The sequence below is a fragment of the Ptychodera flava genome, chromosome 7 (genome assembly GCF_041260155.1).
Source record: "Ptychodera flava strain L36383 chromosome 7, AS_Pfla_20210202, whole genome shotgun sequence".
NCBI classification, from domain to species: domain Eukaryota; kingdom Metazoa; phylum Hemichordata; class Enteropneusta; family Ptychoderidae; genus Ptychodera; species Ptychodera flava.
Window position 1 is genome coordinate 17,758,832 of NC_091934.1, and position 71,631 is coordinate 17,830,462.

The following is a 71,631-nucleotide window of genomic DNA, read 5'->3' on the forward strand; positions in this document are numbered from 1 at the left end:
GATCACTGGGCTGGTTTGAAACAATGTTTGTAATTCTGGCATAAATATAACACTTGAGTCGCATTATGACCAGTCCAGTGTTACTGTCAGCTTATGGAAAACTAGCGTTTCTATGCACTGACTATATTATCAAGCCATCTCATCTGTTCGCTTTGAGGTAAACGTGAGACTTGGCACTCGCGCGCGTGCATGAAACAAAAAAAAAAGTAAAAAATTCGTACTTACCAATTGCAAGTTTGGTATTTACATCCAAAATCGTTTTATTTGGTCCGTGTCTCAGGCCAAGGGGAATAACGTTGATAAATTACAAATGAGGTTGCAACACCTGACAAGCAGCCAGCTACCCAGTTTTTCCATGCCCAGACCATGATAGTGTCGGTCATCCGTAACGCCATGCTGCATTGCTTGCAGCCAGATAAACCATCTGCAAGGATACCAAGATCAACAATTCGCCTACCATCTCTCCTCGTGGCACTGTAGGTTGTTGGCCGCCAAGGATCGTAGACTTCATCATATTCACATATGACTACTTCATATGGGTTCCGGAACCGAGTTGCACGAGCAAACATAGCAATGGTCGTCAGCCGTTGTGGCCGCAGTCGACTCGACAAGAGTATCAGATTTTAAATTTTCATGACTAGAGGATTGCCATTTATCCTTGAGGGCCTCACAAACTCTTCTGGCTCTGTTTTGTGTTGCTTTGGTAGTGAATCTACCTGTGACTTTCAGCCGACTGGCACGACCAAACGACATAGTTTTCACTGATAGCGCGACGTAGTTTGATGGCTAATGGCGGTATGATACGCAGGGGCCAGTCCATTTACGGTACCTTCTTAAATCGATCACATCGATGCCAATATCATGAAATTTACAATATTTTATCGTCACATAATTAATTTGATCATTCATAACAACCGTCATCAAGTTAATACGTTTACCTTCATTTATGCGTAACACAGCCTAAATTTAAGATGTCGCAAATAATCTCCTTTTGCGATATTTAGCTCACTCTGTTACGACATAAATATTGCGCAACACCTGCGCAGACGTCGATTTTCGTACATAGTCCCCGTCCTTAAGCTTGTGAGGGCTCAATTTAAAACTTCTGGGGAAAGTAAAGTATTCACCGTCTTAGTTTTGTGGAAATTGAAGCTACAATTTTTTCCCGTAAAATTAAATTAAAACGGGAATGCGGCAATTTTGGATTCCGAATATTGGTTAATTTGGATAACCCGTTTCTCTAGCACCAGAATTTGCACGGCGTCCCCTGATTTTCCTTGAGAAAAGTTTGGCAAACGTTTAAGTCTTTCAGTTTCCAGATGCATACTACTCTAAGAGAAACCTTTGTTGAAAATGTAGTTTCCAAAAGTTGAGCCAAGAATTTAAAATAGAAGCAAGAACAGTAATACAAAATCAAACTCGTGGATCTGATTTAAAATATGAGTCACATGCGAGCAGATATCCGCTCGCCGAGAAAGAGTAGAACTAAAGTTCAACGATGTATTTAAATCACGTGTTTGCAAACACCGTACGTGGGATTATGGAGGTAGAACCGCTACCACCTCCATGATCAGATCGTGTGGGTCACTGCTACAAAGAGTTCATATGCTAAAAAGAAACCCTCCCCAATCCAACTACCAGCGGAGTTACCAAAGATGATAATTATAATGCTGGTAATGGCGATTAACAGTGTCACACAATGAGTCATTTACTGTAACAATACGTCACTTTGTCAACTGACTAATGTTAGTAAATAAAGCTACGGAGCATGCGCGTTCGATTTGTGATGGGTGTACAGTTTCCACTTATCCATTCCAGAGATTGAAACAGGTGAGAGAACTTAAATATTTTTCACTTCTTGATTTTTATGTTATGTGAATTTATCTACCAACCGTACACTGTTTTTGGTAGCATCTAACTCTTCGAACTCCTTTGCCATAACATTGCATCGTAAATTAATTTTGTTTCTCCTCGTTGATGGAGACTTGGCTAAGTCACTTTAAAACCTTGGGACGAAAGATTCGTTTTGGTTTCTGTAGTATTTCAGTGAAATCGCCCACAATCGTTACAGCAAAACATGTCTGAGTTTTCGATCACCCAGCGGACAGATTCATGCTGACTGTCGATGACTGGAAATTAATCCGCGCTTAACATTACCCTAGGCAGTATTTCAAGGCAATTTTACCTGTAAACTTGAAATTATCGACAAACGTTTATCAGAATGCTGACTATTTTAGTGGGAAAGGCAATCCTGATGTTGTCTCTCATGAACAAAGTTAATAACCCTGCGGACAAATTCGAACATTTTCGAATCATATGGTCCGCTCTCGGATGGAAGAGAGGAAACCCATGGTAGCTGTCAGTGAACCAATTACCCACTTTTGTTCAATGGAACCGTGTTGCCAGCTTCAATACTATCAGCTAATGAGCGATCTCAAGGTACTGGTAGGCATGTAATCGAAGTGCAGCTTGCTCACTGCTCCGGTTCTTTAACGCGACTCATGAAATCTTCCACGATTTCTGTCCAAATTTCACAGTCTCTTTTCTGTCCAAATTTCACACTAGGCCAGAAAATTACCAGAAACCGATTCTATCTGAAGAATATCAACATGACCGGCAGCACGACATCAGGCGAGAAGATAAAATTAAATGATTTGGAGTACGACAGTCAGAGATATACCGGCACAAATTACAACGCATGCGCATGTCAGGATGAAGGTATGTTGCTTTCGACAATGCACACAAAGCTATAGCGTGATGAGTGCCCGCCAATAATCATGTTTCTATTTATTTCGGATTTCTAATTTTATTAGTGGATATGTGAAATTTAATCAGTGCAGTCATGCAATGACCTGTTACCCACAATGGGGTTTTCACACAGATTTCAGTTAGGATTTAAGGAGGTGTGGCTACATTTCGGTGTGTTCAGCTGATTTGAGGAACGCGGGGATGAGGACGAATGTATGGCAACTCGCTATCAATGAAACACGAGCGCAGATACTAGTATACGTAGTAATAGAATTTAAGGTGGTTCGTGCCTCGAAAATAAAAGACTTAAAGAAAGCTTAAGCTTTGCTCAAATTTTCCTCAAGCAAACTCAGCCATTTTCTTTCAAAATCAAGCATCGAAATCGAGGATCGCCGTCCAAATTTTGGTACCAGAGAAACAAATTACCCAGCATTACCATTATTTGAAATTCAAAATGGTGACCATCCATCTGGTATCTCTATTGGGAAAAAATTGCCGATTTCCACAAACCTGTGCCGGTAATTGTTTTAATCAACAACCTTCAAAATGAGCCACCCCCACAAGTGGCAGGCCAAAAGAATGTTGTAGAAATTGAAGAGTCTAAATATTTATTCCTTAGGTGCACCCTTCCCTTTAAAACAGTGATAAATAAGAACCGTGCATTCAGCGTCACCAGAACTGTCATCGATAAACCGACGCGGTAAATGCAATTTGAGCGGTGGAAACACCAACAACAGAACAAAAGCTTGATACCTGGTCGGTGACGAGTCGTTTCACACAAAAGTGTTCTTGGAAAAATCTTATGATGGACTCAAATTGCCAGCAGTTCTTTGAAGTAAATGAAGTGAGATCAAGTTGTAATGGTGCGACGACAGGACATCCCTTATTGGCTAGGAGAACTCCACCCTGAACTCTTGAACCGAAGGCCCCGAGATCAGACCGGGAAAAGATCTGACTTTTGTTCAGTGTCTGAAAATGTTATAATAGACTGTCATGATGTCATCTTTCAGACAATAAAGACGTATTTTGTGATATTACACTACCCATTGGCGTGTCGCATTGTCTATTGTTCGCGCAGTACACTTATTGTTTAAAATCTAAGTCAGAAAATCTTCGAATATGGAATTACAGAAATGTCACCATAATGCAACAAAAAGAAGGCCCACACGATGCGAAACAATAGTACCGAAATGTGTCTAGTTTTCATTTTCGAGAAGTAGTTTTCATAGAAAGGGAAAATTAGATTCCCAGATCTATCAGAGACCGGCATGATGTAGACAATTGCACTTGAACAATGCATACCGAAACAATGGCGGGAATTTGATTTGCCAGTCAGCATCACCCAAGCTTGACATACGGGCATTTCTTTGTCTAAACAGCAAGGCGGCACGTCGGATAATACAATGGCATCGATGTTTTAAAAAAAATGGAGAGGCCTCACACCATGATAAAATCGAATTAAGGTGTTATTTTATGCTGACAATGATATCATAACAAAAGGGTAGATAAAATTTCATTTATATTTAAGCTTCAAAACCAACATTTAGATTGAGTGAATTTTAAAAGTGGTGCATGCAATCAGGAAACAGTTAATTAAATACAACAATGTTATGAGTATTAATAGTATTAATTAATCCTATGGCAGATCACCTCTTTATGAAGTCAGGCCATTACAAGTTGATACGACTTTCAATCCCGTCATTAACCATTTACAGGGTTTGTTTATTCACATTTTCACTGATTTTATCTTCTTTCTCGATCTACGTTTACAATAATCGGAAAATGCCATCGCGAACTGTCACCTCATTCTAGGATGGTGCAAATTTCACAAATTGTTCCATTTTTTCAACAGAAAAATTGTTAGAGCTCTCTCCGGAGGAAGAAGAGAAATGGCGAAAGGGCGCTGTCCATATTTCCATAGCAACAATAGCTCTTCTGGCCGTTTTAGGAGTTGTGTTTGTAGGTAAGTCGTGTCCGTATACGTACATGAAAGTCAATGTTTTTGATGAAACGAGGGGCACTGTGTTGACATTTTTCGTTGACCTTTTTTGGCAAGGGAATTATTTAGAACTGTGATGACGTCATAATGTTTTCTGAAAGAAATGTACATCCATGTAGAAGAGCTAGGTAATGTGCGCCACGTGTCTGCCATGAAACACAAACCTCTTGTTGCATGTTACATTACATTCATAGACTATAAAATCAACACCGTGAAACCATGAACTTAATTCAACAGTAGAGTTGTGGTCTAACCACAGGGAGAAGCGCAATGTCCTTGTGTCCTTTACACGCAAATTGCAACCTCTGCTCATTTGACCCACGGTGCCTCTATGTAGAAACCGTGCTTGACCACACAATGCTGTTAGTCCATAATAATCTTCTAACCATATATGGTGTTGATCTTATCAGGGGATAAAAATCTGTTGATTAACATCTCGCGATGTACTAATGAGGAGAGTTGTATATCGCGAGATGCTGGCGGACTGATTAAATCCTCTGATAAGGTCAAAACGGTAGGAAATTATTACAGATATCATCCAAAGGCTGTAAGGATTCTGTGCTGTACCCTGTGGTGCAACAATAAGGCGTGAAATATACTACACCCACGCCGTAAAAAAATAATCTACATAAACACCACCGCGAACGTCGATCAGACAATAGTAATTAATGCGGTGTCAAATGACGAATACTGTACCCGCACGGATGTGACGAAATCAGTTTGCCCTGTGCAATGAGTAACCTCAGTTTTTTGCTGGTAATTATTGCTTTGATAACAGGGTATTTATTTTTATTTGGATGGTTAATCGACAAGTCAGTGAAATGTCACATGAATCAAACCCAAAACAATTTCCAAAGATATGTTCATGTTTTGTTTTGAAAACCAAGGAAAACTCGGCGACAGTTTAATAGCCAGCAGCGTTTCACATTCTCCGCCTTTTAAATATCTTTCCCGCAAATTAATTTGGCATATGAATTTTTGATTCATGTAATAATAGTTGGATTTGTTATTCACTTCCCCAGTCTTATCCATTGCGACGAACAGCTCTGCGGCCCTTGGCTTGGCGGTAAGTCAGAATATAAGTTATCATTGTTCAGATACTGGCATGCAGGTAGAATTCACCTCGGCAACAGACAGTCAGACTCTCAAATTCTTACAATGCTTTTCAGGTCTACCGTTTGTGTGGACCCCTTTTACGGCTCTAGAAATAAATGAAGTTTTCACCGTCCGACTTTCTGTAAATGAAAATATACTTTTCCTGACGTCACAGAATTAACGGGAAGGGGCGGCCATTTTGAATTTCAAGTGTCAGTAAATATTGAGTAAATTATTTTTCCAGTGACAAAACTATCGTAACCGCCATGAAAAAGGAGATGTAATGATTTGTTAATTAAGATTTGCGATTTTTGTGCGAGTCTTTCAGATAATTTGCTTGCACTGCAATTCATTGATTTCTGCTTGTAGGAGGTATTTCGAACTTCCGCGACCGTCTTTCTCAGTTTTTATCGGCCATGGCATATTTTCTTTCGGAGAGGTCATTTCAACTAAGCGAAATGTACAACCTGCTTCTGTACTTGAAGCGTGTCCCCTTTCCAGTCTTCGACTTCAACCATAGACCCTAGGGCGTATGCTTCAAATCACAGACAGCACAACGAGTATTTGTTGTGTTGTTCTTGTTATGTAACTTTCTTTGAGCCAGAAACGAGAGCACACGATAGTTTATTGCAGTGATGATATCTATAGTATTGTCATTCTCAAACAGGGGGACATGGCCCTTGACTCTCTGACGTCAGTGGTTGTGTTGTGGAGGTTCTATAATCCCGACAACAAAGATGCTAAGGCCAAAGAACGCAGGTAAAGTGGCAACTTTAGTTTGCATTACATTTGAAACGTTTGACTGTTGACTTTCGAACTTGAACACCCTCTTGCCGGCTAGGCTCTGACGCAGCGCCATGAAACAGTCGGGGTCAAAGGTTACCTTAGTGAGGAGCGACTGGCACCGAGCATGTTGCTGGTAGCCTTCATTATGCAGGTATCTACAGTGCTGCGAAGAACGATAAAAGTTACCTTCCACTCCTAGTATCACGAAGCAACAATTTCGCATCATTTTCTAATGAAGGACCATGCATTACTTTAATTAAAGGGCAACGGAGACAGTCGGGCCTTCGAGCAAACTTTTGCCCCCCTTGACTGTCATGACCACGCGATAGAACTGAAATTTTGTTAAATGTATTTTTCCCAACAGAGCGATTTATATTCTCGGCGCTATGTTCATCATGTTCGGTGGAATTATTCTATTCAAAAGTGTGTTCGCCCTGATTGTCAAGAGTGAAACAACAGGGGTAAGTGTCCATATTATCCACAATCTCTGAAACAAAGAACTGACAATGAGAGAGAGAGAGAGAGAGAGAGAGAGAGAGAGAGAGAGAGAGAGAGAGAGAGAGAGAGAGAGAGAGAGAGAGAGAGAATAACACTATATACGATTTCCAGAGTGCATTAAAAATAAGATCATGCAAGTAGCCATAATATCCCTACCGGCATGCCGCACATTCTGAAGGCACGGGTATGTACTCTTCAGAGAACGTTTATATATTTTACATTCTGCAGCATTTTATTTTCACATCGCAATAATAGATTTGCTGAATGATTTATGAAACGTCTGATAGTCAAAGTTCCATGTCCGCAATAACAGCGGGCGTAGTGAAGCTCATTTGCAAAGAAATAAAAGGGATAACGACTCTAAAGTTTGATATCATGTTGAGGTAGAATGCGCCTCGGGGACAGATATTCGGACTCTCAAACGTTCGCAGGATTCTTTTGGCCTACCACTTGTGGGGGCTCATTTCGAAACTTGTGGGGTAAATATAATTTTCACCGGCTTATTTTTGTGAAAATCGGGAATTCCCCCCACAGACAAACCATACTAAGGGATGGCGGCCATTTTGAATTTCAAATCATATCGGTCAATGCTGGGTAATTTGTTTCCCTATGAGCAACACAATTTGCACGTAGACTCCCCCGAGTTTCATTCTTGATTTTGAAAGAGGAAATTAAAAAACAGTTTAAGTCTTTCATTTTCGGGGTGCGAACTACCTTGATTGTTACAGTGTACAAACAAATTCATTTCTCCTTCTTTCCCCAAAGTACGTTGACCCATAGTATTGGCGTTGCAACAAGGCGTATTACCTATTGTCTATAATAATATCACTGGCAATTGATTCTATACGGAGTAAAATTCCGTTGTTAACACTCGTCTAGACTGTTGTCACATATGCAATCGATAAAGGATTTCGTTGTGACTAGGTTACAGCAAGAAAGGACTGACTGAATGAAGGGATGGATGGATTGATGGGATGGAAATATAGATGAATTAATTGATGAATGGATGACTGAATAGACGAATGGATTGATAAATGAATGAACCCAATTGAATGAATTTTCCCATCTCTTTCAGGAGGGTATCCTTAGCATTGTCAGTGGAATAGCTGCAGTTGTCATGACGTTCCTTGCAGGAGTGAAATTTGCCATCGCCAGAAAATTACACTCAAAAAGTATACTCAGTGATGGTAAGTATTATAGTCATGTAGCCGTGGTTACTTTCGGAGCTAATTTGTGAATAGACCATGTTCCGAACCGCGCGAGACATTCCGAGATATCGCGAGAATATGTGGTTCGAAGAGGACGTGTTCTCGCAACACAGAACAAACTGCGTAAAACAGGACAAGTCGCTAATTACGTTAAACACTGCATAAAATATATGACGTTGCAATCTTTGCTCAGTTCTGCACTTTTTCTAGTTCCATACAAAGTTTGACTTGTATTACTAAGCTGGAAACCTGTTTCTACTGGCATGTATTAAAGTCTCGCGAGATCTCGCAATCAGCGGAACATCGTCTATTGTGACGATTAAGAAATCCTGTTGTGAGAAATGTTTCATATGTCCTCATTGCAAACATTTGGCGGTAAGATACCTCTTGCATCATGGTTCCATCTTTTATATTCATAAGGTATCCATAAAATTCAATAGTACACTTTTTAATGATGTAACGGGCCGCATATCCTTATCATTTGACTGAAACTAGCCCGGAATCACATTTTGAACTGCATATCAGTGATTCAAATACATGCAGTGACAGAAATCGTTTTTATCTTTGTAGATTTTCGTCTATCAAGGGATTTAAACCTATAACTGTCATTTGTAAATTATGCCAACATTTTTTAATATGTGAATGTGGGAGAGACATGTAATATGAAGATTGTAGCCCAAACACGGGATTATATACCAGCGACGCACGAGAGCATTTGCCTTGAGTCAGCAGGGCAAATTGCACCTTCCGCGTAGGAAACATAGTCCCTTGTTAGGGCTTGTAGCCTTGTTAGGCTACAATACATATGATGAGTTAATAATTATATTTTCAATAACAATATTGATGCCAACAGGAGAACTATATATATCAGGACTCTGGCTTTTTTACAATGTAAAATCTCTCCCTGTGAACTTCACCATGTTGTATGTTTCGTCGATGTAACCAGGCATGCTTGTGTCTGTATCTCAGCTTTCAGTTCGGCGATGGGTGCCCTCATCAGCTATGGTATCGTCATCGGCACGCTGCTGAGCGCGTCATGCGACGTGTCGAACACGCTGATCGATTCTGTCACGGGTATAGTGGTTGCCGTCATGCTGGCTGTTTGGGGTGTTGGGTAAGTAAATTTGTCATTGCACGAGAAACAAAAGAGATTCTCATCTTTTCCCAGTTAGTGCAAGATGCGAGGCAGATAAGTATTCATTTAAGCAAATTACATCAGTGAGCATTGTTTCGGTATCAAAATTTTACATTAACGATTCATGATCATTGTGGAATATTCATCTCACTGTGAGTTTTTTTCTGGTATCTAAAGTATCATACTAAATTGCTGAAAGAGATCAAATTGTACTCTCCTTTTCTGAACTTTGACCCAAAGCAATGGCCTTCAGGGAAAGTGATCACTGTCGTCTCATAGTTTTGCAAATATCGGTCTCTCATTCTGACTCTCATCAATTCACTCCCTTCTCCAATTTATAATTAAGGTAGTATGCGTCTCGAAAATGAAAGACTTAAACTTTTGCTCAAACTTTTCTCAGTGAGTCTAACCATTCTCTTTCAAAACCAAAAAATAAAAATCGGGAATCACCGGCCAAATTCTGGTACTAGAGAAACAGATTATTCAAAATTTACCGATATTTCAAATTCAAAATGGCCCCCGTCCCTGTGTTAACTCAATGGAGAAAAATAAAATTTTCGATTTTCGAAAAACTAAGAGTGTGAAAAGTTTTCTTACACCATGAGCTTTAAAATGAATCCCCACAAGTGGTATATCAGAAAAGAATTGTAAAAGTTAGGGAGTCCGAAAATCTGTCCCCAAGGCGCGTTCGATTCATTCTACCTTGATCGCAGCAGCCCTCTAACGTTTCAGTTGAATAGCAAACAAACACTATTGGGATGTAATACATCTATTATATCAATTGCTCATCGTAATAATGCCAAACTTGAAGGAAGTTGGCTGCTCTTTGTCGTCAATATGTATAGTATCGTAAACAAACTTGGCACTGCTGATGTTGCTACTCTAGGAGCAGATCTCGTCGCCGAAGTCGTTTAAGTGGCATATCGCTGGCGGGCGTTGCCAGGTTATTGTACCCATGAGCTAGATGAAACTGTTGTATTCTATGGTCTCCCTTTGATCGAGATGTGTTTGACCCTTTTTTGACTCATTGGTGACGATAACGCATTCTCGTTGTACCCGTGTTTCTCTCTTTGCATCAAAGACTGGACCATTCCATGTCAAGGGAGAGGGGGTTGGTTGGTGGAGAACATGGGATCTCACAGCAACCTGTCTTCCTTACAGAATGACTTTTCGTTTCGAAATATTACAGTTGAGAGGGTTTTCCATGGGTAGTACACAATTTCGATCAATTGTCATCGACGCGGAACATGTCTGCCGACAGCAGACGAGTTAACAAGCGTCGGTAAATGTAGAGATACTTAAAATTAAATTAACAAAGGATCTTTTCAGATAATTGTTCAAGAAAGGTAAATTAAATCTGTACTTTTTCGATTTTCTTGCACTTATATCTTTACGTTTGCACGAAAAAAAAATGATACATATATCAATATTGCAACTATTTCTGCACCACATAATTCTGGACAAACAAAAAATTGTTTTGATCACACCCAATTATCCAGGAGAGAGCTGAATTTTTATTCGTTATAACCTGGAGAGGAACTACAGATTGAATAAAATTTCATTCCTGCTACTGTCCTCGTAATTAGAGAACTTACCAATCTGTTTACCTATTCCTCTCCATACAGGATGATGTTCACGGAAGCGAGAAAGAAGTGAATTATACGCAGCGAACAATTTACATTTCCTAACCGATTAGGACATGGCAGTGCCGTGAGGAAAAACACCCCATGAAGCTATCCAGACTCGACCTTAGAACAGGCGCCATCTACGGACTCAATCTTCCCTTGTTGGACCGTTCGAAATTCTACCGGGTCTGTTACGCTCGACCTCGCCTTCCTGATAAATAATGATCCTTTTGGTCATGCTGTGCTGAATTGAAGAAGAATGCAATACATTTACCGTTTACAGGGAACAGCTTCTGTCTTTCATCATTTACCGTTTAAAGGGAACAGCTTCTGTCTTTCATCATGTCGCCTGTGTTATTCGACCATTCTGGCTCTTGTAGCTCGACCGACTTGCAAGATACCTGCAATACCAACAGGATAAAGACAGATACCACAAGCGAACTAAACAGTCAACGAAAGCAGCGCACAAATTCTTGTATCTGTCAGAGAAGTATACCGATGCGATTACGCTTACACTAACTAAAGGTATAGAATGCGCCTAAGGGACAGTTTTCGGACACAGAGACTACTTTTTGGTCCTCTACTCGAGTGGATTCATGTGAAGCCTGACTGTGAACTAACTAAAGCTTACAACATGTTATTTTTGTGAAAACCGACGATTTGCTTTCCCCATGGAGTTAAGACAGGGTATAGCGGCCATTTTGAATTTAACATATTTGTAAGTTTAGTACTTCGTTTCTCTGATCTCGAACTTTGCACGGTAACCTCCGCTTTGTATTCTTGATAATGAAAAAATGGTTTAAAATCGCCTTTAGGAAAGTTTCAGTACAAGTTTTAGACTCTGTCTTGATTTCCGTATTGCCATAGTCGTAAAATCCTAAGATAAAATTACAAAAATTTCTGGTGTCAATCAGAAACTAATACAAAAAGTACCCGCAACATCGGCGTGTAGCACGTGACGAGTCCGTATTTGACGCTCGACACACAGTAATGGTTTTAGAGTTAATAGTAATTGAATAGTGTATTTTGTTTTTACTTGACACTAAAACTCAACGGAAAACTGTCACTCTCATGCAAGAATCCAAGGTCTGTTGTTTTCTAAGAGCGTAATGAATTCTCACGTTATACACGTGCTTCGTGAGCACACAGAGAATCAGAATCGTTAATATTTAGACCGGACTCAAAAGCTTCTCACAAACAAACAAACAAACAAACAAATAACAAACAAACAAACATGCAGACGGACACACAGATGGACAGAGACATAAAAAAACACTGCTGAGCCATCCAGCATGTTTCAAGACATCGTACATGATTGGACAGTTCAACGAGAATGATGCCAAACTGAACTGACAAAAAGTTCCAGTCGCTGTACCTTAAAGCTAACACATCACCCTTGCCAAGGTCAGAAAATGGATAACCTTTATGTCACATTTTGGAGTTTCCAGCGATTGGGTCCTGAAAGGAAAATCATGAGTTAGTCCACCGAAGGTTAGAGGCTCATACATCGTTTTATCCCGCTCGACTGTACAGTCGTCAAATCAACAGGCAAATGTCACAACCGCTAAGTGATCTTCCCAGGCCTCCTGGCAATTTTTATGGAATGTGGTATTCATATTTCGACAAATTTGATTTGCGTCTGAAGGTAAGGAACAGGCGCAATTTAGTATAGGATGCAATGAATACGTTTTGAATTTTCAGAGCGTTAGATCAAACGGATGTATTCGTGAAATAAAAATACCAGGATGTAGGTCATGTTAGTAGCAGGTCATGGAAATAACAATTTCTTCTAAGAGATTTCACAGGCACGCAGATACCAGATGCATCATCTGTTGTATTTTAAACTTAGAGAGATTTTATTAATGTTACTGAAATCATTTAAGCCAAAGAATCAACGAAGGACACTTCTACACTTTCATGTCTGAAATAGAACTGGTTTTACTCCTTGATGTGTATATATTACTATAAACAGAGCTTTTTGCCATTATATAAAAGTTAACAATTGTAAGAGAAGAATACAAAGTTAATTATTTTAAGGTATGTCCCAACTTTCTTGTCGTAATGTTATAATTGCGCTTTTCATTTAATAAAATATTGACAGAAACTTTAAAAAGTGGCGTCGGCGTCATTTATAAAGAGCACGCATTTTCAGAAATGTCGCACCTGGCACTGGGTTTTACTTTTCTCTTCCAATTGAGGGTCAGAGTTGAAAACAGTCGACATTCTTGAGTTAAAACAGAGTTCAACAGCGTGCTGCTGAACTTGTCTTTGCTAGTGATCAAGAGAAAAGCGATTATTAAACTCTTCGATATCTTGTTGTTATTGACGAGAAGACACTGAAAAGGGTAAAAGTACAACGACATATGTGTTAAAACAAGAATTGTATTCACAGCAGAAGGTTACGCTTGAATGCATACTTAGCAACACAAAGACATTTAAAGATAAGCATTCACTCAACAAAAAACTTTCCCATTTTAAGGCATTTAGCTTATTATTAATAAAATACCATATTAACTTGCTAAGGACGCAACATTAGTTGAAAATTCGGAAGCACAATTACTTTCCAAATCGACCAGTGTCAATCTTACTATTGGTCCTTTAAGCCTGGTGCCGCATACGAGAGAAATTAGCTGAGCAAAATTTCATTCGAGGCCAGTAGCATTGAAAACGCAGTCACTTGCGGTTCAATACACGGCTTATGCCGTCCAAATCAAAGGCGTGATGTGAACTGGGTAGTTTTAATAGTTTAGAGTTTATGCTGTGAATTTATGCTATGTTTCGACGTTTTCATACGTAGAGTCTACCTATCAGAACGTAGGAACGTAGTAAACTCTACACTGTAAACTACCCAGTCTACATCACGCCTGTGGTCAAAATATATGACTGAAAGGATAGCTTGGCCTATCTTTCTAATGCGAAAAGCGTCCTTCGCCGTGTCGCCGTGTATTGAACCACAAGCGACTGCGTTTTCAATGCTACGGGCCAGGTTACGGCGGTCATTTTGCACTGTCATGTGATATGTCCACACGCGCGCTTTAATGAAAAAGACTGACGTGAGGAAAACCACTTTCTCCGGCGCACACGGTGAGGAATTTGCCTCGCGACGCAAAAAAAATCAAACACGTTGGATATTTTGCTCAGCTACTCGCGAGGACAAAAACTCACGAAAAATCAACCGCACGCGAGTGCAAGTTGAGCAAACAGCCTCGAATGAAATTGTTTAGCTAATTTCTCTCGTGTGCGGCAGGCTTTAGGTATCGTTGATAATTAAAACAAGCGCATGATAAACAAAACTCGCGCTATGTGTTTTCTCCTTATTTCGATTATTTTGCGAAAAATCGCACGAAGCCTACTAGTACATGTACGGTTATGAGAACGTTTACATTGTGCGCATGATATTCGATCACCATTTATAGAATACTGTTTAGAAATGTTTTTTTCCACTCAAAACCTGTCGGAAGGTTTTGATTTTCATTAGTCTATTGAAATCATTTACAGTACTCGTCCGAGTAGAAGCCCCTGCTGGTTTAAGAAGCCCCCGCACTGATTTCTGAGGATTTTTGAAAATCTTGTACATCGGTGTATAATCCCCTACCCTAGTTTAACTCAAAGACGGAAAGGTTAGGAGAGCATAAGCGGTCGTTGCAGTTGGTAAAACTACTTTGCAGATCAAAGAAACTATCAAAAGATGTTAAAACAATGGGACATGTACATTGAAGCTCCCGTGACAGCATCGTAAAAAAGACACGCTTTTCCAGCACTTTAATGATTCGTGTTTGTGGGAAGTTCAAATCGTAATTTACTTCTACACGTTGGTTTAGTCAGAGGGAGGTATCAAACATAACGATTTTTGATTGTCCTGCTCATGTCTCATTATCCACGTTCCCTTGTTTGGCAAGCATTAACTGCTAATGCGCATGCGTTCTTTACGCTGCTATACCGAAAGGTCTTCTTCCATGTAAAAGCATCAGCAGATTACTTTTGTTGATTTTTAATCATTTACCTTGAGTGTCAGCTTACAGTTTCTTGTTCTTCCACAAAGTATGTCGATATTTTCCGCTAGGGTTCAAACACATGACCTTTGCACAAATGTAAAAATGTTACCGTGTTATTATTACTTACTGCAACGTTATTATTAGCAACAAAGTCGAACACCACCGCGGGTTTGGCATCGGCTGCAAGTTACAAGATTTTCAGGGTAAAGTCGAACATTGCTTTATCATATCAGCGGTACCACTGCCGATGCTTTGAACGTGTTTGGTTCTGAAGGTGATATGGCAGCCTCGAAAACTTACAAGGCTATCTGAAGCTGCAGGTTATTTCATGGCAACGTCGTTGCTATGGTAACCAGCGTCTGACTCCTATCGCAATTGTCTGAACTATCTCCTGATATAAACATGGAGAGGAAAACTCTCTGCGGTTATTCATGACATGGAAAAATGCTGACGAAAATTTCGTCACCATTCGAACGTTGGAATGGTGACGGTATCAAACCCTCATTTGCCATCCTCTTTCTGTACAGATTATCAAAGTCTCCGTTCTTGGCTATACAGCGAAGCTATTTGCAAGTCTAAACAATTCCGATATAAACGAAGAATGTGACAGAATTATTAAAATCACTAGTATTAAGAAATTTACGTTTAATGTGTTCAAGGGATACTTTCTTACTGTGGACATCGACAACCGAACATTTTAAATGTGTAATAGTAGCTTTCATTCTCTATGTAATGCTCTTGGGTGATAGCAGGCGTGTAAATCTGCATGCGCGAAAACTTGAATTCACAATTTTTACCGACAAATCTTCACCTTTTTGATTGCCGTGCTTGGGGAAACAAAAACACGATGAGCACATGTGGATCCATAACCTTGCTTTTCTTTCACTGTATGTGAAAGTTCGATCAATTTTAATGTAATGCATAAATAATTGAAAGAAGGTCAAGATATATTTATTTTGTATATTGAATCAGTATATTAATGTTTGAAATGAATATTGACATTGAGTATAGAAACACTTTATCACGTTAAAAGAACGACCATATACTTCATAGCGACAATAGCTGCGAATTGCATGAATATTTTCACGACTTTATTTTCAAACCAAAGTTGGTTCATGTACATGTGCTAACTGAAGGACGTGTATAGAATTATCACTGCTCGCTGATTTGGAACATGCGTACTCATTTTAACAGGTTTAATAATAAACGGACGACGCCCTCGTAAAATGGCGCCCCACGCAGAAGTACAAAAAATGCGGTATTTCCTGCTCATACACATTGTTATCATCCAACACAAGCATGATATCATTTACTTGAATGCACAACACGCGATTGCTGATATTTTGTTATTGTAATAATTATTTTCTCGGTCACATAATTAGTTTTTGAAAATGGCGGGAAATCTAAAATGATATCAAAACTTTTCAATTTACATGACACTTCGACACTCATGACAGTGTTATTCACATTTTTCAGTCTTCACTGGGACTTATTCAAAAAAAAGTCTTGGAAAACTGAGGATATTTTGAGATGGCTTTATTACACATTTTCAGCTATGGTGGCTTTAATATGTTAATAGAAATATCAATTAATGTTTTGAAAAGAGGATTAGCATGACGAAGTGACGACAGTAATCCAAAATAGCAACTTTTGAAGTGAATTCAGCTGGTATTGCGCTTTGGGAAGCTGTGTGAGGCGATCATACTCATATGAACGATCAAAATCTCTTACATAACAGTTCATCCAAAGTAGGTCGCAATGCAATGTTTAATTGACCTTGTGGCAGATACACTACAAAGAACTCATTATTTACGTAGGCCGTAGAGCCGTTTTTCTCGAGGGTCTGAAGAAAGGCATGTCAAATCAAAGGTTGTTCCCAAAACTATACATCTACAGCATCTAGTGTGAAACAACTCTAAATTATGAAAGATGAAACAAAAATGCTGGCGCACTTTGCTGGTCATCCCTTGAAACCAGTCTTTAGATTTGTGCCTGAGGAAGTTGACCGTATTTTATAATTTATGACCAACCGACTGTATAAAAATAACAAATAAAATAAATAAATAAATAAAAAACAAACAAAGAAAATACTACTTAATTAACTAAGTAAATAATAAATAAATAAGTAAATAAACACATTTTTAAACGTCACTTAAAGAAAATCTTAGGAGGGAAAATCATCGGCATTCCTAAACCGCAGAAAAATGTAAAACTTTTAAGCGAAAAGCTGAGAACAATATATAAAATTAAATGATACTGTATGCTCTCCTTCTCCAGCATATTTTCCATCTCCCAAATATAGATTTTGTTTTTCGGGACAGGATGTTTCGAACAAGTTTGAGATAACGCCTCTATCAAAGTAGCATTAAGGTTGCTAATATAGATTTCTCATCCCCCTCTACTAGTCTAAAATAAGTTTCTGAAAACAGATTAAACAATCAAAGTAAGCGTCCTAAAAGTCTTTTTTATGATAAAAAATTAAAACATTTCAAAATTATATCGTCTGTAAGGTGGCTATTTTTGCAATGTGTTCATCTTGAGTCATTACTGAAGCATTCATCACCGAATTTCTTTGAAACTTCGAAATAGTATCTTGGTATACGCATGTACACTATAATTTTATAGCCACTCATTTACATTACTTTAGCCCCTACGCAATAGAACGATAAAACATGAACAATGTTTCAGGATTGGGTTCACATAAAATGTATGGGTTGCTCCTTGTGTTAAAATACAGGGTGTGGTTTTCTTCTGATTTCCCGCCAAACAAATTCGCTCAGTTTTGACTAAAAATTCTGCTAATTTCGTTGTATGTCAGACTTACCCGTTCCTCAAGCATGCCGGTTAAGTTAGCCCGTTCGATGGGGTTTTCTGAGAGATAAACACGACCTCCAAGACACCATTCTGATTAAAATTAGGTGAAGAGATGGCGGCATCTCCACCTTCACTTGTGCGTTGCTGCTCTCGTTAGCAGACAGTCCACTCGCTACTACCAGCCGACGACTTGACAACAGCAATGATCAAGCAAAAGTCGAAATGGCATCTTCGCACCTGCTTTTAATAAGATTTGACTTGCAATAATGATACAGTTACTTCAGCGGCAATCGTGATACAGTGGAAGAAAGCCCTGGGACATTCACTGTGTACATGTAACACGACTGGAACAAATTTGGGAGAACGGGATCTTATGATAGTTCAAATTTATCAAAATTGTTAGGTGCCCTATAGCTTAAAGTTGCAATATTACAAATTACTCGGAAAATCAAGTGTACCGCATGAAGAAAAGGAGATGAGCTTACATTAAGAAAACGTTCATACGATATCAAATTATCCCAAATTAGTCTTGTTATATCATTAATAATAATAGAGATTAATTATTACAACGTTACGTATTGGTATTTTACCAATCATTGTATTAGGTTCAAACATCAACGATGGTAACTTCAAGGAAAGTTTGTGCAGAATTATAAACGATTTAAGTTTTTGATACTTTATGTTTCTAGATATTTTAACGCCACAATTAATGAACAGCACTGTGTTGAAATAGATATGTACCTATCTTTTCTGTTTCATACTCCTTTTGATGAGATTTCACCCAAAGATCGACCAGAAATATGCAGAAAAAATTGTAAAATGGTCTCATCTCTTGGTGAGGATACACATGCATCCTAGTATATTAAAAGAAACCTCCTCCTAATCCCATCAAAGCCACCCAAATAAGAAGTCATAGTATATTGTGTGTAGATTTTTCAACTGTTGAACTACTTTCAATTTTCTTTTTGAAGTTTCTGAAAATGCTCTTGGAAGATGAAAAAACGAGGTATTGTAATGTTCATTATTTGTAATCCTTAACCTTACGACAAGTCAGCTTGACGACTCTTAACGTCTTTGTGTAAGAGTCGACGAAATACAAAAATCCCTCTCTAGGGCCAAAAAAAAAAATAATAAGCTTGTTTCTGGTCATTGACATGTGGCAAAAATGATGCGGCGACGTGATTTTTTTCATCTTTTTAAATTTTTGGTGGAATTTGATACATTTTTATCTTTTTTCCATAGGGGCAAATGAAAAACAGGAAAAAAATGAGTTGACGCGCACACTTTGAAATGATGCGCGCGATGACCAGAAACAAATCATTTTTTTTGGCCTAGCATTTTCTTTTCATTTCTTACCATGATGCTATGGTTAGTCCGATCTCTACCCGTCGCTTGTTGTTGTCGGTCAAAATACTTTTGGGGAACAAAAACACGATGAGCGCATGTAGATCCGTACCCTTGCTTTTCTGTCACTGTGAGTGAAAGTTGGATCAATTTTCATGTTGTGCATAAATAATCGAAAAAGGTCAAAATATATTAATATTCTATATTGAATCAGTATATTCATGTTTGAAATGAAGATTTATATTGTGTATAGCAAACACTTTATCACGTTAAAAGAACGACTAGATACTTAATTAGCCACGATAGCTGCGAATCGTATGTATTTCACTATTTTATTTTCAATCGAAGTTGGTTCGTGTAAATGTGCTAACCGAAGGGCATGTACAAAATTATCACTGCTGGTTGACTTGGACCATGCCTACTCGTTTTAACAGGTTTAATAATAAACGGATGACGCACTCGGAAAATGGCGCCCCACGCAAAAGTACACAAAATGCGGTATTTCCTGCACATACACATTGTGATCATCAAAGAAACAAGCATGATGCCATTTACTTGAATGCACAACACACGATGGCTGATATTTTGTTATTTTAATCATTAATTTTCCTGTCACGTGATTAATTTTTGAAAATGGCGGGAAATCTAAAATGATATTAAAACTTTTGAATTTACATGCAATTTTCGACACTTATGACGGTGTTATACACTTTGCAGTCTTCACTGGGTCTTATTCAAAGAACAGTCTTGGAAACTGAAGACATTTTACGATCGCTCACGCTTTATTACACATTCGCATCCATGGTGGCTTTAATATGTCAATGGAAATATCAATTACTGTTCAGTGACGGAGTGACGGCAGTAATCCAAAATAGCAACTTCTGAAGTGATTTCAGCTGGTATTGCGCTTTGGGAAGCTGTGTGAGACGATCATACTCATATGAACGATCAAAATGTCTTACATAACAGTTCATCCAAAGTAGGTCGCAATGCAATGCTTAATTGACCTTGTGGCAGATACACTACAAAGAACTCACTATCTACGTAGGCCGTAGAGCCGTTTTCTCGAGGGTCGTCATATCAAAGGTTGTTCTCAAAAACTATACATCTACAGCATCTAGTGTGAAACAACTCTAAATTATGAAAGTTGAAATAAAAATCATGCTGGCGCACTTTGCTGGTCATCCCTGGAAATCAGTCTTTCGATTTGTGCCTGAGGAAGTTAACCGTATTTTATAATTTATGACCAACCGACTATATAAAAATAACAAATGAAATTAATAAATAATTAATAAATAAACATTAAAACAAACAAAAAGACAAGAAAACCAAACAAATAGATTAAAAAAAATTAAAATCTTAGGAGGGAAAGTCACTGGCATTCCTGAATCGCAGAAAAATCATGTAAAATGTTTAGCGAAAAGCTGAGAACAGTATATTAAATGATGCAGCTGTATGATTTCCTTCTGCAAGAGAGCACATTTTCAATCTTTCGAATACAAATTCTGCTTTTCGGAACAGGATGTTTCGGACAAGTTTCTTAAAATATTTTTTTATGATAAAAATTTTAGACATTAAAAAATTTAATTCTATCGTTTGTAAGGCCGCTATTTTTGCAATATGTTCATCTTGAGTCATTACTGAAGCATACATTACCGAATGTCTTTGAGGCTTGGCATCAGTACGACGCTATACGCATGTACACTGTACACTCATTTACATTTTGAACATGTGTAGTCGTCACTGACGACTTCCTGTGATATATGAAACATACAAAGGTGACATTAGCAGTGCCATAGTGAACTGTAGCTCCTAACGATAAAACTTGAACAATGTTTCAGGATTGGGTTCACATAAAGTGTATGGAGTGCTCTTTGTGTAAAAATACAGGGTGCAGTTCTGTTTTGCTTTCCCGCCAAAACAAATTCGCTCAGTTTCGACTACAAATTCTGCTAATTTCGTTGTGTGTCAGACCTGCCGTTACTCAGGCATGCCGGTTAAGTCAGCTCATTCAGTGCTTGAGGGGCCTTCTGAGGGATAAACACGACCTTCCAGACACAATTCTGATTAAAATTAGGCGAAGAGATGGCGACATCTCAACCTTCACTTGTGCGTCGCTGTTCTGTTCTCGTTAGCTGACAGTCGACTCTCTACTGTACCATGTCACTGTTGACTTTGTAAAAAAGGCATCTTTCTTTGCTCTATGAAAAGAAGTCTCCTGGTAATGATAAGCTCTCCTCGTAATTTCTGAAGATTGGTGCAGCGTGTATTGCCGATTGTGTTACTAGTATTTTTAATATGTCAAAAACAAATGGGGTCTTCCCTACTTGTTATAAATGTGCCCGTGTTGTTCCCATTCACTAGGGTGGTTCGAAAAGCGATGTGAACAAATATAGGCCAATTTCTATTTTGCCCTTCCTCTCTAAAATCATGGAAAAGCATGTGTATATTAGCCTTTTTAAGGATTTGCATATGAATCATTTGATTGTTGAGTCCCAATCTGGATTCAGAGAAGATCACTCATGTCACACTGCTCTGATTAAACTGACGGATCATCTATTTTCGAACATTGATTCTGGTCTCTTCAATGGTTTATTGTTTTTGGATCTACGTAAGGCCTTTGATCTGGTTGACCATGATATTCTCATAGATAAACTTGCTATTTATGGTGTTTCCGGGTCATCTCTCCGCTGATTTCGCTCTTACCTGGCAGACAGAACTCAGCTTGTTCAGTATCTTGGATGTAAGTCGGAGGTCTTGCCAATTGTGAGTGGCGTCCCTCAAGGGTCTATTCTCGGCCCCCTACTGTTTTTGATTTTCATCAACGACCTTCCCCTTTGCAATTGCCTTAATACGGGTGAGTTAAATATGTTCGCTGACGACCAGACTTTGTGTGTTTCAGGTAATAACGTCGATAAAATTACTTCTCGTATGAACGATAATGTTGTCCCAATCTCATCGTGGGTTTCTAATAATGATATGGTAGTCAACACGGAGAAAACTAAAAGTATGGTTATTGCTTCTTGCCCTAAAATTACACATATTACTAACACTGAGGCCTCTATTTGTGTCACAATTCACGAAACAATTATCTCTAATGTCTCTTCTCACGTCCTCTTAGGCGTTTCAATTGATTCAACTTTAAGTTGGGATGTTCACGTTGATTACCTGTGTAAGAAACTTTCTATCAGAATTGGTATCCTTTGAAAAGTACGTCCAATTACCACTACGAGTACACTTTTGGTTGTGTACAATGCACTGTTCCTTTCTTTGATTGATTATTGTTGCACTGTTTGGGGCAATACTTCGAAGTCAAATCTTCACCGTATTTACAAACTCTAGAAGAGGGCTGGAAGAGTAATTTTAGGGGTTGACATGAGTGTTCCCTCACGAACTATCTTTTTAACTTTGCACTGGTTGCCGATTGACCTACGTATTGTCTATTTCACCGCGTTATTGACATTCAAATCATTGAATGGCCTCGCACCCCCTTATTTGACTGACGTTTTTCATCGAATTTCATCAAACACCTGTAATGCCAGTCATGGAAATTTGTATGTTCCAAAGTTCAAGACTGCCACAGGTCAAAAAGTCTTTCTCTTTCCGTGCTGCGAGTACTTGAAATACAATTCCTATACGTTGGAAAGAGTCCTTAAACGAGTTACGATTCAAACGTCAAGCCTGTACCTGCCATACTTTTAGCGTAGAGGGCGTCAAATTCTTCATTCTGGGCGACAGTGAAGTGGTTCTGCCAGTCTCCTACAACACCTAGTTCAACGAAGAATAATAATTCAGTCTTGAGAGATCAACCAATCTAGAAAGAACAGCTCTATTGATGTAAAATGTTTTCAACCGAATCGACGAACCCACTAGATGTCCCTACTACACAGTAAGTGAGGCTACCCTCAGTTCCCCTTGATTTGTTCACTCAGACATTTTTTGCTAAAGGCTTTTTCAATATCAGTTTCTCAACAATTTTTAACTTACAATTTAAGTTCAGGATTATTTGTTAAAACTATGTTCCAAATTATTGATTATGCTTAAAATTCAAGGGTAAATTGAATGAGAAGTCGATGTGTGGAGGTGCTAAAATTGCACACTTGTCAAGATAAAGTTATCAGCAACTAAGAGGGCCGACTCGCAGCGATTTCGAAGCTGTTATCCAATTGGGTGGCTGAATCTTACCAATATAATGAAAAAAATACAAATAGACTTCCTAAGTGGCTGTGAATAGTGACAATCGACCAATCAGATATAACGTTGCAAACACGCTGCGAGTCAGCCGAACTAAGATGGTCTCATCATACCACCTGTCAGACATGCAAATTTCCTTTGTTACGACCATTAAAGAAATCAAACCCTTTCTTTTGCCAACACAGATGCAACTTATTCCCTTAGTTTCCTTTAAAATATTGTGTATGGCTGTCAAAAATCAATGTCGACAAAATTACAAAATTGCTATCTCCTCCGCGGAAAAGGGTTGATCTTCTCATTATTCACAGTGAGAAATCAGAAAAATATGATGATCAGAACTGTGTTGCCAGTATTTTGAAATATGGACCGAGTTGTTCTCTGTACAGAAGAAATTCGCTTCAGCTCAGTGAGTGATCTCCGTATGTTCAGATCACGGAGCATTGTGGGTAGCCTTACTTACTGTGTGCTAAATCAGTGAATTAATGGGTGTCCAATCGGGGCACGTGAATACATAATATATGCGTTTGAAATTGGGGTATGGCTCAATTTAAGAAGACGCGGAAAAAAGCGTTAACTTCTAACAAACAAAAAGCGAATCAACTTTAACCGATATTTTAAAAAGAGCGATGCAATCCTGTCGCCGTAGTCTGCCATGGATTTATTTTTGTCTTCTCACAGCAAATATGCCAATTTTGACTGAATCTATCTCCATACAATATGCAACACTTTTTTCCTTACAAATTAAGCCCTGCCTTGAAAAATGTGTGATTCCTGGTTTTAATACCATATCTTATTTCAACACAAGAGGGCGCGTTTCGTGCCACGTTTACACACCTCTCCTGATGAAGGCTCCCTTTTCCCTGTAGTAGAAGCCATGCCCTTTCATGTTGACGTTCAGATTGTCTCTCATGGCGTTGAAACTACAGTGATCCATGATCTTCTGCACGGTTTCCTCTGATAAGTCCTTTCCTAGGAAATTCGCTAGCTTGTTAATTGCTCCACGGATGTCCTACATATATTTACGAAAGGTCAAGGACAGCATGGTTTTATTAAATTTTATAATGGAAAAGTAAAATTCTACAATACAAACGAAAATATTAAAAACATTAAAATTACGAAAGGCTATTTTATAAAAAACCCCACAAAACTTCTTGAGCAGTAATCGGGCAAGATTTTTATTGAAACTTTTCATCGGTGTCTTTGGAGGCGGTATGTTATCTTCACTTCTTTAGTCTATTCTTGTATGATTAAGGCATGATTAAATGCACATTGTACGTTCAAAATGCAATTGGACATCGGTTTCAGTCTTCAGTATCATGATCATCGTGTTACCGTAATCGAAGTAAATATAACAGATTTTTTCATTCCAGGACAATAGCACAGCACAGTTAAAATTTGTAGGAGTAAGCATGATATCGAATGATTTAATGGTACGAAAACAATGATCACAGCATCAGTGGGTGCAAGAGCAGCGACTGAGCGTCTTTTGCGACCGATTAAACCGAGCGCGTCTTTCCTACCCTTTTCATGTCTTCATACTTCAAAAAACACATGTTCACGTCTTCTCTCAACTTCCACCACTCAAGGACATGATCAAACCAATCGCCGTATTCAACTGCATTAGGATTTACGAAAGTAGTTCTTGTTATGAGAGGTGAAAAGCGACATTTGAGGACTAACAGGCGACAGTCATCATGGCAAAGATGTCAAGACTTGACATTCCTGGGCGTACGCTTCCTTACTTTCGATAACATGGCGTGTGAGAAATGTAAATTACTACCACAAGCTGAAAAAAGTCAGCGACGGGGATTTTACGAACCTTTGGTAATGTCAGTGATCGGGCTGCACACGTGACATTCTGTTCCCATAGGTTCCGACCAAGCTTTTGCTCAGTCGACAAAACGAAATTTCATAATTTAGAAATAGTTTAACCATATAAAGTCTAGCTATGTTCATCAGAAAAATGCACAGGATATTGTGTAGGCCAATGTTTTGCCGCACTTTCGACTCTTCAACAGGTTTAGTGTGTAATTAAATTTTAAATAGATGGAAACGTTATTATATCATAAGCATTTGAATAATTTGAACAACGCAAGCTGACAAATTAAGTAAACGGAAAAACTTGTGAAACGCAATTCTCAGATGCAGTGCACTGCCACCAATTAAGTCAGCTGTTTATACTTTGATAGCCATCAGCATGAAAATGTGCACCTGTGTGCGAGCAATAGTGCAAGCACATAGAACGGCTTCGAGAGGAACGGGTAATTACTAAGCAAACTTTGTTCGTCGCGTAGAGGGCCACACGCGGTGATATTCACCACATGCACTAGCTGATATTCACGGCATTCAAATATACCCTAAGTCAATGAGGACGTAGACAATCTGTTTGTGGATCGAGAAATGAATTAACGACCGTTTTATAGAGGCTTTTCGATAGCTGTAATGGATAGAAACGATTTTAGAAACGATTTTCCGCAGGACCTGTGACAAACCCTCGACCGAGATATTGAGCCAACTTAATTAACTAGTTAAACCAAATTAAGGAATGCAAACTATTTGTCAATGGCTCGTGTTTGATTATTTAAGGTAGTATGCGCCTAAAAAGTGAAAGACTTAAACTTTCGGTCAAATTTTCCTCAAGGAATCTTTCAACCATTCACTTTCAAAATCAAGAATCGAAGTCGGAGGTCACCGTACAAATTTTGGTACTAGAAACAAATTTCCCAAGATTTACCGATATTCGGAATCATTATTCAAATGGCCGCCATTCCTATGTTAACTCCATAGAGGAAAATAAAATTTCCAACTTAAAGACGGTGAAAGTTTTTCTCACTCAAAGGTGTTCAAAATGAACCCCCACACGTGGTAGATCAGAAAAGAATTGAAAAAGTTCGAGAGTATAAATCTCTGTCCCCGAGGCGCGGTCTACCTTAACATCTCTGTATTGATAATCTTGGCTACATGCAGAGACGAGAGGAACCTAAAAACTGTTTTCTGTAATTCAGTTTGTATGATCAGAAATTACTTTTACCTAACTTTCCTCACCTTGCAGTTTTTTTGAAACGCTTGCTTAGGAAAGAGTTGGGGCTGCAAATGCGTTTTGATGATTCGCTGTGACGTCATCGAATTCAAATACGTTACTCCGTCTGTTGCACGCAATCGCTCGCCCAGTGTCGTTAGTCTCAACATGCGTTGTAAAAACGAGGGAAGGAAATTCGTTAGCCTCATGAGGGCCAGAACAAACCAAGCGAATCTGTATAGATATGCAAAGAGATCAAAAACAACATAGTCATAAAAAGAACACTAATTGTGATTACTGTATTCACACTGATCACTCACATAACTCTGATGACGTTTCTGATTTTTGCTAGCTTTAAAGTCAAAGTAAAGTGTGCTTTGATACTACATGTACTTGAATACGCAACAAAGGATTTCCTTCTTGACAAGTGTGGCTTCATTTACTTCCGTCCGCGACCTTGACCGGACCACATCATGACATCAATTTCCATGAAAACGCAAAGAATTTTTGTCTCTGACATTTGATTTATCATTGTTAGACAGCGCAACACAAAATTCATTGAGAAGCTGAAGGCTTGGTTTGACGTGGCTAAGTGAAAATAACATTATTTAACTTGAAGAAAACTTATTTTACATGACAGAACCATTTAGCATCCATGAACTGGCAAAGGATAGCATCGTACGTACAATGTTAAATGGCGAAAAACGATTACACTATCACTTAGTATTATTACATTCGTTTTATATAAATTCTTCATTTAGTGGTAAGCATCGAAAAGGACTCACTGAATTCATGAAATAAAGTACATATTTCGTGCTGTATACAGAAAAAGAAAGAGGGGAAAATGCCGTTGTTAAGAATGCAATCAAAACAACTACTGAATATAAGAAAACGTAGTATTTTCTCATATTCTTGAGACTTGATATAGCGACCTTTAAATGCAATGAAAGAGAGTATGTAGGTGACAGTATAAAACAGATTGCAAGACACTGCGTTTATCTGCGGCATTCCTCTAATAAAAGGCGCACAACAAAGCGAAAACAGTTATGTTCCGACAATTGTCTTCCAAGTACTATATAGACGATCATGAGAAGATAAATAGCTGACATTTTCTCACCTCTGTAACGATTTGACGTAAACTTCATAAATAGGCACTCTGACATGCTGCAGTGCCGAGTTGTTAAGATCCGTGTCTCCCCCGTTCAAGATAAGTGTTACCATTTCTATGGTCCAAGTCGTCCCTGTCGAGAATAGAACAGAGCGGTATAACACATGTTCTGTTCGTTACGATCACGGTGATGAACTTCCAAAATGTATGTGCTCATTTTAGTTCCCTTTTAAGTTTTACTCTCGCCCTGTCGTCTTTTAATCATTCCAGGATGACACGTCTACTGTGTAGTCGTCCCTGACAAGAGACGCTTAGGGATATACATCTAATGGGGTACTGGAAGGGGGGCTGTAAGATTGACTAAGGAGGATTATTTCTTTCCTCCCTGACTTTTGAATTACTTTTTTGTTCAGACTAATTATAATACTCTTTTTTTTTAATTTTCCCTTACCATTTTTAGCGCACGCACGATTTCAATATTCCGTCTTCTTTGTGTTGTGCATGATGGTTATCTTTATATATGATATAGCAAAATCGAATGAGGAAAGCGATAAAGCACGAAGTTGTTGTTGTCTGTGCTGTTTTTTGTCTATGTTTACAGCTATTGTCTTACAAATTCTGACCTAGTGTTATTGGATTATGGATTGGTATGATTGCGATTATTTTTGTAATGTAACTATACGCAAACAGCTTCAGCTTCAGGAGAAAAGCTGAAGTTACCTGTATGCAGTAAGATTCACTTGAAATGCAGCTTTTATTTGGAAATTAACAGGTGTTTCACATAACAAGCTTTGCCAGACAGAATCAATCTTGAAATAAGCATATAAAGACATTTATTTAGGTGTATTTGGAGGTAAATGTTTGTTTCCTTGTCTAGTAGTACTTTGAACGTTGTCATCACGTATTGGACGTTGTTTGAAGTTGAAAAAGGCAGCCGAGGAATATCCAATGTTGGGGTTTGGTTATGGAACTCCTTCATGTACGACATAAACTTTTGTTGACAACTAATGATAACCGTGGCCCATAATTGAAAAGAACAACGGTGGACGTGAGATAAACAGTGTAGCTGCTATGTGAAAAAGCTTAATTGAGTATTGCAGCATGTTTTACAAGGAATGGAAAGTGTGGAAGACGCACTACTGTAATACATGTATACTATACAAGATATGTTAAATAGAAAAACTTCGTTGTTTCTAAATATTAAACATAGCAGGGCTTTTACATCTGGTGAAAATGCTATATTTATAAAAATAGGGCTCCCGATTGGCGATGAAAATTGATGACTGAATATAACTGTCGGTGCATTTTAGTTTTTACTTTTGTGTGCTTGCAATGCTACTTTTATTTTACCCGCCATCCTTGGATGGATTTGTTTTTCATGGCAACCTGTATTAAAGAGGCACTCCCACTTGGTAACATTTTTAAAACACATGTTTTTAATGCCAAAGGTCGATATTTGACGTGGCGACTCTGCGCGGATCGCGATATATCGATAAAAACATGCCATTTCCCGAGCGTATTTTTCACATCCCGAAGTTCTACGATCGTTTCTGGTTATGACCCGAAATCCCCCGAAAGTGTGTTGTTGTGCTGATTGACGATATTCTAAAGAGTCCAAAAACGTTCGAATGACGCAATTAATTTACCTCCTACTGCGATTACTTTATATACATCATTAGCCTTTACCTCTGGTAATTCTTTTTTTTAAACTTCTCCTTAGTTTTTGTCGTTTTCATTATTCACAGTCAGTCAAATTTTTAAACAATACCACATAGATATCAGTTTTTAAGTGTAAAATATTAGTTGCCTCTGATGACTACATTTTGTCGTCTGCCACACAGTTACGCGTGGTCCGATACATAGCGGCCGCCGCGTGTGCGCTCATACCACGCAGCGGCCACTATGCATACTATGTATCAACCGCACCTATCTGTGCTAGTCACTTATGCGAATTCTGGTGGAATCAGCAAACTTTGTTTTTTTTCGTTTTTTTGCCGAGTCAGTAGGACTCGGCTTTCTCCCATGGGACATTACCGCTCACCGACGCGAGTGGTACTGCTGTGGCGTACAGCAGAGTCAGCGTAGACTCGTACTCCATAGCGGCCCCAGTGCCGAACGTTCTATGTTCGGAAGCTGAATTCAGGTGGGCCACCGGAAGTCAAACTTTAACATGTTTTTATCGATATCTCGCGATCCGCGCGCAGTCGCCATGTCAAATATCGATCGTTGGCATTAAAATTAACGTGTTTTAAAAATGTTACCAAGTGGGAGTGCCTCTTTAATGTTTTTCGAAAGTCTTCCATAGAGCGATTCGCCAGAATGCGTCACGTGACGAGAAAATATATACGTCTAGTCCCCACTGAATCGGTAAAAGTGACGTCAGAGAGTATTTTATGAACACGTATTTCACTAGGGAAATAGATTTTGACCAAATTTCGAAAAGTGTCTAGCCACGTGACCGTAGTGTCGTCTGCATCTTTGAAACAATAGCAGGTGACTAGAACGTGATGTGAGCCCGGGATGAGCGATGAGCCTCTCTCTATAGATAGATTTTCCATTCCAACAGCGTAGGAACTTTAACAGCTCATCTACGAAAAAGATTCAAGTGCAGCCAAGGATGTCGCTCGGTTATGCTTAGAATATTTTTTGGAAGAAAGTGCTACCATGTACTACTGTAACCGCTGTGGAAATATCGGTAAGTAAACTAATGGATAGTTACGGTGCAAAATATCAAAACACATCAAAAACTATAACATAATACAACATGAGCGTGTAGTGTGGCGTGTTTATATAACACCTATAACCTAGTCTTTATTAGGGCTATAGCGCCCGCTTTTATATCACCCTTCGTGGCCGTGTGTTACCAGAAACACGTCGCTATATCGTTATGTTTATCGTTATGTTTCTTGTAAGGCACAGCCCTTCGGGGTAATAGCCCTCGTGACCAGGTAATAGGTGTTTATTATAACACGCCACCTGCTCATTCCGTCTCGCGATTGGCCAGAATACGTCACGTGACGAGAAAAAAGATACGTCTAGTCCCCATCGGATCGGCAAAAGTGACGTCAGAGGGTGTTTTTTGAAAGGCTATTTCCCTAGGGAAATAGTTCTGATGAAAATTTGGAAAAGTACCCGGTCACATGACCGTAGTGTCGTCTGCAGCTTTGGAACAATGGCGGGTGACTAGAACGTGATGTGCGTCCGGGATAGGTGACGACACATTCTCTTAAACAAGTTTTCCAACATTTCAACAGCGTAGGAACTTTAACAGCACATCGACGGGAAAGATTTAAGTGCAACTAAGGATGTCGCTAGGTATGCTTAGAATATTTTTTGAAAGAAAGTGGCACCACGTACAACTAATAACCGCTGTGGAAACATCGCCCAGTAAACTTGTGACGATGGATTGTTGCGGTACAAAATATCAAAATACATTCAAAACTATATAACAATACAACATGAGCATGTGGTGTGTTATAAAACACCTATAGCCTGGTCTTTATTCGGGCTTTATTACACCTCACTCATTCAGCGTGCACTGCCATTGGTTAAACACGACTCACGTGACATATAAAAGAACGTGATGATGCCCTCTGCGAATATGATGATGCCCTCTTGCGAACTTGATGATGCCCTCTGCATTTGATATTACATGGATGACGTCATTTTACTTACTGCGCATCCTTTCTGCGCAAAACAAATTGTCGTTCGCTTGTTGTACTTTGCAGTTGGCAACTTATGGCTGCGAAACGTCATGCAGAGCTGCCAACGGCACGGTTAGACGATATTTTGTTGCAAGTAAACAGCAAACGAACGAAAATGGCAACAAGGAATGCAATTTCTGTGTTCAGCGACTATGCAAGCAACAAATTTGGATACGCCACCGAGGAGATCGGCAAACTTTAGCGGCAACCGTAGACTCGGCACTGACAACATTTTACGCTGAGGTCCGGACTCAGAAGGCGAACTGTACTCGAAGAAGTCTTTGTGTTTTTGTTTCTTTGCATGTTTGCTTGTTCGGTGTAATAAAAATAATAACACATGAGAGCTTGGGAAATATCACGATTTTTTGCCTGCCCTCGGGCTGGTTGTCATGATCGAAATACTTATAATGCCCTCGTCTACGGTTCGGGCATCATCAGTATTTCGATCATGACCACCATCCCTTGGGCAGGCAATTTATCGTGATATTGCCCTCGCTCTCATGTGTTATTATTTAAATAGCGTCCGTCTATTACCCCTCGTGGCCGTGTGTTACCAGAAACACATCGCTATACCCCTCGGCCTACGGCCTCGGGGACTAGCGATGTGTTTCTGGTAACACACGGCCCCTCGGGGTAATAGACGGGCGCTATAGCCCTCATGACCGGGCAATAGGTGTTTATAATAACACGCCACATGCTCATTCCGTTTCGTGATTCGCCAGAATACGACGAGTGACGAAAAATAGATACGTCAAGTACCCACTGAATTGACAAAAGTTACGTTTTTAATGGCAACCTGTTTGAATGTTTTTCGAAAGTCGTCCATACAGCCATTCTTCTTAAATCTTCCCTTGTCGTTATTTCATTGAACACGTCGTCGATGGAAGAATGGCCTGGAACTTCGGTACATTGGTACGGAGAACTACTACTTGACATCCTGTAAAATGTGCGTTTATGACTAAAATTTGCACTACAGCTACGCTACCCTTGGCTAAAAAATTGCAGACACTTTGACTCGAATGGGATTGTGAGACACCGTGATTGTGACTTTACTGCAGAACGTATTTTCTTATCTCTGAGTAAAAAAAAACTGTACGGGCCTATTCAAAGACAACAATGAAAGTTCTTCAGTGACGACAACAACCTTGACCTCACTGTCCAACATTCAGGTCACCCTGATTATGCTATTACATTTGTGTCAATGTTCTTTCTCTCACTGGGCAAACACTGGGCAGCCAGCAGGCCTATACAATGAATATATGCACTATCGTAATACGTATGTCATTCAAATGGTAATTTCCTTATGAACTGCCACCGAGTTATTTCGTTAGGGCGAAAAGATTCGCGTTGGAGATCGGTTGAAGAAATTAATGAAGGGGATTGGGGGAGGGGGGGGGGCACACGTAACGGATGTACACTGTTTTCGTGTCTTGAAATCGTAACATTAAAAGTTATCGGCTTACCTTTGTCAACGTAGACACATTGACCATAGACAGTGCGCCACGATATATGGTAATTTAGCAGACTTAGACAGGCCCTAACTTCAATAGCTGATCTCGACTCAGATTGTATACAGCTCGAGTGAAAGCAACTAACGTGTTTACTATATTTGAATACGAATGCAATCAAAGTAAATCACGCAGGGACTCAAAGGCAGTTTACATTTTAGGCTAACACAAGACCAGAGGTGAGTGCATGATGCTTTATATCACCTGTTGCTATTTTAAGGATGTAAGAGACTTCCGAAAATCACTCTTTGAGTTGTAGTGTCATCTTGCTGTCATTAGGTGAACACAAAGGTAAGAATATGTTCACTTGATAATGACATGTATTATTCATCATTTTTAATGAACTGGCAATGCTAAAAAAACAAACCTCGGGGATAAAAGCCTATACATAAAACTTACCCATGGATGTCTATTGTTCTAGTGCGAAGGGCGAGTAATAAAAATATTTTCGGTAACATATTTATCCCCAATTTTTAGCAAATTAATACGGACTCACAACGAAAACGGTTTCATGTTGGCTGCCGGCTTGCTCATGGTGCTTGACATATTACCGAGCTTTGCGACGGAGACTTGACTAGAACCAAACTGACCTTATTACATAAATTGCCAACCATGTTATTTGATATTACTGTTTGTTCGTCACAGTCATTGAGAAAGTTTAAAAGAAACGGTGGGAGCATTCACCGCTCGCTGAATAGATTAAGGTTATCCAGACTTGAGTTCACGCAAACATTGGTGAAAGAGATTAATTAGTGGCCTATAAAAGGTGTTGTTCTGTACAAGAAAAGATTACGCCTTTTGATGCACATTTGATCTTTAGAGAAGCTTGTCACTGTACTATTTTTCAGCCTAAAAGATTTGCTTGTACCAATACTTGTCCCATTCTGAACACTTTTAGGAAGCATCATTATGCATGAGGTTAAATTGCTTCTTTAAGCTAGGGAGGCCTAAGAAAATATGATTGTTTTCATAATTGAGATTTGGCTCAGCATTTGTTTTAGTTTTTCCAAACGGCTTTTCACTGGGCATTGCAACATACCTTTAATCCTTCACCTACATGGTGTACCTACACAGACAAAAATGGGTGTGAAAAGCTTCGGAGAGTACAGGACACTATGGTTGACTCGCGGATAATACAGAGCAATAATGAGAGAAGTTGTATTGTCATGAATTACAGTTACTCTCCTTTAAAGGATTACTAACTCAAGGTCAGCTCAACTCTTTCTTTTCATGATAATTTATGTATGTTTATTTTCAGTGATGATGCTCTTTCATGACAATTTATGTATATGTCAATATTTAGTGACACTGCATTATTTCAATCTCTGGAACCGTACATTAAAAGTTGTCCTTGATCTAGCTTCCATGATATTGATTCCTATTGTCTTTGTTAATGACCGGTTTATAAACTTTAACATTTGAGAAGTCCCGGAGAGCTAGGTTTATAAATTGTTTTCAAATCTGATGTGCACAGTGTCTGAGAGGGCATTTCCTGTTGTCGTTCAAGCTAAGGTAAAATACAGCTATAAAGAAAACAGCCTTAGTTAATATCATTGTACTCATGAAAAAGAAACCTTTCAGGTGCATCAACTAGAACGAAAAATATCTTGTCATTTTATCCCTTGTTAAATACGTTGTATCAAAATATCAATATATTGTGAAAAATTAGTTTATGTTGCTTTCTCCAGCCGAGCTCTCATAGAAAAAACAGTCAAGGATCAGATTTGTCTCTTGTTTGTATATGGATTGTAGATTTCATAATGATGAGTAAGTTTTGCAAAACAGTCTCTCCATTTGCAAACATCCCGATATCTTTGATATATTTGTCTGATATATTAAAGCTACTTACTCAAAGGGCGCGCTGAAGGCTGCAACTTGATGATGCAATTCGGGACTCATATGGCAGATTTTATTGCAATTGTGAGCTAGTGTCCTGATTCAAAACACACTCCACCTATGAGTACATGGTGACCTCGATGGCCAAGATCAAAAACAGGTGTGTGTCCATTGATCCACTGCCCCTAGGCCTAAGAAACTGACCAGTCCCTAAGAATACAAATTTAACACTTATACAGAGTCATTTTTACTCTGACATACACAATATACACAATCTTTGCTAAAGCCCAGTGCCACGCTGGAGCAAAGGTTAGGGTTTGTGCCTTCGCCGAGATTAGTTTGGGAAATTCCAAAATGTTCATGTACTTGCAATATTCGATTGCATGAAAGACGATGAAGCACTTGATATCAGAAAGCCGAAGAATTTTTCAGCTGTGGCCACGCCAATGTTATACGCCTTTCTTTTACAGAGTGGACAGTTCCATGTTCTTATCCATTGTTGGGTTCCAGCAAATAAAAATGAGGGATTCTTATAGTTTAGTTGTTAATTTTTTTCAATATTCCTGTCTATGCAATTACATGTACAAAATCCCTACCTGTTTTAACCACCCGACTCTGCTTCGCTACCTTCTCATACTTTTTCACGATTTACGCACTCCTACTCAAAGATTCCAAAAGATTGCTACTTTATTGACCCACTGATTTGTCGGATAATCATTGAATCTGTTTTTATTCAATGTTTGTGGTTTAGATGAGTGGTAAGGCAACTGACCATATTCGGACAGGACCTGATGGCGGCTGGGGATGGATGGTCGTTCTGGCCGGGTTCATCGTCCAGTTCATAAGCGGTGGTTTAGTACAGTCTCTAAGTCCTCTGTATATTGACATGAAACGGTACTTTGGATCCAGTGCTGAAGATACATCATGGACTTTTTCTATCGCATCAGCCATGATGTTTTTTACGGGTGTGAAATTCTTTTTTCTTATTTATTATGCCATTGTGTGACTATCTTTTTTTCTTATTTGTTATGCCATTGTCATCGTAACGATAGAACGCATAAAGTGCAAATTATAATATCGATCTCTTTCCATCAGTCCAGAAGACAAACTTGTTAACTTTAAACACAAAAGCCAAGTAACCATATTCCCTGTATTATTAATTCGCAAAACGACGGGGTAATTTTTCACCGACATTACAGTTGTGAAGTATCTCCTCTTTTACAAATTGCATGTAGAATTGGCCAATACTCCGATCACATGGTTACACACTCAGTAAGAACATTCAGTGCTGTTTCCTCTTATACAGGTGCAAAATCTACGACCAATGTCGTTGCTGTGTCATCACTTTCAGCACTTTAGCCTATTTCTTTCAAGACTGTATCTTGACTTTGACCGAGTAATATGCTTGATATACTTTCGTATTTGTTGAGTATTTGTTCTTTTTCTTGTTCTTTTGGTTATTTAGGAATTTTGGGTGCAGTCGTCGCGAAATTGTTCGGACATCGTTTTGCAGTAATGTTCAGTGGAATGCTGGCTTCATCTGGATTCTTTATCAGTTACTTCGCAACCAATATAGGTTACTTGTATGGGAGTATAGGCGTCCTCGTTGGTACGTATACGAGGTTCCCATCCCATATAATTCTCTTATGCTCCACTGTCAAAGCTCGTACTCTGTGTAAGTTAGAATATTTTCACCCAAGAACATGTAACAACAGCAAAACATTTTTGAGTGTGTTTTGATCATGTTAAAAGTTTTATATTCGTGACGCGACGACAGAGAATATGTTGATAGAATATGTTGATGGTCCCGCCTAAAGTTGAAAGTATGCTGTTCTCCGTCTTCAGTAATATCACTACTCACAGTGTAATGCAACGAAAATACTTTTGAAATCCAGACTGCACTGAATGAATACAGTTCAAGTCAATTCTTAATTTTTTTCACCGATGAATGATAAAGTAAACGTCATCCATATGAAGAAACGAATAACTTTTCAGTCACAGTGATATCGATCCGCGATGCTTGCATTTCAACTTGCAGACATCTTAAGAAAGATCGCAAAAATTAATTTTTGGTGGATTCGTTGCATTTCTAAATTGTTTCTCTGTATTTCTGTCTCTTCTATTTCAGGGACTGGCTTTGGGATGTGCATTTCTCCAAATTTGACAATGCTTGCAATTTATTTTCCTAAGAAGCACTCACTTGTTAATGGTATTGCGATGGTTGGAAGCGGCGTGTGTGTGTTTGTAATGCCTCCCTTGATTCAGGCTAGCATTGACAAATATGGATGGCGGGGCTCAATGCTTATTCTGTCGGCCATTTGCGCTCATATGGTCATCAGTGGTGCACTAATGAGACCTTTAACAGGGAACAGTAGAACAAGGAATGAGAGTGATGACCTCTGTCAGACACCCAGTGAGACAGACGGCAAAGATGGTGGTGGCAAGCAGGACAAGAACAACACATCTAAGCGAAGGTGTAATTGTTCTTATTATCTGCATGTCATGTTCTTTACCTATTTGAGATTCACGATTCTCGTCATCTCTTTCTGGTTCGTGGCTTTGGGAATGTTCGGCGGATCGGTACATATGCAAGCCCGTGCAAAGGTGGAAGGAGTAGGAACTCTACAGCAAACTGCTTGGCTTGTCTCTATTGTTGGCATTGGGAGCATCGTAAGTAGAGCGGGTGGCGCTTTCCTAGTTCAACATAGATTCATATCGGCCACTAACATATACATCCTTAGCACCCTTGCCGTGGGAGTCGCTTTTGTCATACCTCAACTGGCGGACACCTATGGTGGCTTTGTTGTACTAAGCCTTGTCATGGGTTTGGGATCGGGAGTCTACCTCTCCATACCTTCTGTTTGCACGAGGGAATACGTCGGAACCAACAACATGATCGTCGCTCTGGGAATACTAATGTTTCCATCAGGGATTGGTTTCCTTTTAGGGCCGCCACTGGCAGGTTTGTACTCAATTAAACTACTTACTAGACTTAGTCAAGACATTTTAATGCAGCATTATCACATAACAGTGAGGGCAGTATGACGATTTGTTGCCTGCCAAACGGATGGTGATACTGACCGATATTTATATTGATGATCCCAAAGCCGCAATTGAGGATATCATTAATATTATTGTCAGGATCACCAGCCTAAGGGCAGGCAACAAATCGTGATATTGCTTGACCTATATGTGTATTAACTCTAATTCACCGAAAATTTGAATTTTCACAAAATCCAGTATTTGTACTAAATTCATTGAACGACAGGCTGAAACGATGCACAAATTTTCGAATGAGGCACTTTCAATATCTCGTCCAAAAGTTCTCGGCGCCTGTATACTACGATGCTTGTGCGCGCTTCTAAGTGGCATTCGAACGGGCAAGCGTCAATGGCAATAGCAAATCGAACGATGTTATGTCACTTTTTTGGAATGTCAGGTGCTGAGGTGGCAGAGTTTAGCCAATCACGAGATCAGTACTATAGGTGAGGTGTAATAAATGAGAATATAGAAATAGAAGCTAAAACAATACTGCTATCCAACACTCATTCAACCAAAGGCTTCAACAATGTTGTTTAAGTATATTTAAGTATATTTGCATAAAATGTGACCATAAGTGAGTGGGGCACAAAGTTTACAAACTTCTACGCACAGCTCTAGATTTATTTTTAATCATGCTAATTTAAGTTTTGTAGTAAATTAGGATTGTTATAATTGTTAATTTGTTACCTAATTGAGGGTATGACGTCTGCTATGACCTCGTTCCCGATCTTCCATTTTGCGAACGTCGTTAAATCTGAAATATACTCTGTTTTCGGATGCTTTTGGAGAAAGAAAACAATTATGCAAATTGAACAAACGCTATATAATAAGCGGGGCACTAAAATCTCAAGCATACCGGTACCCAATTGGTTGGGGCTATTGCTGAAACAAACTCATTGATTCACATGCACAGGTGAATTGTCCCAACAAGAGCGCTGCGCAGCAGGTTCACAATTACCCGATTTTCTTCTCTGTGCAGGGTGGATATATGACGTCACCGGTAATTACGACTACTCGTTTTACGCACTTGGTGGCTTTCATTTTCTCGGTGGCTTCATTTGCATCATCGGACAGTGTATAACCTGGAACAGGAACAGAAAGTTGACCGAAAAAGATAACGTTACAAGCCAACTGGATGACCAGACAAACTTGAATCCAGTATACGACGATTTGGTGATGAAAGATGCCACAAGTCAGACATTTATCAGTGATTTTGTTGATGACAATAACAAAAACAGTTATTGGATTTTGGATTCACCCTTCGCCATTGAGAGTCATGCGGACAACCGAAACTAGTTAAACACAAGGGATGATTTTGATGCTCGACGAGTGGAATTCGAGTATACAAACACTTGTATGAAAATGTCTGGTGATTTGGACAGGGGGAACTAAAAAGTGGGTTCCCAGGACCTTCATTTGCACTGCCTGACTGTAGATTGAAAAGAAACCCAACTACATAAATGTTTGTTTGAAGTGAACTATCAAGCTTAGGTTCCTGTATTGTTGAAAAGTTCGATTTTGAACAAGTTTCATAACATGAGATTAGTGAGGACTTTCAAAAAGTAGATATGACAACATTGTAGCTAAATACGACACCTCGGTCACTCAAATGATTAGCGATAGCATTCCCGGCTTTGACTTATTACGGTGATATACACAGTTATTCACTTCATAGAATTCATACAATTGGAAACAAGAAACAAGACACAGCTATATTTTTTCATATGATTTCTCTTTTGTCAGTATTCAGGTCCAATTACCATAGTTGATTTGTGTGTAATTTGTCACGATTCTCACTTTTGTTCCGCAGTTTTTGCTTGCAAAAATTAAACTTGTTTCCAACCAGCTTTGCGTTTAGTGTCAACTAACTTGATTCCTGTTGATTCTTTTCAAAGCAATCGTTTAGACAAGCTGATGTTATCAGTTACAAAATAGTTCTTGTGTTGATTTTTATTAGACCCCAGATAGTGAAAACGTCTTTCGGTGTCTTGACATAAAAAGGTGTATGCTCACCTTCGTAAACTTAGACACATTGTTCATGGAAAGTGCGTCACAATACGGCTATTGAGCAGACTTAGACATGCCATAACTTCAATACATGTTTACATCATCTGAGGTCGAACTCATGAGTTATTCAAGGTTTATCTTAGGGAGTCACCCGAGGGCGAAGATCTCCGCTGACATTGTTCAAAGTTCGTATGAAGGTAACTTTGTCATTGTATTTGAATACGAATGCAATCAAAGTACACGTAGCGACCAAAGGGGCCGTTTACATTTTAGGCTGAAATAAGACCAAAGGTAAGTGCATGATAGAGTATCACGCCTGTAACTCTTTAAAGCATGCAGCAATATTTGTAGTAGCTTGTGTAAAGATGGCTACATGACCTAATTATTAAGTAAGCAACCTCCATAATCACCTTTTGAGGTTGGAATGTTATCTTGCGTACTGACATTAAGTGAATGCTATTGTAACTATCACTTGATAATCAACTGGAAATGCTAATAAAAAAATCTTAGGGGAAAACCACATACATAAAACTTACTCCGATGTCTATTTATTACGTAACTGGCAACATTTAAACACAGCATTAGAAATGTTTGAGCAAATGGGCGAAAGTCAATGTTCTAGTCCGTAGGCCGAGTAAAAATATATTTTCAGTAACATGTTATCCCCGACATTTCGCATTTTAATTCGGGTTTAGAATGAAAGCGGTTTTATATTGGCTGTCGGCTTGCTCATGGTTGCTTTTCGCATGACCGAGGTATGTGACAGAGAATTAACTCGAACCAAACTGACCTTACTAAATGAACCACTTGGCTCGTGATCTGATGTTACCGTTTGTTAGTCAATCCGAAAAACTGAAAGACACAAAGGGAGCATTGCATTCGGGCCATTCGGTTGACTATTTCAGCAGAATGAATTGAAGTCATCCGGACTGAGTTCGCGCAAACATTGATGATTGGGATTGGAAAGTGGTCTATAGTATACCAAAAAGGTGGACAGGTGTTCTTTCCAGGAAAAAATACATAGAAGGCGAGTTTTCGGTTCTGATAGATGCATATTTGGCCCACAGGGGCTTGTCACTCCACTGCTTTTTCAGCTCTTTTGACACCTCCTTCAAAGATTAAAGTACACCCAAATATGATATTTGCCAGTATTTGCCTGCAAAGCGCTACTAACTGATTGTTGAATATCCCCAGTCAGTGCCATTTTTGGTGTACAACTTCACCAGATGTTAGTATTAATTTGACAGGCAAGTCATTTAAAACAAAGTGTCTACAATCACCTCTGAACTGTACAGCTATAAATTTGATTTACGGAATAGAATGTTATTTCTGTGAACTTATTTATGTTGGTGAAACCGGCAATAGCCTCGGGTTAAGAATGAACGGGCACAGAAGCGGATTGAATCATTCTATTGATTTGGAGCTGTATAGTCAAGTCAAGCGCCCGTTTTTATATTACCCGTCGTGGTCGTGTGTCACCAGAAACACATTGCTATACCGTTATGTTTATCGTTATGTTTCTGGTAACACACAGCCCCTCGGGGTAATAGACGGTCGCTATAGCCCTCATGACCAGGAATAGGTGTTTAATATCAAACGGTCCGCACCAATGGTATCATAGTAGCTTGATCGATTCGATGATCGATTGTTGTAATCGGAGATGACACAACAGCGAAAGGCAATTGGTCGAGTACCCTTAAACAACATATGACCTCATAGTTTTGACCTTGACCCAATGGTAAAGTCGTCACTGGTTTTGAAGGCACCCTAACTCTGTCTTTACTCAGAGAAATTATTCAGAGCAACAGGTTTGTCCGACAAGCGCTACTTTACTGCCATGCATTAGTGGAGCTATAGACTTCTATCAACACCAACGCCTCAAGTTTCACAAATTGGCAGAATTTTTTTTCCTGTTTCTTTCATTTCGTCTAAAATGCCAAGAAATAAATGTATAAATTTATAGGTCAATAATTACATGTCACTTACCTGACCTTGGGTAGGTCACGACAAACACATCGTCTGCCCTACATTCGAACGTCTCTGCCATTCGTCTTAAGTCTTTTCTTGTCGTTATTTCGTTGAAAAGAACGTCATCGATGAAAAAATGGCCTGGAACTTCGGTACATTGGTACGGAGAACTACTACTTGACATCCTTAATATCTGTAAAATGTGCGTTTATGACTAAAATTTTGCACTACAGCTACGCTACCCTTGGCTAAAAAATTGCAGACACTTTGACTCGAATGGGATTGTGAGACACTGTGTGATTTTGACTTGACTACAGAACGTATTTTCGTATCTCTAAGTAAAGAAAACTGTACGGGACTATTCAGAGACAACAATGAAAGTTCTTCAGTGACGACAACAACCTTGACCCCACTGTCTAATATTCAGGTCACCGTAATTATGCTATTAAATTTGTGTCAAATTTCAGTCACTCACTGGGCAATCACAGGGGCGCGCGTTGGGTTATGGAATTCCTTCACGTACGACATAAACTTTTGTTGACAACTAATGATAACCGTGGCCAATAATTGTAAAGAACAACGGTAGACGTGAGATAAACAGTGTAGCTGCTATATGGAAAAGCTTAATTGAGTATTGCAGCATGTTTTACAAGGTGTGGAAACTGTGGAAGACACACTTCTGTAATAATGTATACTATACAAGATGTGTTAAATAGAAAAACTTCGTGCATGGAATAAAAAGAACATGTTGTTTCAAAATATTTATCATGGCAGGGCTTTTACATCTGGTGAAAATGCTATATTTATAAAAAATAGGGCGCCCGATTGGCGATGAAAATTGATGACTGAATATAACTGTCGGTGCATTTTAGTTTTTACTTTTGTGTGCTTGCAATGCTTCTTTTATTTCACCCGCCATCCTTGGATGGATTTGTTTTTAATGGCAACCTGTATGAATGTTTTTCGAAAGTCTTCCATAGAGCGATTCGCCAGAAAGCGTCACGTGACGAGAAAATAGATACGTCTAGTCCCCACTGAATCGACAAAAGTGACGCCAGAGAGTATTTTATGAACAACTGTTTCACTAGGGAAATAGTTTTGACCAAATTTCGAAAAGTGTCTAGCCACGTGACCGTAGTGTCGTCTGCATCTTTGAAACAATGGCGGGTGTCTAGAACGTGATGTGCGCCCGAGATGAGCGACGAGCCTCTCTCTATAGATAGATTTTCCATTCCAACAGCGTAGGAACTTTAACAGCTCATCGACGAAAAAGATTCAAGTGCAACCAAGGATGTTGCTAGCTATGCTTAGAATATTTTTTGGAAGAAAGTGGTACCATGTACTACTGTAACCGCTGTGGAAATATCGCCAAGTAAACTAATGGATAGTTGCAGTGCAAAATATCAAAAGTGACAAAACACATTAAAAACTATAACATAATACAACACGAGCGTGTAGTGTGGCGTGTTTATAAAACACCTATAACCTAGTCTTTATTAGGGCTATAGCGCCCGTTTTCATATTACCCCTCGTGGCCTTGTGTTACCAGAAACACGTCGCTATACCGTTATGTTTATCGTTATGTTTCTGGTAAGGCACAGCTCTTCGGGGTAATAGCCCTCATGACCAGGTAATAGGTGTTTATTATAACACGCCACATGCTCATTCCGTGTCGTGATTCGCCAGAATACGACGAGTGACGAGAAAATAGATACGTCAAGTCCCAACTGAATTGACAAAAGTGACGTTTTTAATGGCAACCTGTTTGAATGTTTTTCGAAAGTCGTCCATAAAACCATTCTTCTTAGGTCTTTCCTTGTCGTTCTTTCATTGAAAAGAACGTCATCGATGAAAAAATGGCCTGGAACTTCGGTACATTGGTACGGAGAACTACTACTTGACATCCTTAATATCTGTAAAATGTGCGCTTATGACTAAAATTTTGCACTACAGCTACGCTACCCTTTGCTAAAGAATTGCAGACACTTTGACTCGAATGGGATTGTGAGACAGTGTGTGATCGTGACTTGACTATAGAACGTATTTTCGTATCTCTAAGTAATGAAAACTGTACGGGCCTATTCAGAGACAACAATGAAAGTTCTTCAGTGACGACAACAACCTTGACCTCACTGTCTAACATTCAGGTCACCGTGATTGTGCTATTACATTGGTGTCAATGTTCTTTCACTCACTGGGCAATCACTGGGCAGCGGCAGGCCTATACAATTTGTAAAATGGTGTCACAGTCAATATATGCACTATCGTAATACGTATGTCATTCAAATGGTAATTTCCTTATGAACTGCCACTGAGTTATTTCGTTAGGGCGAAAAGCCTCCGCGTTGGAGATCGTAATGAAGGGATAAGGAGGGCACGTAACGGATATAGACTGTTTTCGTTTCTTAACATCTTTACATTAAAAGTTTTAGGCTCGCCTTTGTAAACGTAGACACATTGACCATAGAAAGTGCGCCACGATATATGGTAATTAAGTAGACTTAGACAGGCCCATACTTCAATAGCTGTTTTCGATACCTGAGGTAAACTCATGAATTATTCATGTTTCATCTTAGAGAATCACCAGAGGGCGAAGATCTCGACTCAGATTATTTACAGCTCGAGTGAAAGTAACTAACGTCTTTACTATTTTGAATACGCATGCAATCAAAGTAAATCACGCAGCGACTCAAAAGGCAGTTTACATTTTAGGCTAACACAAGACCAGAGGTAAGTGCATGATGCTCTATCACACCTGTTGCTATTTTAAGCGTGTAAGGGAGTGTCCAGAATTTACTTCCAGGGGGGGGGGCTGGAGGATTTTCAGGAATGGGCACCCATTTTTCTCAAGAAAAATTAGGGGGGCAGAAAAAAATACCACAATCTTTCAGGGGGCTACGGAAAAACACATCAATTAAATATTTGCCTGGAAGTCCTGATCTGTAGAATTATCTGGTGAAAAATTTAAAAATTTGATAGCTTCTACATGGAAAAAGGTTTGATTTTCCAATAATTCAGTATGTGCATCCAGAAAATCATGTCCATCGATACTGTGGTGCCAGAGTGTTGAAATATTGACGATAGCATCCTGTGTACACAAGAAATTTGCTGTTGTCAAGAAGTGATCTCACTGTGTATGAATCAAGGAGAATTGTTGGTAGGCTCACACGTGGCGTAATGATGATACTCATACTTTAGACTCCCTTTCGTTGTGATTTGTATGATCAAGGATTTCTCAGTGACGGCTGGCAGAAAAGGCCACAAAACAAATTAACATGTTTTGTTTCCATTATCTTAAAACAAGTACATCATGACTATTTTAGAGTTTGTAAAAGAATGTGAGATATGCCTGCTCTGTCAAATTTGATAAAAAAAATGTACCGCTGACAAAATGTGAACTTTGATGTATCCAGGGTTATCTGCATTTATGGACATTGAATAGTGAATTGAACTTACTAGCAGAAATATAATATAGCCATTATGTGAATTCATGTTATGGATAAGGTGTTCTGTTCTGAAATATTGCACAGGATTGTTGCTTTCAGTGTCAGCCGCTTTGTTTGATGGCATCCAAATTTGAAAATAAAGAGAAAAGAAAACATTAGTTGGGTTTCCCCAATTTTCACCGTGAGTCTGCAAGTTCTTCGGCATCATCGGATGAAAATGTATGCTGGGCTTGTGCATGTAATATCTCACTTCCCATAAATATCTAGAGACCTGCAAATTGTGTCCCATTAAACTTAAAAGTTAGATATCACTTTGCTGATTATATACTCCGACAATTTATAACTGAATTATGTGCTTGTCATTGTAAAACTTAAGTTGTAGTTATGTTTATTTACACTAATCGCACTGTCAAAAGTACACAGTGGATTTGCATGGTACCCCAGAATGAAAGTATAAAATGATTGGTTTTGCCTTGCAATTAGATAAATAATTATAGGTTTGATACAAATAGCGATTTTCTTGGCATAAGGTAGACGACTACCCAGGGGCTATGCAAAATTAGTCATTGCATAGGATTGCATGCGTGTAGAAATGTCAGAAAACATACAAGGAATATTGTCAATTTCATAAAACTTTCACAAATGATCCACTGAAAGGTGAACAGATGCCATGTTACTGTGCTTGATTTTTAAAGAGAATCATAATTTTATGTTTTTCTTTGAAAAATCAGATGCAAAAGTGCTGACTCTGCATTTTTTTCACAATTAAAAGTAAATAAGGTGGCATCTTTGTTATTGGATGAGCAACTTCACAAAAGATGTTTATATCGGAAATACTACATGTATATGATACTTAAGAATCAAAAGTGTAATGAAATAACAATATTTTTATCCACCATGGCTATTGTTTTCTTTGAACAGGTCAAATTTGCAATAAAGTCATGAGTAGAGCTCAAAATCACGGGGTAATGGATAATTGAACGTAAATTATCTCAAACAGTAGATTGGGAACAGCCATTTTACATGCTACAACAAAAGTGATTTCTAGAATATGACAATATTCTTGGTCTGGGTAGTCTCTCACCTTAAAAGTCTGTACCTGCCACAGTCAAACATTTTCAAAGTGTTTAAATTCATTTCCACCTGTGGGAGAGTACTTCTGAAAACAGTGAGACAACTTGTCTAGTCAGTGAACACACCCTGCTTTGCATATCATTAGTATATAATTTTTCTTTGAGTACCTGCTACTAATATGTATGTTAAAAACAACTTAGCAACATTTACAACCAACATGTTTGATGTAGACCACTGATCTGGGACAAAGTTATCGTCAAAATAATCAAGGAAAGGGGAAAGGTCTATAAAACGGATCATTTATAGTGGACAAAGTTGGTAGTCTGTAGACGTTATATATATATATATATATATATATATATATATATATATATATATATATATATATATATACATATATATATAATATATATATATATACATATATATATATGTATATATGTATATATATATATATATATATATATATATATATATATATATATATATATATATATATATATATATATATATATATATATATATATATAATTTGGGAGGGGCATGGAAAAAAGGAAATATTGGGGGCGGGCATGGATTTTCTCCATAATTTACCAAGGGGGCCATGGAAAAAAATCACCAGGAAAATAGAAAATCCTCCACGCCCCCTGGAATTAAATTCTGAGCACTCCCTAAGAGACCTCCAAAAATCACTCTTTGAGTTTTAGTGTCATCTTACTTGAATTAAGTGAACACCAAGATAATGATATGTTCATTTGATAATGACATTTATTATTTATTATTTTTAATGAACTGGACATGCTAAAAAAATTACCTAGGGGAAAAAACTCTATACATAAAACTTACCCATGGACGTCTATTGTTCTAGTGCGAAGACCGAGTAATAAAAATATTTTCGGTAACATGTTTATCCCCAATATTTCTCAATTAAATACGGACTCATAACGAAAACGGCTTTATGTTGGCGGCCGGTTTGCTCATGGTGCTGGACATTTTACCGAGCTTTGCGACGGAGACTTAAGTAGAACTAAACCGACCTTATTACATAAATTGCCAAACATGTTACTTGATATTTCTGTTATTTCGTCACGGTCGATGAGAAAGTTTAAAAGAAACTGTGGGGACATTCACCGCGCGCTGAATAGATTGTGGTCATCCAGAGTTAGGGCTCGAAATTAGCGGTAGTCCCGCGTCCACAGACTACCAACTTTTCCCTGGGGCTACCAAACCCATGAAATGGTAGCCCACACGGAATACCAAAGCCTGGGACATGAAATTACTTAGTGGGCGACATGATGTTGATCGCTGTGAGATGACCGACGCTCGGTCCGAGAGTCAACCCAGCTTGACACAGAAAGGCCTGACTATGACTTTGTTATGCAAATTAAAATGCGACAGTGCAGTCGAATTTGTTGCGACAAACTTTCAATAATTTATCATTTCTGAACTGACGTACTTGGATGACAGGCTCGGGAAATGATGGCCAATGAAATTTCATTTTCATAGTTATTTAATCACAATCTATCAATCACAATTAAACACAAAATTATTCATAACTGCAGAGAAAAAGCTGTCGGGCGATACACAAATGACGCTTTTCGAAGTGTACGAGATCATCCCATGATAGTGTACTATGCTTGAGAAATATAGCCAACTGCCCCGAAAGTATTCGGAACATGACTGTACCAAGTTGTCATCCTGAATTCATAGCCAATCTATTTTGAGCCATGTTATATGTTTACACGTGCTGAGTGAAAAGTCGTCATGGCGAACATCAAAATTTGTATATACGTATATACGTTTAGTCTACGTATGTGTGAATAGGTTGTCAAACTTTGAGGCGTCACCGTTGTCCACTACACATGCTATACCGTTCTCCTAAGGCTATAGTCTACAGGTGTTGATGTCAAATGACTAGAAAATTCACTTCCTAGATAGAATCATGCAAAATAAATCTTTCCTTGCCTAGATTATAAATAAAAATACCCTTTACAAAAAAACCTCAGTCTTCACTGGTCTACTAACTTCAGAAAATGGTAGCCCAATGGGACTACCAGGGAAAGAAGTTAATTTCGAGCCCAGAGAGTTCACGCAAACACTGGTGATAAACAGTAGCCTACAAAGTAGCCTACAAAGGTGTTGTTCTGTACAAGAAAAGGTCACGCAGAATGCAAGTCATGTAGTTTCACATCCTTTTGATGCAAATTTGATCTTTAGGGAGGCTTGTCACTGTACTAAGTTTCAGAATAAAAATATTTACTTGTACCAATACTGGGTTCATTCTGAATACTTAGGAAGCATCATTATGCACGAGGTTAAATTGCTTCTTTAAGCTAGGTAGGCCTAAGAAAATCTAACTGTTTTCATAATTGAGATTGGCTCAACATTTTTTTTCATTTTTTCCGAAAAGCTTTTCACTGGGCATTGCAACTTACCTTTATTCCTTCGCCTACATGGTGTACCTACACGGACAAAAATGGGTGTGAAAAGCTCCGGAAAGTACAGGACACTATGGTCGACTCGCGGATAATACAGATCAATAATGACAATTTGAGAGAAGTTGTATTGTCATGAATTACAGTTACTCTCCCTTAAAGGATTACTAACACAAGATCAGCTCAACTCGTTCTTTTCATTATAATTTATGTATGTTCATTTTCAGTGATGATGCCCTTTATGTCAATATTTAGTGACACTGCATTATTTCAATCTCTGGAACCGTACATTAAAAGTTGTCCTTTATCTAGCACCCATGATATTGAATACGAGTTTTTCTACCCTTTTGATTCCTATTATCTTTTTTAATGACCGGTTTATAAACTTTAACATTTGAGAAGTCCTGGAGAGCTAGGTTTACAAATTGTTTTCAAATCTGATGTGCACAGTGTCTGAGAGGGCATTTCCTGTGGTCGTTCAAGCCATGGTAAAACACAGCTATAAAGAAAACAGCCTTGGTTGATATCATTGTACTCATGAAAAAGACATCTTTTAGGTGCATCGACTAGAACGAAAAATATCTTGTCATTTTATCCCTTGTTAAGTACGTTGTATCAATATATCAATATATTGTGAAAAATTAGTTTATGTTGCTTTCTCCAGCCGAGCTCTCATAGAAAAAACAGTCAAGGATCAGATTTGTCTCATGTTTGTATATGTATTGTAGATTTCATAATGATGAGTAAGTTTTGCAAAACAGTCTCTCCATTTGCAAACATCCCGATATCTTTGATATATATGTCTGATATATTAAAGCTACTAACTCAAAGGGCGCTGAAAGCAGCAACTTGATGTTGCAATTCGGGACTCATATGGCAGATTTTATTGCAATTGTGAGCTAGTGTCCTGATTCAAAACACACTCACACCTATGAGTACATGGTGATCTCGATGGCCAAGGTCAATAACAGGTGTGATTCCAATTGATCCACTGGCTCTAGGCCTAAGAAACTGACCAGTCCCTAAGAATACAAATTTAACACTTATATAGAGTCATTTTGACTCTGACACGTATACACAATCTTTGCTAAAGCCAAGTACTACGCTGGAGCAAAGGCCAGGGTTTGTGGCTTCGCCTAGACTAGTTTGGGAATGTACATGTACTTGCATTGATCATGGATGGCCGTTTTCTTCGCTTGTATGTAAGATGATGAAGCACTTGATATCAGAAAGCCGAAGAACTTTTCAGCTGTGTCCACGCCAATGTTATACGCCTTTCTTTTACAGAGTGTACAGTTCAATGTTCTTGTCCGTTGTTGGGTTCCAGCGAATAAAATAGAGAGATTCTTAGTTGTTCATTTTTTCAATATTCTTGTCTATGCAATTTATACTAAATCCCTGCCTGTTTTAACCGCCCGACCCTGCTTCGCTACCATCTCGTACTTTTGCACAATGTACGCACTCCTACTCAAAGATTCCAAAAATATTGCTACTTTATTGACCCGCTGATTTGTCGGATAATCAGGGTAACTGCTTACATTCAATTTTTGTGGTTTAGATGAATGGAAAGGCAACTGGCCAAATTCGGACAGGACCTGATGGCGGCTGGGGATGGATGGTCGTTCTAGCCGGATTCATCGTCCAGTTCATAAGCGGTGGTTTAGCACAGTCTCTAAGTCCTCTTTACATTGACATGAAACGGTACTTTGGATCCAGTGCTGAAGATACATCATGGACTTTTTCTATCGCCTCAGCGATGATGTTTTTTACAGGTGTGAAAGTCTTTTTTTTTCTTATTTGTTATGCTATTGTCATTGTAACGATAGAACGCATAAAGTGCAAATTATAATATCGATATCTTTTCATCAGTCCACAAGACACACATGTAAACTTTGAACACAAGAGCCAAGTAACCATATTCCCTGTATTGTTAATTTGCAAAACGACGGGGTAATTTTTCACAGACATAACAGTTGTGAAGTATCTCCTCTTTTAAAAATTGCATGTAAAATTGGCCAATACTCTGATCACATGGCTACACTACTCAGTAAGAACATTCAGTGCTGCTTCCTCTTATACAGGTGCAAAATCTACGACCAGTGTCGTTGCTGTGTCATCACTTTCAGCACTTTAGCCTATTTCTTTCAAGACTGTATCTTGATTTTGACCGCGTAATATGCTTGATGTACTTTCTTATTTGTTGAGTGGTCATTAATTATTTGTTCTTTTTCTTGTTCTTTTGGTTATTTAGGAATTTTGGGTGCAGTCGTCGCGAAATTGTTCGGACATCGTTTTGCAGTAATGTTCAGTGGAATGCTGGCTTCATCTGGATTCTTTGTCAGTTACTTCGCAACCAATATAGGTTACTTGTATGGGAGTATAGGCGTCCTTGTGGGTACGTATACGAGGTTCCATCCCATATAATTCTCTTATGCTCCACTGTCAAAGGCTCCATGCACGTTAGAAAATTCGTACTCTGTGTAAGTTAGAGTATTTTTCACCCAAGAACATGTAACAACAGCAAAACATTTTGATCATGTTAAAAGTTTTATATTCGTAACGCGACAACAGAGAATATGTTGATGGTCAATTGCTATCAATGCCGACGACAGTCCCGCCTGAAGTTGAGGGTATGCTGTTCCCTGTCTTCAGTAACATCACTACTCACAGTGTGATGCAACGAAAATACTTTTGAAATCCAGACTGCGCTGAATGAATACAGTTCAAGTCGATTCTTAATTTTTTTCACCGATGAATGATAAAGTAAACGTCATCCAAATGAAGAAACGAATTACTTTTCAGTCACAGTGATATCGATCCGCGATGCTTGCATTTCAACTTGCAGACATCTTAAGAAAGATCGCAAAAGTTAATTTTTGGTGGATTCGTTGCATTTCTAAATTGTTTCTCTGTATTTGTGTCTCTTCTATTTCAGGGACTGGCTTTGGGGTGTGCATTTCTCCAAATCTGACAATGCTTGCAATTTATTTTCCTAAGAAGCACTCACTTGTTAATGGTATTGCGATGGTTGGAAGCGGCGTGTGTGTGTTTGTAATGCCTCCCTTGATTCAGGCTAGCATTGACAAATATGGATGGCGGGGCTGTATGCTTATTCTGTCGGCCATTTGCGCTCATATGGTCATCAGTGGTGCGCTGATGAGACCATTAATAGCGAACAGTAAGGCAAGGAATGAGAGTGGTGACCTCTGTCAGACACCCAGTGAGACAGATGGCAAAGATGGTGGTGGCAAACAGGACAAGAACAACACATCTAAGCGAAGGTGTCATTGTTCTCATTATCTGCATGTCGTGTTCTTTACCTATTTGAGATTCACGATTCTCGTCATCTCTTTCTGGTTCGTTGTTTTGGGGATGTTCGGTGGATCGGTACATATGCAAGCCCGTGCAAAGGTTGAAGACGTGGGAACTCTACAGCAAACTGCTTGGCTTGTCTCTATTGTTTGCATAGGGAGCATCGCAAGCAGAGCGGGTGGCGCCTTTCTAGTTCAACATAGATTCATATCGGCCACCAACATATACATCCTTAGCACCCTTGCCGTGGGAGTGGCTTTTGTCATACCTCAACTGGCGGACACCTATGGTGGCTTTGTTGTACTAAGCCTTGTCATGGGATTGGGATCGGGGGTCTACCTCTCCATACCTTCTGTTTGCACGAGGGAATACGTCGGAACCAACAACATGATCGTCGCTCTGGGAATACTAATGTTTCCATCAGGGATTGGTTTCCTTTTAGGGCCGCCACTGGCAGGTTTGTACTCTATTAAACTACTTACTAGACTTAGTCAAGACATTTTAATGCAGCATTATCGCATGACAGTGAGGGCAGTATGACGATTTGTTGCCTGCCAAACGGATGGTGATACTGACCGAAATATTGATGATCCCCAAGCCGCAAGGGAGGGTATCATTAATATTATGGTCAGGATCACCAGCCTGAGGGCAGGCCACGAATCGTGATATTGCCTGATCTTTATGTGTATTAATTTTACTTCACCGAAAATTTGAATCATCACAAAATCCAGTATTTGCACTACGCACATCGAACGACAGGCAGAAATGATGCACAAATTTTCGAATGAGGCATTTTAAATATCTTGTCCAAAAGTTTCCGGCGCCTGTATTCTACGATGCGTGTGGGCTCTTTCAACTAGTATTCGAACGGTTAGCGCGTAGCGGGCAAGCGTCAAGGGCAATAGGAAATTGAACAATGTTACGTCACTTTTTTGGAATGTCAAGTGGCAGAGTTTAGCCAATCACGAGATCAGTACTATAGGTGATGTGTAATAAATGAGAATGTAGAAATAGAAGCGAAAACAATACTGCAATCCAACACTCATTCAACCCATGGCTTCAACAATGTTGTTTTTAAGTATATTTGCATAAAATGTAACCATAAGTGAGCGGGGCACAAATTTTACAAACTTGTACGCCTATATAGCTGTAAATTTATTTTTAATCATGCTAATATAAGTTTATTTAGTAAATTAGGATTGTTATAATTGTTAATTTTTTACCTAATTGAGGGTATGACGTCTGCTATGACCTCGACCTTGGCTGTTCCTAGGCAACAAGCTGAGTCAATCTGATTTGCTATTGATTATTATAACAAAATGCGTTTTTTAAACATACTTTTCGGATTATTCTTGATCTGAACCTGGTGTGCGCAAATACAATTTACACTTGTTAACATCCTAAACAGAGTTGAGACTAGAGCTAAAACTGATTAACCTGCGATTAGTAGGTCATTGAATCGGTTCATGTTCCCAATCTTCCATTTTGCGAACGTCACTAAAATCTGAAATATACTCTCTTTTCGGATGCTTTTGGAGAAAGAAAACAATTTTTAAAATGCAAATTGAACAAATGCTATATAACAAGCGGGGCACTAAAATCTCAAGTATACCGGTACCCAATTGGTTGGGGCTATTGCTGAAACAAACTCATTGATTCACATGCACAGGTGAATTGTCCCAACAAGAGCGCTGCGCAGCAGGTTCACAATTACCCGATTTTCTTCTCTGCGCAGGGTGGATATATGACGTCACCGGTAATTACGACTACTCGTTTTACGCCCTTGGTGGCTTTCATTTACTCGGTGGCTTCATTTGCATCATTGGACAGTGTATAACCTGGAACAGGAACAGAAAGTTGACCGAAAAAGATAACGCTACAAGCCAACTGGATGACCAGACAATCGTGAATCCAGTGTACGACGATTTGGCGATGAAAGATGCCACAAGTCAGACATTTCTCAGTGATTTTGTTGATGATAATAACAAAAACACTTATTGGATTTTAGATTCACCCTTTGCCATTGAGAGTCATGGGGACAAACGAAACTAGTTAAATACAAGGGATGTTTTTGATGCTGGACGAGTGGAATTCATGTATACAAACACTTGTATGAAAATGTCGGGTGATTTGGACAAGAGGAACTAAATAGCGGGTTCCCAGGACCTTGATTTGCAATGCCGGACTGTAGATTGAAAAGAAACTCAACAATATGAATGTTTGTTTGAAGTGAAACATCAAGCTTAGGTTCCTGTATTGTTTGAAAAATTCGGTTTTGAACAAGTTTCATAACATAAGGTTAGTTAGGACTTTCAAAAAGTAGATATGACAACACTGTGGCCAAATACGACACCTCGGTCACTCAAATGATTGGCGATAACATTCCCGGCTTTGACTTATCACGGCGATATACACAGTTATTCATTTTATAGAATTCATACAATTGGAAACAAGAAACACGAAACCGCTATAATTTTTCATATGATTTCTCTTTTCAAAGTAATAAGGGTAATTTCAGTATTCAGGTCCGATTACCTTAGTTGATTTGTGTGTAATTTGTAACGATTCTCACTTTAAACTTGTTCCGCAGTTTTTGCTTGCAAAAATTAAACTTGTTTCCAACCAGTTTTGCGATAAGTGTCAACTAACTTGATTCCTGTTGATTCTTTTCAAAGCAATCGTGACGTTTAGACAAGCTGATGTTATCAGTTAAAAAATAGTTCTTGTGTTGACTTTTATTAGACCCCAGATAGTGAAAACGGTCTTTCGGTGTCTTGACATAAAAAGGTGTATGCTCACCTTCGTAAACTTAGACACATTGTTCATGGAAAGTGCGTCACAATACGGCTATTTAGCAGACTTAGACATGCCATAACTTCAATACATGTTTACATTATCTGAGGTCGAACTCATGAGTTATTCAAGGTTTATCTTAGGGAGTCACCAGAGGGCGAAGATCTCCACTGGTGTATGCTCACCTTCGTCAACTTAGACACATTGTTCATGGAAAGTGCGTCACAATACGACTATTGAGCAGACTTAGACATGCCATAACTTCAATACATGTTTACATTATCTGAGGTCGAACTCATGAGTTATTCAAGGTTTATCTTAGGGAGTCACCAGAGGGCGAAGATCTTCACTGACATTGTTCAAAGTTCGTATGAACGTAACTTTGATATAGTATTTGAATACGAATGCAATCAAAGCACATGTAGCGACCCAAGGGGCCGTTTAGATTTTAGGCTACAATAAGACCAAAGGTAAGTGCATGATACACTATCACTCCTTTAACTCTTCAAAACATGCTTCAATATTTGTAGTAGCTTGTGTAAAGATCGCTACATGACCAAATTATTAAGTAAGCGACCTCCATAATCACCTTTTGAGGTTGGAATGTCATCTACGTACTTGCTATAAATAAACACTAATGCAACTATCACTTTATAATCAACTGGAAATGCTCATAAAAAAACCTGAGGGGAAAACCATATACATAGAACTTACTCCGGTGTATAATTATTAAGCAACTGGCAATATTTAAACACAACACTAAAAAATGTTTGAGCAAATGGGCGAAAGACAATGTTCTAGTCCGTAGGCCGAGTAAAAGTATATTTCCAGTAACATGTTATCCCCGACATTTCGCATTTTAATTGGGGTTTAGAATGAAAGCGGTTTTATATTGGCTGTCGGCTTGCTCATGGTACTTTTTGCATGACCGAGCTTTGCGACAGAGAATTCACTCGAACCAAACTGACCTTACTAAATGAACCACTTGGAGCAATATCTGATGATACCGTTTGTTATTCAATCCGAAAAACTGAAAAAACACAAAGGGGCATTGAATTCGGGCCGTTCGGTTGACTATTTCAGCAGAATGAATTGAAGTCATCCGGACTGAGTTTGCGCAAACATTGATGATTGGGATTGGAAAGTGGTCTATAGTATACAAAAAAGGTGGTGTTCTTTCCAGGAAAAAAATACATAGAATGCGAGTTTTCTGTTCTGAGAGATGCACATTTGGCCCTCAGGGGCTTGTCACTCCACTGCTTTTTCAGCTCTTTTGACATCTCCTTCCAAGATTAAGTTAGTTTACCTTTCCGTAGACGGTGAGAATTCAGCAACTTTGTACCGTGTACCGCAATGCCTTCAGGTTGTAATGGCAACATAAAAAACAAAGATAATCTCTCAAGCCCTGACTTTTTTGATGTCAATGTGATGAGGATTTTCACAGGCATACCATCGGTCTAAGCTGAATACATCTAGCACCAATGTCCATGGCAGATTTAATGAACTGCTTCCCATGTTGAAGAAGCCTTTGGGCCTCCATCACATTCGAACTTCGCTGTTTGGTGTTTCGTTCAGGGACTTGAGAAGATTGCAAACCTTTAGACATAACAAAAACAGCCTTTGGTTAATAACATTTTAATATGATAAAGACACCTTATATAGAAACCTGAGAGAGGTAGGATACCAGTTTCCCTTTCAGCAGCATCGACTAGTCGTATCAATATATTGTGAAATATTATTTTATGTTCCTTTCTCACACTAAGTTTGCTTAGAGGAAACAGTCAAGCATCAGGCTTTCTGTTATGTTTTACATTTAGATTGTTGACTTCCTAATGATGAGTACGTTTTTCAAAACGGTCTCCCCATTCCAAATATCGCGGTATCTTAGATATATATCTCTGCTCTGAAATATTTAAGTTACTCACCCAGAGGGCGCGCCAAAAAGTGTAACTTAATGAAGCAATTTGTCACAAATATGATTGTGAGCTCATGTCATTATTCAAATACACACTGACCCTTATAAGTATGTCAAAGATATGGAGACCCAAATTACCAAATCAAAAATAAGATGATCCTCATGGATCAACTGACCTCAAGCCTAAGAAACTGACAAGTCCCCAAGGATACAAAAATTACACTTAAAGAGAATAATTTTGAATCTGACACGTAAACTCGATCTTGGCTCAAGCACAGTATCACGATTGAAACAAAGCCCAGGGTTTATGGCTACGCTGAGGTGAGGTGGGGAATATCTATTTTATGCAAGTAATGAAGAACTTGATATCAGGTAGCCGAAGAAATTTCTTTCAATATCGTTGTCTATGCAATTGCATTACCAAAAACTGTCGATTTTAGCGCTTGACCCTGCTTACCTACCCTCTCATACCTTTGCACACTCTCAGCACTGCTTCTCAAAGGATCTAAAAAGATTGCTACTTTATTGACTCTCTGATTGTTGGATAATCATGGTATCTGTTTTTATTCCATATTTATGGTCTAGATGGGTGGTAAGGCAACTGACAGGACCTGATGGCGGTTTGATTCATCGCCCAGTTCATATTCGGTGGTTTAGCACAGTCTCTAAGTCCATAGGTTGACATAAAGTGGTAGTTTGGATCCAGCGGCGAAGATACATGATGGATTTTTTCTATCTTATCAGCGATGGTGTTTTTTACCGGTGTGAAAGTGTTTTTCTTATTTGTAATGCCATTGCCATAGTGACAATAAAACACATCATTGCAATTTATAATATTGATGTTTTTCCCTCAGTCTAGAAGACCACGCAACCATCTTTCCTATTTTGTGTTGCAAAGCGACGGGATAACATTCCCTCTCGAAGTTCTGTTATTAATTGTGCACGATCTCCTTTTTTGAAATAAGATTAGGCAATGCTCCGATCACTTGGCGCTACAAAGAAATAACATTTGATGCTGGGTTCCTCTTTTACTGATGCAAATCTACAACTAATGTCGTTGCTTGTCTATCACTTTCGGATTTTTGCACATTTCTTTTAAGACTGTATCTTCATTTTGACAAAGCAAAGAAAGATACTTGAAGTAATTTCTAATTTTTTTGAGTTGCCATTGAATGTTGATTCTTATTTTGGTGGTCTTGATTATTTTGGAATTCTGGGTGCAGTAGTTGCGAATTTGTTCGGACATCGTCTTGCAGTAATGGTCATTTCTAATATTTTTCTATGTATTTCTCTCTCACTTATTTCAGGGGCTGGATTTGGGATGTGCACTTTTCCAAATCTGACAATGCTTGCAATATATTTTCTCAAGAAGCACTCACTTGTCAATGGTATTGCGATAGCTGGAAGCGGCGTGTGTATACTTGTAATGTCTCCCTTAATTCAGGCCAGCATAGACAAATACGGATGGCGGGGCTCAATGCTTATTCTGTTGGCCATTTGCGCTCTTATAGTCGTCAGCGGTGCACTAATGAAACCTTTAACAGGGAACAGCAGAGCAAGGAATGGGAGTGATGACCTCTTTCAGGAACCAAGTGAGACAGACGACAAGGATGGTGGTGGTAAGCAGGAAAGAACAGAACACCTAAGTGAAGGTGTAATTGTTCTCATTGCCTACATATTACAGTCTTTACTTATTTGAGATTAACAATTCTTGCCATCTCTTTCTGGTTCGTGGCTGTGGGAATGTTTGGTGGATCGGTACATATACAAGCCCGTGCAAAGGTTGAAGGAGTAGGACCTCTACAACAAACTGCTTGGCTTGTCTCTATTGTTGGCATTGAGAGCATCGTAAGTAGAGCGGGTGGCGCTTTCCTAGTTCAACATAGCTTCAAATCGGCCATTAACTTATATATCCTTTGCATCCTTTACCATAGTAAATTTGTTATCTCAATAAGGCTATGACCTCTGCTTTGACTTTGACCTTGGCTGTCGCTACGCGACATGCGCTAGGTAACATGACGAGCTGAGTAAATCCGAAATTCTTTTTTTACACATACTTTCGGACTATTCATGATCCGAACCTGGTGTGCGGTAATAGTATTTGTACTCGGATCCTTAACGTCCTAAACAGGTTGGAGTCCACGCGTTAAGAGCTGACTCGTCACATTGCCACTAGTAAGTCATGGAATTTTGAAAATATATGAAAATATAGCGAACGAAATGTCACCCGGCCCACGCTCATATTCCTGTGTCAGTATTTAGCCGGTCAAACTTTGTCAATTTCATTGTTTACGCCACCGTCTCACTTTTATCGAAAGCCATATAGTCTTCTTCACTTTTCTCCGCTTTTAATCTACTACGTAAATAAGGCAATGAATTAAGAAGTTCAAGTACAAAGAACACCCATCATGAGCATGATTGCACAGAGAAAACCTGTTTACAAGAGGGAGTTTTAATACACAGTATATTGACTCGTCTGACCAACCCTAATTTTACGTACAGACATGAAATTTCAGGTTTTTTGCTCTTTTTGTCTTTTATACCGACATTTTATTTCATCAAGAATGTTGGGAATATGTTATTCTGTATTGATTTTTATTCAAAATTAGGGAATCGGGCAATTTTTGTAATATACTTTTTTAATTTTAGCTGACCAGAATTTTTTAAAGAGCTCACTATGACAAATATATAAGACAAAACGGTTACCGTAAAGATCAATGCGATTATGGCGGGGAAATGTCGTCCTGTGAGGTGCGTCAGTCTACAATACCCAATGCCGCCTTTATGAAAAGTTGCACGCTTCTGCAACGGTCCTCTGTGAGGGGATCGTGCTTCTCATAACTTTTTCTGACCTGTGATTGACCAATCAACGAATTTACTCTACAGGTATAAGCTAATCATTCCATGTAACACATCTCACCTTGGGTAGGTCGCGACAAACACATCGTCTGCGGTGCATTCGAAAGTCTCTGCCATTTTTCTTAGGTCTTTCCTTGTCGTTTTTCCTTGAAAAGAACGTCATCGATGAAAAAAAGTGCCAGGAGCTTTGGTACATTGGTACGGAGAACTACTACCTAGTATAAAATGTGCGTTTATGAATAAATCTTTTCACTACAGCTACTTTCTCCTTGGCTAAATATTGCAGACACTTTGAATCGAATTGGATTGTCAGACACTGTGTAATTGTGACTTGACTGCAGAATGCATTTTCGTATCCCTGACTAAAGAAAGCTGTAAGGCCCTTTCCAGCGACGACATTGACAGTCCTTCGGTGACCTTTGAACCATACATTGAGGTCACCATGATCACGTTTGTGCCATCTTTAAATCACTATGACTTGGGGGGGGGGGGAGGCCGTATTCCAAAGCGGCGCTGGACGAAAATCAATGACTCTTTAAAAGTGTTTCACGAAAAATAGTGACCCTCCTAAATTTTTGATGCGTACGAAACAGTGATTCTCCCTGCCTGTCAAAGTCCATATTAGTAATATCGTATTTAACATTTAACTGACATGGTAATTTCCTAATGAGCTGCTAACGAATTATTTCGTCAGAGCAAAAAGCATCCGCGTTGGTGATCGATAGAACAAATTAATGAAGAGAGGGCAATTAACATATGTAGACTGTTTTCTTTGAAATACTAAACAGAGATAGCGATGGTAAACTAATAGGCTTACAAGAAACATAGGTAAGGCTTATATAATGAAAAAAAGTTTAATCACGATTACTCTACCCAACAGGGGTAGACTAAACGTGGTTTAATACATATTATATTATACCAGTATATTGATGGCGCACATACAGCGATCTCATTGGTCGAGACGCGAAAAGAACCGTGGTATATTGGCGATATACCACGGCTGGCATACGCGCGAGCTCTCAGCTTGAGCAAAAATCCGTTTCTTGACGTTACACGCCAAAATGTCAATATACTGGTATGATATAATAGCAATAAATCACACCCAGCGACTGTATACCACTCGATGTTGACCAGTTCACATATGCTCTCACTATCGCTCGTGCTTTATGTCATGAACTGATCAAAATCTCGTGGTATACCGTCGTTTGGTGTGCTTTATTCAGGCTTTACGACCATAACTCCTAGTCGAATAGTGCCAGCAATACGGTGGTCTCTATGTATTTTGCCGTGTCTTGACATACAAAGGTATATGCTCACCTTTGCAAACGCAGAAACACCGACCTTGGAAAGTGCGCCACAGTATGGTCCTTTAGCACACTTAGACATGCCATTTAACTTTTATAGCTGTTTACATAATCTGAGCTCGAACTCATGAATTATTCAAATTGTATCTTAGAGAGTCATGAGGGCGAAGATCTACACTGACATTGTTCACAGTTCCAGTATGGTAACTTCTTCATTGTATTTTAATTCGAATGTTATCAAACTAAATCGCGCAGCGACTCAAAGGGCCGTTTACATTTTAGGCTAACATAAGACCAAAGGTAAGTGCATGATACACTGTCACGCCTACAACTCTTTAAAACATTGCAATATTTGTGGTAGCTTGTGTAAAGATGGATACATGAGCAAATCGTTAAGAAAGGCTCTATTCACAAACACCGGTGGGGGATTCCAAAAAAGTTCTCAGATTTTTTTCAAATGCCCCCTACCAAACTTGCAATCCGTTCAAATTCCCCCATCTGACTTGCTATAATTTGAAGTCCCCCTCAAAGATAGCAAAATGTGGCCGATATAGTACTTCGTCCACAAATGAAATGTCAAATAATACTACATGGGAGTATGTTGGGCAAACTATGAACATTTTCTCCATAAAGATAACAACCTGTATCTCAACATTAATATATGTGTAATGATTCATGTAAATTACTTTACTTAAACTGGTAGGTAAAAATGCATGTGTGAACAAAAAATTTGATGTTTGGAATTCATCGATAATGTTGATTCACTATACATGGGAGTCTATGAAAAAAACTATGAATAATGCTTTTGCAATACAAAACTAACCAAATCTGTGCTTTTAAAAGTGTTTATCAATTGATACAAACGTACTTGATTCATATAGGGTGTTCGAAAGTTAAGATGCGTACAACAAAAATGATATTAGAATTTCACCCAAAATGATCATTTCACTTCTCATGGTAGTCTAAATGTAAAATAAATATTTCCTCGACAAAATTTGTTATGCCTGTAATATGTGTAAAGACTGTAAGGGTGTAAAACCCAACACATAAAACTTGCCCAGGGAAATCAATTTATTACCTACCCATGTAAGAAATCATTAGAGCAAATGAGCGGAACGACATAGTTTTAGTGCAAGGCCGAATAACAATGACATATATTTTCGGTAACATGTACATCCCCAATATTTCGCAATTTAATACGGACTCACAACGAAAACGGTTTTATGTTGGCTGCCGGCTTGCTCATGGTGCTTGACGTATTACCAACCTTTGCGCTTTCTCGTATAAGTTTTAGTTGTATAACAATACTAAACATAACGCATGTGAAATTCAAAGTAAATTTCATCCCGCGTTTGGCTGAATTACATTTGCATAATTTTCATCCTACATGTATTTTTCAGTCACAGCGTTCCGAGTGATTTTGAGAGTAGGGGGAGATTAATGCTTTGTACAGTTAGACGGCGATTTCTATAACATAAACAAAACTATAAAACCCCGCAAAGTGCTACTCCCCGATTTTTTACTATCCACAGTCTCAACGAAAACGACTTGCTCATGGTCCTTGATATATTACCGACCTTTGCGACGGAGATTTAACTCGAATCAAACTGACCTTATCACATAAATTGCCAAACATGTTATTCGACAATACTGTCTGTGTGTCAATTGGAAAGTTTAGAAGAAACGGCGGGGGACATTCACCCCGCGCTGAACAGATTATTGTCATCAAGACTTGAGTTCACGCAAACAGTAGTGATAAAGGTTGAACAGTGGCCTATAAAAGTGCTGTTCTCTACAAGAAAAGATTATATAGAATGCAAGTCATGTAGTCCCACATTTGCCCATTTAGGGAGGCTTGTCAATGTGCTATTTTTCAGCCTCTAAAAATTTGCCATGTTGCTTCAGATTAAGGAAGATCAAAAAGCAAAGCCTGTAACGTCAGCATAGATATCAAAACTGTCCAAAATCAATATTACTCAAGGTAAATATATCGCTAATATATGAATATATGACTTAAAATTCACTTTTTGAACATTCATATGCAAGCTTTTTTAAAAAGCTTAACACTGGATATTTCAACGTGCATTTTAACCCTTCACCTTTATGGCGGCCCTGTCCAGCATAACTTGGGATTAAAATGCTCGGAGAGTACGAGACACTACGTTAGAAAAATTGTAACAACTTAGCTCGGTTATTGAACCAATCTTTTTGAGATTTGGGATTTAGCCGAGCTGTTTTTTCTGTGGCCTATCCGCTAGGTGACTGGGTACCGTACGTCGTTAGTTAGAACCCAATTGAAACCACCGTACTTGATCATACAGAACAAAATAACAATTTGAAAAACGTTGTATTGCCATAAATTACAACTACTCTAAAAGGAATTACTAACACAAGGTCACTTTAACTCTTTCTTTTCATGATAATTTATGGATGTTTATTTTCAGTGAGAGTGCCCTTTATTGATATGTATGTATGTATGTATGTATGTATGTATGTATGTATGTATGTATGTATGTATGTATGTATGTATGTTATGTTGTCCAAGTTGGACAGAATTAGGTATTGCATGCCCTGCTATGGAAATGTCAAAAAATCACCTAATCTGCTAGAAACTTGTCCAGGCATGTCTTAGTGATGGCTCTTGATATAAAAAAGTCAGAAAGCCATATGTGAACCAAAAATGTCCATATGTTCAGTACAGAAGAGACTTCCTATAATTAGCTTTAGATACTGCTCAACATCCGCTGCAAGTGTCATCAGATTAAATTCAGTTATCATAATATAAATCTCTAATTACAAACATTGTTTCCCTGTTTAGCCAATCCAGGATGCCACTCTAATCACAAAAGGTCATTAAATAAGTCAATTAATTATTTATCAACTGGATGTCACTACTATAGAACACTTTTTCACTACTGGAAGATCAACATCTGTAACATGTTTCATCATATTTTATGTAGTATTTCTGGTTATATCACATTAATTAGGAAAGTTTATTAAATGTGCAAATAAAAAATTAATTAATATGATCCTGATAGACGTCTTTACACACAGTTAAAGAAACATGAGCTCAACATCTATACCAACTTTCAACAAATCTTATGAAGTATTTCTGACATATCAGCCTAATTAAGAACGTTCATTAGATATGCGAATACGCAATTAATTGACGTCACATGATGCGACTTAATGTCTTTGCATGCTACTACAACACATTGAGATCAACATCTAGACCAAGTTTCATCTAATTGTTGCAGTATTTCTGGACATAGCACACTAATTAGGAAAATTCATTAAATATGCAAATACGCAATTAATTGACGTACTACGACCAGATGTTTTTGCATGCTATTGCATCAAATTTCATCAAATTTGCTGTAGTATTTCTAGACCTAGAACACTTATTATTAAAGTTAATTAAATATGAAAATTAGCAATTAATTGACATGATACTGCTAAATGTCTTCGCAAATTATTTGAGTTCTTGGAGATTAACATCTTTATCATGTTTCATCAAATTTAGTGCATTATTTCTGGACATAGCGCACTAATTAGGAAAGTTCATTAAATATTAAAATTAGCAATTAATTGACAATGTTCACTTGATAATCAACTGGAAATGCTTTTCGGGGCTTGTTGCCTCGCTACTTTTTCAACCTAAAACGATCAACCTTAAAAGATCACAAATGCTTTTCCGTACATTTTTCGCATGGAAGAAGCGAAAAGTTGTTTTGACCAAAGCAGGTACCAGTCTCATTTTCCCTCTAACTACGTATTCCCTATTTTGACACCTCCCTCCAAGATTAAGGTACACCCAAATATGATATTTGCCAGTCAAGAAACTTAGCCAGGAATTTTGTATCGACCTTCTACGTTGAGCACAGAACATTTCTTGTCTTCGAGTATATATGCGTTTTAGGTTATCAGCGCTTTCTCGTATAAGTTTCAGTTGTATAACAATACTAAACATACAGAATGAAATTCAAAGTAAATATCATCCCGCGTTTGGGTTAATTACATATGCATAATTTTCATCCTACATGTATCTTTCAGTCATACACCTAAATAAAGTAATATGCAATTTTTCAACCTTAGCAACTTGATTTCTGTTGTCCAATATGCGATGTTCGTGTCGACAAACAAATAGTATTCCGGACTCTAAACAAAACTAAAACATAGCTGTCAATAGTAACGTCGGAAATTATACACATACAGGGTGTGAAGTTGATAGCGTTCCGAGTGATTTTTACAGTCAGACGGCGATTTCTATAACATAAAAAAGACTATAAAACCCCGCAAAGTGCTACTACCCGATTGTTTACTATCCACAGTCTCAAAGAAAACGACTTGCTCATGGTGCTTGACATATTACCGACCTTTGCGACGGAGATTAACTAGAACCACACCCACGTTATTACATAAATTACCAAACATGTTATTCGATGTTACTGTTTGTTCGTCAATCTGAAGTTGAAAAGAAACAGTGGGGACATTCATCGCGCGCTGAATAGATTTAGCTTATCCAGACTTGAGTTCATACATCCACTGGTGATTAAGATTGAATAGTGGCCTATAATATATCAGTTGAAAAGAAACGGTGGGGACATTAACCGCGTGCTGAATAGATTTAAAGAATCCAGCCTTGAGTTCACGCAAACACTGGTGATTAAGGTAGTATGCACCTCGAAAGTGAAAGACTTTAACTTTTACTCAAACTTTCCTTAATGAGGCTTTCTACCATTTTCTTACCAAATCAGAAATAAAAATCAGAGGTCACCGAGGGGTCACCGTGCAAACTTTGGTACTAGAATGGCAAATTACCTGCGATTTCCCGATATTTGAAATTCAAAATGGCCGCCTCCCTGTGTTAACTCTAGATCTATGAGGAAAAATAAAATTTCGAAAAACTTAGACGATGGAAAGTTGTTTTAAACCAAGAAGCTTTAAGATGAGCCCCCACAAGTGGTAGATCAGAAAAGAATTGGAAAAGTTTGAGAATATTTGTCCCCGAGGCGCGTTCCACCTTAAGATTGAACAGCAACCTATAATTTATCCAAAAGATGTAATTCTTTACAAGGAAAGATTAAGGAGATGCAAGTTATGTAGTCTCACATTTGTCCTTTAGGGCGGGCGCTTGTCACTGTTCTAGTTTTTCAGCGTCAAAATATTTGCCATGTTGTTTCAGGTTGAGGAAGATCACCAATACCTTTGGCATTCATTTTTCTCCTGGGAGTAACAAAATATTATTCTTACCAAAGCAGCTACGAGTTTCAATTTCCTCACTATATTTTCACTGAATACATTTTCCCTATTTTGACATCTCCTTTGGCAATGCAAGATTAATTTTCAGCAAAATATAATATTTGCCAGTCAAGAAACGTATCTAGGAATTCGTGTCAACCTACTGTGATAAGAACAGAACATTTCGTTTCTTCGAGTAATAATTCCTTTTAAATTTTTAGCGCATTCCAGTCAACGTTTGGTGGTATAACACAACTAAATACCCCTTCAAAGTAAATTTCGACCCGTGTTCAGGTTTTTAAATGTTAATTATATTGGCTCAATTTCATTCCTACATGTATTTTTAATTCATATGCCTATAGAAAGTAACATATACTCAATCGGCCTCATTAACTTGGTTTCTGTTGCCCAATATGCGACGTTCATGTCGACAAAAATAATATTTCGGACTGAAATATAGCTGTAAACAATAAAATCGGAATCGGAAAGTATACACATCCAGGCTGCGAATATGATAGAATTTCAGAATATCTTTGAGAGTATAATTTATGTTTTAAATTTACAATTTGAACAAAAAGACTACAAAGTCCAGTGAAAATTACGGTAAGTGAAGTTGTAACACATTTAATGCCTTAGCCTTTGAAATTACATCATAACATTCACCGTTTGTTCTTCTAATTGCGTCACAATAATGTACAACCTGTAAGATAATCGACATTGTACCGTATATCGCTTTCACTGGGCGCCCAGGTGTGCGAGCAAGACACACCTTGCCGAAGTGGGAACCATAGTAGATCATTTGTCAAATAAATTTTAGATATGATTCCTTTTTCTTTTGTAATTTCTTTCCCAATACACTGTACCCCTTACAACTGATTAATACGGTCTAAGGTATATATAATTATTTGTATATGTAGAAAACAGTGGAAGCTTTCAAGTCTTATGTTAGTGTAATGCTCTTAGTGTTTTCATTCGTATATTTCAAATTTAATATATTTAAATAACATAAACTGGTAAGGCTTCTAAAATACTGGACCAATCTGAACAGTTTTACAAAGCACCATTATGCATGGGGCTAAATTGCTTCACTTAATAAAGCTAGGGAGGGCCTAAGAAAATATGATTGTTGGTCCGGTTTGTTTTAGGTGCGCCCATTTGCAAATCTTTGTTTATCACAGTACAGGTAGTGTGGTTGTATACCATTGTGGTAAATATTTTTTCTCTATTTTATACTTAAGTTCAATGAGTATAATCATTTTGTATTTGTGATCTGGAAGCAAAGTTAAAAATATGAAAGGCGAAAGGTGGATCATTTTATCGATATCAAAATGTGGTTACCCACCTTGGAAAATTAACACTCCACCATTCTGTTCCGGTTTATTGTTGACATGTCCAATGTAGTACAAGAATTTCAAAATTGGTCGACGTGTGAATGTACTTTTTTTAATTAACTGTGGATGTATTTAACACATTCTGTGCAAAAGCAGATCCAAGAATTGCTGTACGTATATTGATGTCAATCACAATATCACAATAAAGAGCACACCAGTACCTAAACAACTTCGGTGGGTAATAACAATGTTACCAGCCAATTTTTGTGAGTATAGCTTAGCATATTTAAGGGACAGTAGGTGTGTATCTTTTGACAATATTTCTGTCTATTCATGACAGAAATGCCCGACTTTAGTTTGTCAACGTAGCATACGTATGTATAAAATACATCAAATCTGTCCAGAACTCAATATAGCTCAAGGTAAATATATCGCCAATATATGAATTTTGGTCTGGACTTAAAGTTCACATGTTGCCAAAAACATATCCCAGCTTTTTTAAAAGCTTAACAATGGGTATTTCGACATACATTTTAATCCTTCACCTTAATGGTGGACCTCTCAAGAATTAATTGGGATTAAAATGCCCAGAGAGTACAAGACACTATGTTTGATAACACAGAAAAATGATTTGAAAGAAGTTCTTTGTCATAAATTACAGCTACCCTAAAGAGGATTACTAACACAAGATCACTTTACAGCTTTCATTATGATGTGCCTAGCTAGCTAGCTTTAAAGACAAAGTAAAGTGTGCTTTGATACTACATGCACTTGAATACGCAACAAAGGATTTCCTTCTTGACAAGTAGGCTTCATTTACTTTCATCGCTTACCTTGACGGACCAAATCATGAAAACGCCAAAAAAGTCTCTGATATCTGATTTATCATTGTTAGACAACGCAACACAACATAATTCGTTTAGGAGCGAAAGCATGGTTTTACGTGGCTAAGTGTAAATGACATTATTGAACTTGAAGAAAATTGATTTTACCTTATACAAATATTTAGCAGCGATGAACTGTCAAAGGATAGAATTGTACAACGTTACATGGCGAAAATCAATTACAATATCACAATTAGCATTATTACACCCATTATCGTTTTATATGAATTTATCATTGAGTGCCAAGCATCGTGTAGGAATCACTGAAATAAAATACATATTGCATGCTTTTAAGGAGAAAAAGAACGAGGTAAACCATACGGTTGTTAAGACTTCAGATAAAAATCCGTTGGAGAACAAAACACCCACTGAATATAAGGAAACATAGTACTGTCCCATATCCTTAAGACTTGATATAGCGACCTTTAACTGCAATGAAAGAGAGTATGCCTGTGAATGAGACAAACTTAACCTTTCACATACGAATTTACAGTAAACCACAGATTGCAAGACACTGCGTTTTTGTGACATCCATCTGAAAGAGGGCGCACGGAAAAATAGGGACGATTATTTTCCACCAATGTTGTCTTTTCAGAATATAGACAATTAGATGAAGGGAAATAGCTGACATTCTTTGTAACGACTTGACGTAAGCTTCATAAACAGGCACTCTAAAAGCAGCAGTGCAGACATGTTAAAATCGGTGTCGCCTCCATTAATGATAAGTGTTACAATTTCAGATCTGTGGTCCACGTCGTCTCTGTTAAGAATAGTACAGAACGGTAGAACTCGTCTTGTCGGTTACGACCACGGTAGAGAACGTTCTTTGTAATTGTGTCACCTTGAGTTCCCTTTCGATTTCTCCTCTTGGGTTATTTTCTATTTGTCACTCAAAGATAGCAAGTCTACAGTGTAGCCGTGCCCGACAAGACACGCTAAGGGGTAGACATTTGATTCTTGGGACATCAGGGTGGAAGATTGAATAAGGGCATTTGGATGGGGCTTGAAGGTCGACTAAGGAGCATTATGTTTTCACTCCCTGCTGCACTTTTTATTTTCCGTGTCAGAGGAATTATATTAGCGAGCGCACGATTCCAAGGTCTTCTTTTTTTTACTATGAATTTCTACATATTTCATGACATGGCAAAAGAAAATAAAAAAATAAACCAAAGCATAAAGTTGTTATGTAACTAAACGCAAACAACATCTGTTTTAGCAGCATAGAAGTGACCTTAACTGCAATGCAGCTGCTTTTCCAAAATAGACCGTCGTATCACTTAAGCTTTGAAGGACAAAATCAATCAAGAAGTAAGTATGCAGAGCCATACAATTATATATATTTGAATGCAAGTGCTTGTCTAATTGCACGGTAAATGTTTTGTTGGGTGTAGTTTGAATTTGAAAAGGGGAGTTTTGGAAACATTGAGTGTTAGGGTTGGGTGGTGGAATCTCTTCATGTACAACAAAAACTTTTGTTGACAAGTCATCATAACCGTGGCTCATAATTGTAAAGAACAACTGTGAACCTGAGATATACAGTGTAGGCTATGTGTGTTAGTTTAATTGAGTATTCCAACATGTTTTAAGGGAGTGAGAAAAAATACTGTAGAAGACGTACTACTGTAATAATACTACTAGATTGAAAGACTGGGTACTTGTAGAACAACAGGAAAAGTATGAATCAAAATATTAATCATAACAGGGCGTTTAGTCTGGTAAAAAATACAATATTTCATAAAATTCGGAGCCCTGAAAATGAAAAGTAATGACGGAAAATAACTTGTGATATTTTTTACTTGATGCCTGCTTGTGTATTTTATTTCTTCTGCCGTCTTTTGCTGGATTTGTTAATTAAAGGCAACCTATTGGAATCTTATTTTCGAAGTCTTCCATACTCGAGAATATCAAACGGTCTGCTCCTTTTGATATCATTGTGGCGTGATCGACTTGGAGATTTAGATGTTAATGGCTGTTTACATTATCTGAGGTCGAACTCATGAATTATTCAAGTGTTATCGTAGAGAGTCATCAGAGGGCAATAATCTCCACTTACATTCTTCACAGTTCGAGTGAAGTTAACTTCTTTGTTGGATTACATTTTAGGGTAACACAAGACCAAAGGTAAGTGCATGATAGACTATCACGCCTTTAACTCTTTAAAGCATGCTGCAAATACTTGTAGTAGCTTGTGTAAAGATGGTTACATGAACAAATCATTAAGAAAGTCTGAATTAGGGCCGACGTAAATTTACCGTCCTTTGTGACCTCTGACCTGTGAATGTTCAAAATTGCGCATATGAATAATGGCACGCTGTTTCTACAGTTCATTATTTTCCTGCGTTTTTTTACGCACAAGAAGGGCAAATGTGACCACTACTCCCCCTTTTAATCATGGGAGAGATCTTCACCATTTATCGGATGAGCGTAGGGTATATGTAAGACGGCGGTGGAGAAATAACCAGTGCGCGGTATTTATGGCAGTGCGTCTCTAATTACATGCACTGGGTATCGAATGACATGGTCTCGCTTGTGGAGCAAAAGTTGGTGGGAAGATATGGTTCTGCGTACACGGGATGATAAAGACTGAGATTGAAAACTTTCGATAGGTGTAAACTTTAGTTTCAGACGCCGTTTGTCTTGTGCGAATAGGGTGACTAGTTCAACTTCGATCCATGGCGGAGGCCTGGTCAACTGGGACCAGGGCCAACGCAACGTGTCCACACAATTGAATTTGCGTCGGCCCTGACCCCAACCCCCCTTGCTGGGACCAAACTGCGGTTATTTTACGTCGGCCCGGGCCCAGCATCGCTGCTACACCGACGCAAAGTGGTCAATCTGAACGACACAATAGTGTGGTTTCAAGTTGACAGTTGTGCAAGAATTTTAATTTTAGGATTTCAACGAAAATGTTGATCCACCATACAAAACTGTGAATATTTTTTCTCAATATAAAACTTGCAATATTTGTATATATCTATACCTTAGATAATTGACAAAAATTGCACTTGATTAAAATAGGGTGAATTCCAGTACATATGTGTTGAAGAAATTTTATTTTGGAATTTCATGAAAAATGTTGATTCATTATACTTGGGACTCTTTGAAAAACTACGATTTATGTATTTACAATACTAAACTAGTAAATAAATATGTGCTTTTATAAGTGTTTGACAATTGATACAAATGTACTTGATTCAAATAGGGTGTTTGAAAGTTATTATACGAACAACAGTCAACAGACAATATATGACAACAACAGACAATATGTGATATTGGAATTTCACCCAAAATAATTATTTCACTTCTCAGGGTAGTCTACATGTAAACTAAACATTTTACTTGACAAAACTCGCTATATCCGTAATATGTGTAAAGACCGTATTCATTGTTATTAATGCCAGATT

The 71,631-nt window shown here is 38.4% G+C and overlaps 7 protein-coding genes across 12 annotated transcripts in view; 4 read left to right on the plus strand and 3 right to left on the minus strand.

The window, feature by feature from the left end:
- LOC139136916 (uncharacterized) overlaps positions 1-774 on the minus strand; it is a 3,438-nt gene extending 2,664 nt beyond the window's left edge. The window contains exon 1 of one of the 2 annotated variants that reach the window (XM_070704769.1): positions 458-774. In XM_070704769.1, the coding sequence (XP_070560870.1) occupies positions 458-514 (57 nt within the window). In that variant the 5' untranslated portion in view covers positions 515-774. Of the gene's footprint in view, positions 1-225; positions 305-457 lie in introns of those variants that run through there. The other variant, XM_070704770.1, reaches the window with a different exon arrangement.
- Positions 775-1,722: 948 nt separating this feature from the next.
- LOC139136917 (transmembrane protein 163b-like) lies at positions 1,723-11,396 on the plus strand. The gene is made up of 9 exons (XM_070704772.1): positions 1,723-1,830; positions 2,566-2,718; positions 4,601-4,711; positions 5,770-5,813; positions 6,510-6,601; positions 6,993-7,089; positions 8,202-8,313; positions 9,304-9,448; positions 11,095-11,396. Exons 2-9 carry the CDS (start codon positions 2,610-2,612, stop codon positions 11,123-11,125), a joined length of 741 nt encoding a protein of 246 aa, XP_070560873.1. The 5' UTR covers positions 1,723-1,830; positions 2,566-2,609; the 3' UTR covers positions 11,126-11,396.
- An 11,029-nt stretch (positions 11,397-22,425) lies between these two features.
- On the minus strand, positions 22,426-26,247 carry LOC139136918 (sulfotransferase 1B1-like). Its single transcript, XM_070704773.1, has 3 exons — positions 24,962-26,247; positions 24,276-24,450; positions 22,426-23,015 (listed from the first exon to the last, which is right to left on the minus strand). Exons 1-3 carry the CDS (start codon positions 24,992-24,994, stop codon positions 22,909-22,911), a joined length of 315 nt encoding a protein of 104 aa, XP_070560874.1. The 5' UTR covers positions 24,995-26,247; the 3' UTR covers positions 22,426-22,908.
- A 206-nt stretch (positions 26,248-26,453) lies between these two features.
- On the minus strand, positions 26,454-41,932 carry LOC139136921 (sulfotransferase 1 family member D1-like). Its single transcript, XM_070704778.1, has 3 exons — positions 41,652-41,932; positions 27,578-27,701; positions 26,454-26,694 (listed from the first exon to the last, which is right to left on the minus strand). Exons 1-3 carry the CDS (start codon positions 41,815-41,817, stop codon positions 26,469-26,471), a joined length of 516 nt encoding a protein of 171 aa, XP_070560879.1. The 5' UTR covers positions 41,818-41,932; the 3' UTR covers positions 26,454-26,468.
- Positions 32,586-39,503, plus strand: LOC139136919 (monocarboxylate transporter 12-like). 3 transcript variants are annotated; one of them, XM_070704774.1, is made up of 5 exons: positions 32,655-32,959; positions 35,368-35,581; positions 36,082-36,225; positions 36,745-37,578; positions 38,638-39,503. In XM_070704774.1, exons 2-5 carry the CDS (start codon positions 35,368-35,370, stop codon positions 38,952-38,954), a joined length of 1,509 nt encoding a protein of 502 aa, XP_070560875.1. In that variant the 5' UTR covers positions 32,655-32,959; the 3' UTR covers positions 38,955-39,503. The 3 variants fall into 3 exon arrangements, with proteins under 3 accessions (XP_070560877.1, XP_070560875.1, XP_070560876.1); XM_070704775.1 differs by having other exon boundaries at positions 32,928-33,071; XM_070704776.1 differs by lacking the exon at positions 35,368-35,581 and having other exon boundaries at positions 32,586-32,959.
- Positions 41,933-44,209: 2,277 nt separating the features above from the next.
- LOC139136920 (monocarboxylate transporter 13-like) lies at positions 44,210-54,533 on the plus strand. Its single transcript, XM_070704777.1, has 5 exons — positions 44,210-44,363; positions 50,147-50,360; positions 50,840-50,983; positions 51,524-52,357; positions 53,636-54,533. Exons 2-5 carry the CDS (start codon positions 50,147-50,149, stop codon positions 53,950-53,952), a joined length of 1,509 nt encoding a protein of 502 aa, XP_070560878.1. The 5' UTR covers positions 44,210-44,363; the 3' UTR covers positions 53,953-54,533.
- Positions 54,534-60,933: 6,400 nt separating this feature from the next.
- LOC139136922 (monocarboxylate transporter 12-like) overlaps positions 60,934-71,631 on the plus strand; it is a 19,037-nt gene continuing 8,339 nt past the window's right edge. For 2 of the 3 annotated variants that reach the window (XR_011553271.1, XM_070704779.1), the window contains exons 1-2: positions 60,934-61,071; positions 69,447-70,348. The gene's annotated coding sequence lies outside the window, so the exon portion shown is untranslated. The remainder of the gene's footprint in view (positions 61,072-69,446; positions 70,349-71,631) is intronic. The other variant, XM_070704781.1, reaches the window with a different exon arrangement.

Excerpts from the sequence above, each read along its gene's own strand:
- LOC139136917 (XM_070704772.1), top strand. The coding sequence starts at position 2,610 with ATGACCGGCAGCACGACATCAGGCGAGAAGATAAAATTAAATGATTTG. Across the intron at positions 6,602-6,992 it reads GCTAAGGCCAAAGAACGCAG|AGCGATTTATATTCTCGGCG; the intron begins GTAAAGTGGCAA and ends TTTTCCCAACAG. Across the intron at positions 7,090-8,201 it reads TCAAGAGTGAAACAACAGGG|GAGGGTATCCTTAGCATTGT; the intron begins GTAAGTGTCCAT and ends CATCTCTTTCAG.
- LOC139136918 (XM_070704773.1), bottom strand. The coding sequence starts at position 24,994 with ATGTGTTTTTTGAAGTATGAAGACATGAAAAGG. Across the intron at positions 24,451-24,961 it reads AGTATGAAGACATGAAAAGG|GACATCCGTGGAGCAATTAA; the intron begins GTAGGAAAGACG and ends AAATATATGTAG. Across the intron at positions 23,016-24,275 it reads GGGAGCCTTCATCAGGAGAG|GTGTTGTAGGAGACTGGCAG; the intron begins GTGTGTAAACGT and ends TCGTTGAACTAG.
- LOC139136919 (XM_070704774.1), top strand. The coding sequence starts at position 35,368 with ATGAGTGGTAAGGCAACTGACCATATTCGGACAGGACCTGATGGCGGC. Across the intron at positions 35,582-36,081 it reads AGCCATGATGTTTTTTACGG|GAATTTTGGGTGCAGTCGTC; the intron begins GTGTGAAATTCT and ends TTGGTTATTTAG. Across the intron at positions 36,226-36,744 it reads GAGTATAGGCGTCCTCGTTG|GGACTGGCTTTGGGATGTGC; the intron begins GTACGTATACGA and ends CTTCTATTTCAG.
- LOC139136921 (XM_070704778.1), bottom strand. The coding sequence starts at position 41,817 with ATGTCAAGTAGTAGTTCTCCGTACCAATGTACCGAAGTTCCAGGCCAT. Across the intron at positions 27,702-41,651 it reads CGTGACCTACCCAAGGTCAG|GGACGACTTGGACCATAGAA; the intron begins GTAAGTGACATG and ends TATTCTCGACAG. Across the intron at positions 26,695-27,577 it reads TACGTCAAATCGTTACAGAG|ATTCGCTTGGTTTGTTCTGG; the intron begins GTGAGAAAATGT and ends ATATCTATACAG.
- LOC139136920 (XM_070704777.1), top strand. The coding sequence starts at position 50,147 with ATGAATGGAAAGGCAACTGGCCAAATTCGGACAGGACCTGATGGCGGC. Across the intron at positions 50,984-51,523 it reads GAGTATAGGCGTCCTTGTGG|GGACTGGCTTTGGGGTGTGC; the intron begins GTACGTATACGA and ends CTTCTATTTCAG. Across the intron at positions 52,358-53,635 it reads TTTAGGGCCGCCACTGGCAG|GGTGGATATATGACGTCACC; the intron begins GTTTGTACTCTA and ends TTCTCTGCGCAG.